This window comes from Crotalus tigris, unplaced genomic scaffold (assembly GCF_016545835.1).
Source record: "Crotalus tigris isolate CLP2741 ecotype Arizona unplaced genomic scaffold, ASM1654583v1 scf7180000018097.2503214, whole genome shotgun sequence".
Taxonomy (NCBI): Eukaryota; Metazoa; Chordata; class Lepidosauria; order Squamata; family Viperidae; genus Crotalus; species Crotalus tigris.
In genome coordinates this window covers 803436-875140 of record NW_024096820.1, presented here as the reverse complement: position 1 = coordinate 875140, position 71705 = coordinate 803436, and the positions used below count along the sequence as shown (strand labels likewise).

At 45.4% G+C, this 71705-nt stretch overlaps 1 protein-coding gene across 1 annotated transcript; it reads right to left on the bottom strand.

Moving 5' to 3' along the window:
• Nucleotides 1–51897: 51897 nt before the first annotated feature.
• Nucleotides 51898–71076, bottom strand: CXCL12 (C-X-C motif chemokine ligand 12). The gene is made up of 4 exons (XM_039347656.1): nt 70928–71076; nt 64607–64724; nt 59179–59265; nt 51898–54446 (listed from the first exon to the last, which is right to left on the bottom strand). Exons 1-4 carry the CDS (start codon nt 70989–70991, stop codon nt 54431–54433), a joined length of 285 nt encoding a protein of 94 aa, XP_039203590.1. The 5' UTR covers nt 70992–71076; the 3' UTR covers nt 51898–54430.
• Between the last annotated feature and the right edge of the window lie 629 nt (nt 71077–71705).

Genomic DNA, 71705 nt, shown 5'->3' with positions numbered 1-71705 from the left:
CTGCCCAGCGAGATAGGAATCAGAGGTCCTGAGAAGCCAGAGTCCCACAGCCCTCACTGAGGAAGTGCGAGGGAATGGGCACAAAATGAGGGCTGCAGCAGCAACCCTCTGGGGAATGCCGTCCCTCGATGGGCTCCTGGCTCCAAAGGCCCAGGGCAGGAGAAGCAGAAATGGAGAACTTGTGAAGGTGGCCAGGATTTACTCCTGACTTCTGTTTATAGTTGGACTGTTTGTGAGACCTCTGGACTGACCCCTGGCTATTTACAGACTAGCGCACACTTCCTGACTGCAAGCTCTGGCAGAGACATTTTGTCTGGGCAGAACAGCCTCTTTCGGCCACCCACCCCTGCTCAACTCCCCCCCCCCAGGGTTGAGCCTCAAATGAGCAACAGTGGCATCAGGGTAGCCCCAGAGCTTCCTTGGGGGCAGATGGAGCCATGTAGGTCTTTGGATTTGACCTCCTGCCCACGGCTGGAATGGGTAAGACCTCCCCTCCCCTTTTAATGGCCATTTCTGTTGCATGCAGGGCCGGGAACCAGGAATGCAGGCCCTGATGGAGCCCTGCCTCCTCAGAGAAATGCCGGAGATTTTGCATAGCCATATAAGCCCATTCATGCAGAACTGCTCTAGGGAAATGTTAAGCAGTTGGTGGCTTGGGAAAGAAAAGACTAAAAAGCAAGCAAACAAACATTTTTGTATCTGAAGATTGGGGAGGATGGATGGATGGATGGAGTGATGGATGGATGGATGGATGGATGGATGGATGGATGGATGGATGGATGGATGGAGTGATGGAGTGATGGATGATGGAGGGAGAGAGGTATAGTAGATCATCAGAGCAAAAGAGAAAATTCTGAAATAAGGTAGTGTTATTTCAGATGGACCCTGCAGGTGGCAGTATCTAGCCAACTTTGGATGATCTGCCAGAACAGTTTTTTTCAATCTTGGCAGCTTGAGGATATATAGACATCAGGTCCCAAAATTCCCCAGCTAGCAAGGCTGGTTGGGGAATTCTGGGAGTTGAAGTCCACTCATCTTCAAGCTGCCAAGGCTGAGAAACTGATCTAGAAAGACAAGGATCTATGAATAAGAGACCTCCAGGAAACCCCAGGGGAAGAGACAAAACTGGGAAATAGAACAAATGTTCTCGGAGAAGTCATGGCCAACATCTTGAATGTATCCATTAAAACACCAGGACTCCAGCTGGTCTCCAGGGAGGAGTTACTTTTTGGTGAACTTTGTAGTTTGGATCCGAGATTTAAAAGGGATCCGGCCTTTCAAGAGGATGAGGGGGGACCCTGTGTGAAATTGCCATCCAGCCTGACAAAGGATCATTATGCACAAAATATGATTATGCCTGAGTGTGACAAGACAAACAAACAAATCCTCTGAGCTGCTCCGAAATGAACCTCGTTTGAAACAAAAAGTACCATTTAATTGGAATTCAGGGGCAACCTGCCAGTTTGGTAGTGACTCTTCCCTTTTTTATATATATTGGATTTCTTGTAAATCATCTGGTGCGTGGGTGGCTCTGTCTGTGAGTGGATAAAGGAGGCACAGAGAACAACATTCCCCACTGTGCTGATTGCAAAAAACCCTTTCCTCCTCCAGGCTTCGTACTGTGAAAGTAATAAAATGGGGCGAAAGATGCTGTGTGACATCTATAGGACTAGAATCTTCAATTTTAGAATAAAAAGAAGCTGGCAGATGACCCAAGTTGGATAATCCCTCTGCATCTGTAGCCCTCCCCAGTCATAACCCGAATCGGTTTTGCCCCAGGCTGAGAAAGGAATGCTTTAAAAAATGCATCTGATTTGCATTCCACCTTTATTATTAAAAAAAATAGACTCTATTCCAACTCTATGCATGAACAGGACAGACCTGCACCCTGTAACAATAATAGAAGCAGCACTTGGCTTTTGCATCTGTGAATTTGGTCCTTTCTTGCATAGCTGCAGGCCTCATCTTTAATCCATGAGCTGCTTCTGTGGTCTGAGAAGATAACATAAAACAGGACAAATTTCTGTGTGTATCTGACAGTTTGCATTTGTTTGGGGGGCATTGCAGCGCTGACAGTTATATTTTCAGATCTCTTTCTAAAAGATTTCCCAGGATGGAATTTGTCTTTTTTATAGCTGCTGCACAGAGTCAGTCTCTTCTGCTAAATGACCCCATTATCATTTTCCTAGCCTATAAAATTAGGCATTACTTCACTTTTATTTAGAGTCTTTTATGTTAGCCATTTTGTTCTCCCAGTTTCAAGAGATCATTCTGGAACTCTCCTAAACCGTTTGGTTTTTACCATCTGGGATAGTTTAGGATCGTCTGTAAACCTGGCTGGCTCACTGCATCCCCCAAAGTCAAGATGGTTTATGCACAAGTTTAAAAAAACCAGCCCTGGTTCCAGCACTGAAGGATGGGGGGGGGGGCTTGCTAGCTTGCTTCCCTCAGCTGAGAAAAACAGCCACTTGACAGCCCTCTGGTGCCTTCTGGTTTTTAACCAGCTCTTGCTCCGTGCCGAAGAGCAGGTCCCCTAATCCCACGGCCCACAATTTCCTCCGGAGGGTTTGACGAGGAAGACTGGCTGGCAAGGCAGAAGTTCTCTTTGCAAAATCCAGCCTGATTTCTCTTGGGCCATGCTTAGTTCTTCCTCTGATTAGCCTCCCTTTGCCTGGAACAGGCCGGACAGCCTGGTATTTTTGGGATCTCCCCTGGGCCTTTTTTAAACACCCCCCTCCCCTCCTGATCTGAGTAGCCAGCCACCTGTTGTGCCGAGAGGTGAGCAACTTCATATTTGAGTTCTTTGACAGTTCCTGAGCGGATGCCCTCCAGACCAAAGGATCCCGTCTCTGAAGACGTCCTAGAACTCCAATTTTCCACAGTTTTTCCAATTTCTTCCCTACAAAAGACAATACTGGCTCAGGTATCTGTCCTGTGCCTTAATCAGGGAAGTCAGATGCAAAGAATTAATTCTGTTTCTCTGTAAATTCCATATCCTCGTTAAGTAAAGTTCGGATTCCTTGGACATCGAGCAGCTCATTGTTGTTCTGCTTTGGATATAATTTTAAAGTTTCTTATTGTCACCCCATGTGCCTCCCTTTGACCATAAATAATAATTGCAATAGTAAGAAAGACCAAAGAAACTGGATAGTGGACATGGCAGGGCAGAACAGAAGAGAAAGAACTGGAGAAAATCACAAAATGCAAAAACCTGCAAAAGAAGTAAATGTGGCAAAAGAAAGCAAGGATGGGGCCGGTAGAGATCGGCCATCTTGGGTGCCATCCCCAAACATCTGGAGCACCACTTTAAATCGTCCACGTTGACTAAGTCAATCGCAACAAGCAGCTTCCCTTGGGACAGCTGACATCCTGCCACGATGCTGTAAAGACCATGGAACCCCCCAGGTCCCTGGGAAGGGCTAGAGAGGTGGAGAAAAATGCTAACTCCTTTGTAAACATCTGTCTGGCTGTGCAAGGAGCCCTGATGACTCCTCCTCCTCTTCCTCCTCCCCTTTTTTGTCTTGCTTTACACTTTTTAAACAGAATTTGTCTCCTTCCCTAATCTCCTTAGTAGAAAAACTTTCCCATCTTCTCATTCCCTCCCTGAATGCTACAGTTTTCTGGGAATTACTACAACACCACATATTTCTCCCCTGGGAAAGTGGAGTGGAATAGCACCCACCGTTGTGGTTTTAAACCACAGCCGGTGAGATCGCCTGATTGGGCCCATCTGTTTTGGGCTGGTCCTGTCATCCACTCTGGCTGGGTCGTCTGTGGGGCTCCCTCCCTCCCTCCTGCGGAGTTGCTGCTGTCAGGCTCGGTTGGCTGCTTCCTTTCTTGGGCCTGATAATTCTCCATCCTTTCCCACCAGCTGAAGAAGCGACACTCCTTGCTCTGAAGGGGGGATTTTTAAAAAAGAAAAAAAACTTAGGACTTGGACTTACTGAGTATTTCTGAGGCAGGAAATCAAGCACATCCTAAGCACTGCCAGTTGGAAGAGTTGGCTGCGACCTGTTCATTAGCACATTTGTTTATATTTCTTCTTCTTCTTCTTCTTCTTCTTCTTCTTCTTCTTCTTCTTCTTCTTCTTCTTCTTCTTCTTCTTCTTCTTCTTCTTCTTCTTCTTTTCTTCTTCTTCTTCTTCTTCTTCTTCTTCTTCTTCTTCTTCTTCTTCTTCTTCTTCTTCTTCTTCTTCTTCTTCTTCTTCTTCTTCTTCTTCTCTTTGGCCGGTCCAGTTAATTGAATATAAACGTGTAATTTAGAAGGAAAACATTAGAGAATCCTCCTCAATCTCTCCCAGCAAAGAGCAGGGCAAACCCCCCTTAACCCTCCCTGCGCCCTCAGTGGGTTCGCTCTCTGCCACCGGCTACAGTCTCTGCTCCCTGAGCAGGAGGAGTCGCCCACGACGGGCAGGGAGAATGTGGACCTCACTTCATTCCCTTTTCTTCCCTGCAAAACCTGAGCCCCCGTTTCCCAGTCTCTGGGTCACACTCAGGACACCCACTTATTCTCCCCTCTTCCTTCTCTCTGCACTGTTGTTGGATGTAGCGACCACTGAAAATGCAGCGCTTACAAGATCAACCTCCTCCGTATTATTTCTCCTTGCTTAGGAGAATCGCCTGGGATCTTCCCCTCTTCCGCTGCCTTTCTGATCTCTCAGGAAAGCCTCTGCCAGCCTCCTCAGACTCTGGCAAAGGACATTTACTCAGCTGACAGGCCTAGCGGGGTAAAATCCAAGAAGGGTATAAGCCGGTGTGAAATATAAGCTTATGTGCGATGCTTACTCAGCTGGAATTCATTTCCTCTGTGGAAATTTTGAAACGACTATACATTTTCCCCCGACTGCCACCTTCCCCCAACTTCTGAAATAAAATAACTCTACATTTTTGTTTTCCTTGGAGCTCTTTGCTCCCAGCCTCATGTATCTAGTGCTAGGGCTTAATTCTGCTACTCCTGCTATTCACAGAGAGGATTGAGACATAAGAACAGACGAGGGAGGAACGTGTTCCACAGAGCCATAACAAGCACCAGCGAGTGGCACGCAGGACCTGTGTGAAGCCGGGAGACCCTGGAGCTTCGTTCTGGAACCCGGGTCTTCGCCTCACGCGGGGGGGGGGGAGAGAACATGGCCGGCATGTGGGAGTGCACCGGTGGGACCTCTGCCTGTTTCAGTGCTCAGCTGTCATAGAAGGGGCTGCCTGAGCTTTTGGCATTCAGCCCCCCCACACACACACACATACTTGATGCATAAATTGTCCAACAGAGTTGGGTGGGTTTTTTTTTCAGTTTTTGATTGGAGCCGGCCTTTCTGTAATCTGATCCCCTTCATTCAAGCTCTGCTCTTTGGAATTAGAGAAACTGGGTCTCCTTCTTCTACATGACCCCATCCCAAGTAGTTCAAGAATGCTCTCCTTTCTATTAATACAGTAATCCTGTGTTATTAATATAAATTTAATGAATACATAATCTGCAGATGAAACATGTATCACCATCTCTCTCTCTCTCTCTCTCTCTCTCTCTCTCTCTCTGTGTGTGTGTGTGTGTGTGTGTATGTATGTATATATAGGTCTTGGCGTATTCGGGTCTTTTCCCGTGTAAGATTGAGAGTATCTTGGCGACGTTTCAACGAGGTCCCACTCATCATATATATATATATATATTGAGAGAGAGACAGAGAGAGTTATGTATAGATATATATAACAAATGAAATTCAATGGTGAAAAAAGTAAGGTTCTACATTTAGGCAAGAAAAGCCAAACGCACAGGTATAATATAGGGGGTACCTTGCTCCGAGGGATCTCGGAGTCCTAGTGGACAACCACTTCAATGTGAGCCAGCCATGTGTTGCAGCTGCCAAAAAAAGCCAGCGCAATCCTAACAGAGGGATAGAATCAGGATCACGTGAAGCGTTAATACCACTTTACAATGCCTTGGTAAGGCCACACTTATTATTATGTATATCGTTATTTATATAGTACATATATAAAAAATAGTGTTCCCTGGCTGTGTTTTCTGTCAACATCCATCTTCATCTCCTTCCTATGTTTCTCTTGCTACACATGGTTTTTTTGTTGAACAACACTGGGCCAAAATAATTCTGATATTCTGATATTTCATTTCTCTTTCCAGAATATGAAACAGAAAGCCCCACACAAAGGGTCATTAAAGTGTAATGAAAAGGAGAAAGAAAATACATAGGAGACTTCATATAAAGAGCAAAAAAGAATGGCTTTCATAAATACTTCTTCATTCTAGATGGCTGCCTTCAACCCCAGGAGTGACCCAGCTCTGAACAGGAGACTCCAGCCGCTGGTTAAGTGGCCATCAATCTCAGGGGCTCCACCCGTTTGTCTTGGCCGTCCCTCAGCACCAGCCCTGCCCTGTCAAGCCGGGAGAGAGAATTAGGGCGACCAGGCCATAAACCCAGACAGCCGGTTCTGCAGGGTTCCTTCGAGGTAAGAAAAAGCATTTCGACCACCAGTAACTTCCTCCTTTCTCTGTCCTGGAGCTGTGAACTCATTCAAGGGCAATAGGTGACACTTCTATCACGCTGCAGTTGAAATCCTGCTCTTTGGCTCTGTTCCTCCCAGTTTGCTTGAAATCACCCTTTTTTAAATCTTAAATCTTCTGAAAATCTTGCGAAAAAAATTGCAGGAACCGGTCCAGGTCGTCATCAGGTGTCAACACTGACTCAAAGGTATACAAACGCACACAAACCCAGAAAAAAAAAGAGACAAAGTTCTTTTAGAAAGAATAATTTGCAACAGAGCTATTAGCAAACTTTGATACCACAAACCAAATTTATGAATTCTAAACCTTCCATTTCAATTTTATCCCACACCCATTTTAGGAAGAGGCTGCGGTCTCTCTGTGGCCGTCCTTTCCGATTTGGAGTTGACAATTTCCACGAAGGGACTCCCGGCCCCATCCGGCCTGGGTGCTTTGGGCCTCCCCTCGCAAGGGGACCCTCACTGCGTCCGCAGGCGAAGCTGGCTGGGAAAGTGCCCTCTAGCCACTCCAGCGGGACAGCTGCCCAGCATTCGCCACCTTTTGAACTCTGCCTGAGTTTGTGCCTTTGCCCTTTGGCAGTTTATGACCCACAACTTGGCCAGGAGTTGTGAGTAATTAGCAAAGATAACCTGCCTTCAGCCTTCCCTTTCCTGGCCTGGCCTCATGAGAAGCTGGTGGGCTGAACCAATACCAAAATGGCCTTTTTGAACCATATTCAAAATATAATAAATACATTTATTCAATATAATAAATGCTCAGTATAATAAGTCAGATAATGAATGTGGCTCCTTTACAAAACATCACTGTAAGAAAATTCTATACCTTATTGATGCATGGCGAATATAATGGGTTTTGCATATGATGGGGGGGCTGCTCCGAGCTACACAAAATGGCAGCATAACGAAGAGAAACACTTCAAAATGAAGCTTCCTGGAAGATTCATAAGACTCTGATGAAGAGTAATGGGCACATCGGGGAGCATTAGCTTTAAAACATAAGCTGATGAACAATAACAGCATCTGAGTGAGGAAAAATGCGTCAACATCGTGCTGGCAAAAGCCCAACAGCTGTAAGCGCATAGAAAGGGACTTGAGCAAAGTGCCTCCTCCACAGAGACCAGAAAACAAGCCTTCCCCATATTTGGTGTTTGGAACAGCTTGGAGTTTAGCTTGGAGTTGAAACATCGATTGGGCTTAAAGAAGTGTAAATATTTATTTCTTGCGCAAGGAAAAGAAAGTTGCTAGGATTGTGCATCAAAATGCAAAGATGGGATGGTTTGCTCCTTTATTATGCAATTACACAGAAAACTCTGGGGGGGGGGAGAGAGAATGCAGGGGAGACAGTGTAAAATGAAAATGCGCAGTTTCAAAGCCCATCAAGAAAACATGAATCTAATGTGTTCAACAGAGAAAAGCGAAGTGGCATGAGACTGAATAAAAGCACAGAGGAGACATTTTATGTTCAGAGCCTCACAGCTTTTTATAGGCAAAGCTCTCAAACACCTGGCAGACGGAGAGTCAGCATCCCTTCCCCTACAGTGACTAATTCAGGGTAGAAATGGAAAGTAGATCTTTCGATCATTCTAATTCAGGAACAATCAATATGAGAATGATTAACGGGCAACTAAAATGGATCCATTTTTAAAGGCGTTCTTTAAAGGCTCTCAGCTCAGTGTGCTGGACTATGAGAGGAGGCCTAGAGACTGCAACCCACCTCAAAATGGCCACCGCTCTCACTGGGCCTCTTGCCCTTGTCATTGCAGGGGGAGGGGAGGGGGCAAAACAGAAGACCAGACATCGGACTGGACTGATTATTATGTGGCATCAACTCTTGGAGGACACAGAGAGGGGTTTTCTCCATGGTCACCAGTCCCGAACCCCCTTCCTCCCTCCGGTTCTTCCGCTGGGGGCCCCCACTGCTGCTCTCACAGAGTCCCCCCGCTGGCCGTCCTCTTCCTCTCTTTCCTTGCACCTCCCTTGTCAGGAGAGCTTTGCGTACAGGCAGTCCTCCACTTACAACTATAACTGAGCCTGGAATTCCCGTCATAAGTCATTGTGGCTGGAAGCAGAGGAGTCACCTGAATGGGCCTGGGAGGTTTTTTGATCGCTTTTTGCAGTAAAGGAAACACCATTTATCATTAAGCAAATCCATTTTTCCCAATGGGTATTTTTCTACCAGAAATGGGAAAAAAATACCAGAAAAATGGCAAAAAAACCCCCAAACAAACCGCCAATCAGAGTCAAGTGACCACAGGAGACTGCAAATGGCTGCAAAGGTGAGAGCCGATGGTCAGGTGCCCACAATGAGATCACCTGTCCAGAAGGGGGGAGGTTGCCACTGTGGTAACTGTGTGAATAGGCTGTCAGTAGCTCTGGCCAGGTCTGTCATAACTTCAAACGATTGTTAAGTGACCGCTGGTAAGTTGAGAACTATCTGTAATGCATCTGAAGTAGGATACTTTGAGCCTGGTCATTTGCTCCTTGAGTGTCTGGTGGGGCGTTTGTTTGCTTTCTTGACTGTCCCAGTTACTCTCAGGAGTCCCCTCCCAACACAACTCAAATCTTCCCCCTGACCTGCTTCTTCCAAGTCCGTCTCCTTGCAGGGCTACAATAAGCTGAAGCCTTTCAAAGAAAAGGTGGCCGGGAGTCCTTTGCAGAATCCTCCCACCTGCAGTTTGCAGTCCCCATCTGCCTTCCCCCCCCTCACTGGCTCCAAAGGAGGAATTTGGCCGCCTTCCCTGCCCCAAGGCCATCCTCCTCTTCCCACAGAGGGGGCAGCTGAAGCCCAAAGGGGCTCAGCCACAGAGAACACTTTTACAGCCCCTGTTAGCAACCTGTTTCCTTTCCGATGTCCGTAATCTGCTCTCCTTTTTCCAATCCTTAACCTTTCCAATCCTTTTGGGGGGGGAGGTCATCTGCTTCAGCAGGTGAAGCCTTTCCAAAACCTTATTTAACAAGTTCTAACGTGAAGCAGATAAATCATTTTATACGGCCAAGCTGCTTTGCCATGAAAGCTGGAGGCCTCCGCTGCTGGCTGCCTCCCGCTTGCTGGAAGGCCTCCTTCTGCATCCTGGCTGGTGCCACCTGCTGAGCAGCAGCAGCAGCCGCCAGAGGAGGTCGTGAGGCCAGCAGGCTTTCCCACCCATCCCGCTTCACCCTCTTCCATGTCCCTCTCCTTTCCCCTTCGGAGAACTGAGCAGGCCTTCTTGAAGCAGGCCCATCTCCATCCTGGGGGAGGCTGAAAACGTTTCCCTTTGGGGATCCGCCCAGAAATAGGAGCTGCTGGCACCCTGTTTCTCCGCAGTGTGGGGCGATCAGATATGGCCAGATCACAAGAATTGTGGAGCAGAAAGTGGACCTCAGCAAACAAGGGCAAAGGGCCATTCAGTTTTTATTCATGTCCCTTTGAGAAGAAGCTTTGATCACCATACCACCTAAACTGCCGATCCAATCCAACTTTCTCCATATTGTAGAAAAAAACCAAATGCTGACTTTTTGTAAGATTGTAAACAGATTAATATCTGCTGTGTGCATGCCCAACACGGTGTGCTTTGCAGCGGATTGCAGTACATTTGGAACTCATTCCCAAAGAATGTCTATTGGAGGATCACTAAGCGAAGCCCGAAGTCGCAAATTATAGTTATTTAAACAATTACACATTGAAGACCGATTCATCGATCCGTAGGAAAGGCCCCTATGTGGAACCACTTTTCTGGAATGCTCTGGGGTCTTATCGGTCTCGGATCATATTTTGCCCGAAGAAGACGGGCAAAAGACGGGATGCCCTTTGGATGCAGTTTTCTGATATCCAGTGTGGAAAGAGCTGGTTTTTGGGTGCTGGAGCCAGGAAGGGCCTTTCCAGCACGGAGGGATGGAGACACAACCGAGCAGCCAGCCTCGGGTAGCCAGACGTGATAGCCTGGCAAAGGGAAGGGGGTGAAAGGCTTTGCTGCTGGGGGGTCACATTAGGAAAGCCCCCCCCACTGCTGACAGTCTTCTCCAGAAGTGCCCTGAGACCATGGAATGTTCCATCACGGCACGGGGGGGGGGAACGGAGGCTTGACCAGGAGCAAGCCCCAGGCCTCCTGACCCATTAGAGTGCAGAAAACTCAGCCTCAGGATGGGCTTCTTCATCCTTCCTTTCTTCTTATTGGGGATTCCAGCATGATTGATCATTCCGAAGGAATGATTGACACAAAGATAAATTTTAGGGTTTGGGGGGTTTTTTTGGCTTGTTTGTTTGCTGCCAGGCCAGGAAGGACGGGACATCCCATCACTGTGGGGGGAGAGAATAGAGGCTCTCTGGGTCCCTGGGTGTCGCCGGCAGGACCTCTGCGGCCGTTGTGTTCTCCTCCGAAGGAAGGGCCGGGTGGAGGAGGAAGCTATCAGCCAAGGAAGAGGAGGAGGAGGAGGAGGAGGAGGAGGAGGCAGCCCAGAGCAGAGGTTTCCGAGCCTGCCCTGAAGCAAAGTGCTCAGCTTCTGCAAAGGCTGCAGGGGAAGGAAAGCCAAACAATGCACGGAGCTGGTAAAGGCAGCACCACAAGTTTTTAAGTAAACAAAGGAGGTTCTTTTTTTACAGCCCGAGGGCCCCGTTCCTGGATGGGCTGGATGCTGGCCCGAGTCGGTCCAGAGCAGGATTTCCCAATCTTGGCAACTTCCACACGCCTGGACTTCGGCTCCCAGAATTCCCCAGCCAGCATCTAATTTAATCATCTCGCTTAATGGTCTGATTATGGCCGAGGACTTTGGGGAGTCAAAGTCCACACATCTTGGAGCTGCCAAGGTTGAGGAAGGCTGTTCTGGAGAAAGGGGCTTCGCTGGGTTTTCCAGGGAGGGCCGAGAATGGGGGAGGACTCCGGGTTCTTTCCTTGGCAAGGCACAACACCAGCCCTCCCCCCCTCGGCCCCTCCACCACCCGGGGGGCTGGGGGCTCCGCCAGCGTTGAGAGGGTTCTCAGGGATTACGCCATGAAGAGAGCAAGACCGCATTCAAACACTGAAAAACAGCAGCAGCCTTGAGGCTAAATTAATGACCTACCATTATTATTTTTAATGATTTACAGTTACAGTTTAAAACACTGCTTACAGGGACTCCTTTCCCTTTACATTCCACAGATAAATTCAGAAATATCTGAATACACGGAAACACAGTCTGGCCAAATGTTAAGAGGGATGGTTGAAACTCCGGCATCTGTGTGTGAACCCTGCGACGGAGGCTGTGCCCATGTTTTCGAAGTCACGCACTGCTAACTACTTCTAACAACCCAATCTTGGCAACTGCAACATGCCTGGACTTCAACTCCCAGAATTCCCCAGCCAGCATGTAATTTAATCATCTAACTCAGGGCTTTCCAACCTTTTCACCCATTGTACCACTTTTAGGATATGGCAACATCCAAGTACCACCAGGCGCCTAGCAAGGGGTCAAAAACTTGAAAACCAAAAAAAAAGGGGGGGGGAGTGATAAAGTACAGGTAGTCCTCGACTTACAACAGTTTGCTTAGTGACTGTTCGAAGTTACAATGGCACTGAAGAAAGTGCCCCCCAAGCCACAGCCGAGCAAGACACCTGCCTGCCCGCCTGGCCGCACTCTTCCTCCTGTCTGAGGTTTTCATTGTTGTGAGCATTTCTGTTGAGGATTGGCAGTGAGGGTGGGGTGGGGGGGTGTTTGGTTTTTATTCCCCCCATCTGCTGGGTGGTTGCAGCAGGTTTTGGTCACTTCACATGACCCTCGGACACTGTGACCGTCATAAATATGAATCAGTTGCCAAGCCTCTGAATGTAAATCACAAGACCCTGGAGAGGCTGCAACATTCCAGCTGATTGGTGCTTCTTCAGGGCTCAGCAAAAGTGCCAGGATCAGCACTGAGCTCCAGCTGGAGCCTGGCACTGATCCTGGCACTTCCACTGAGCCCTGACAGCCCCAAAGAAGCGCTGATCCTGGCGCTTCCGCTGAGCCCTGACAGCCATGCAGCTCCAGCCATCTCTTGCTCAGGCTTGTGCGGTGCTGCCACCGGTTCAGCTCATTCCCCTCCCCCACTACCACTTTCCTAGGATGGTCGCGTACTCCCTGCCAGGTGCCAATGTAACACAGGTGGTACCCGTACCACTGGTTGAAAAGCCCTGATCTAACTTAATCTAATTATGGCCGAGGAATTTGGGGAGCTGAAGTCCACACATCTTAAAGTCTGTGAAAAAAGAATTCATTTGGAGTCCATGAAATAAGTAGAATACCCTATGTTTCCCCCAAAATAAGACAGAGTCTTATATTAATTTTTGCTCCGAAAGATGCATTGGGGCTTTTTTTCCAGGTAGAGCTTATATTCGGGGAAATACGGTACTAAATGCATCCATCTGGCTGCTGAACTTAATTGGGGCTTATTTTTGGGGTGGTGCTTATATTATAAGCATCCTGAAAAATCATGCTAGGGCTTATTTTCCAGTTGGGTCTTATTTTGTGGAAACACTGTAATAGCTGCCTTTTATAATGGAGTGAAGGCATGGCAGAGCCTGAATTTTAATAGCCAGATTTAGCGTGGGATGAATAGTTGGCGAAAGATATACTGGCATACTGGTTTAATGTGCCCAACTGGAGCGGTATAGTTAGGAGGAAAGGCAGCCAGGCAGGGTCCTTGGTGCCCTCTGAGCTGGGTGGTCTCCTTGCAGACGTTTCATTACCCAAACTAGGTAACATCATCAGTGCCGGTAAAGGGTGGGGTTCTCTCTCAGTTCATCTTCCGGTGGCCGGCCCCATCGGTTGTGGTCTCGGAGGTTCTGGGGGGGGGGGGCTGTATACCGTTAGTTTGTTTGGCAGTTTGGGGTTTTGTTCACTTGCTGACTGTTGGTCTGATGTTAGTCTTGGTGTTAATTTCTGCTCTTTTTGTTCCCTTTTTGGGCAGAGCGATTGTCTCTTTTGCGTAGTCTATAGTTATTGTTAATGAGACAATCCATTCATTGGGAAATAGTCCTGATAAGGCTGCTGCCTGTGGGTGGGTGCCTTTCACGTTCCCTTACTCCAGTGTTCCCAATCAGCACCATATGTGATTCTGCACATCCACTCATTGTACGCACAATTTTACCTGTTTGGCATTCCACGGGACTATTATTTCAGACCCCCTGTGAACGAGAGAGATGTTTACATTCTAAAACGATGTTCAATGCTAAGAATGGGCAATTATGCACTGAAAATATTACACAATGTCGTATTTCTTTTATGACATATAGGAATGGTCTTCCATAAAAATAATTCCTCAGAGACATATGGATTTAGAGACTTTGGAACCTACGGCTTGAAACGGTAAGATGTGAATTAGGAAAACACATTCTGGAGCCCTGAGGTCATTCCGGTCTCATTGTTCCAACTCTTTTTGCAAAGTACCTGATTGCCAGGCCTTTGTTTCCCCACAGGAAGTTTACTCCATCTCTGTCCTTGCTTCGTGGCCTTCACCGTTTATAAAAAGCTGTCCTGCTGAGGGTTACAGTACGATTTCTCAAAGTTAGTATGGCTTCTTAACAATCGGTTCAGTGTTCACGATAGCCCCCATTCTCCGCTCCGGGATGTGGTAGGTGTAGTCAGCATTTTGTACGTGGGTTTCTCTCAGATCTCCCCCCCCCCACAGGGGCTGCATCAACAGAGGGAGGGCATCAAGGTCAAGGGAGGGGATAATACTGGTTTATACCACAACTGGTGAGGCCCTATTCAAAATATGGCACCTAGTTCTGGTCACCACAATACAAAAAGGATTCTCTGGTGTGACATTAAGAAATTAACAACACATGGACTATAGTTTCAACTGGAAAGCTCTGAGCCTCCTAGATGGAGCCAAGTCCAAAAACACCAGAGAATTCCTGGAGGCCTGGCATTCAGACCAATCAGCCATCAATAGGCACATAGAGATAAACAACATCTACACACCATTCAAAAGAGACAATCAAAAAGCCCAAAAGAAAACAAAAACACCGAAACACCTTTTCGTCAGCAATCAGCACCTGGATGACCAGAAATTAATACCAAGTTTAACACTAGACTAACAATCAAGAAGTAAACGATACCCCAACCAAGGAACTACTACCAAAGACAAACAAGCTAACAGTAAACAACATGGTCTATGGAGATTCTCCGTCATCCAGGTCATAGTTGTCCCAGAGATGCTTTTTCAAGAGGCAACAATCCAGCTGCCTCGTGAAAAAGCACCTTTGAGTAAACAAAGGTCTAAGAACTACCAGGACCACTCCTACCAATACAGACAGGGCAAGCCACTGGTATATAAAATGAGAATAACCCCCCTCCCTTCTAGCACTGATGACATTGCTTAGTTTGGTAATAAAATGTCTGCAAGAAAGCAACCAAGCTCAGAGAGCACCGAGGACCCCCGCAGTTCAACCCCGAGCAACAAATATTCTTTTCTATCGGTAATTAATACCACCTCAGATCACTGCTATCAAACCATTAAGAAGGACAATCTGGCTAGGCAGAACCTGGTTCCCAGATGGCTATGGCTTTCTTGGACCCTGTGGGAATGCATGGAATCAAAGGAACGGTGAAAGTGATATGGAAGATTTAGCAATCTTCCATAATTATGGACTGCCAACAGTTCTCTGCAATCTGTTTCTTCTCAACAAATGGGAGAGCAAAAAATTTCCAGAGCAAAACTAGCTGTAATAAAGGGTACAGCAGAGCTCAGCACACGGTGCTGGGCTCCACATCTGCTCATGAGGTCCAGAAGCCTGAATTTGGGGACAGATGGGGAAAGAGCACCTGGGATTGTGGTGGGAAAGCTCGGGTGAGACATCGGTGCCTTCGTGGTGTGTGGGCCGGGGTCTCCGTTTGGGTGTTGAGAGACGGATTGCATGGTCTTCCAATGGGGAAAGAATTGCTGAGCCTGCACAACTGAACAACCTCATCAGTAAACATTTGCTCAGGTTTGGGAGCTCAGCTGTATATTTGCAATTTGCTTCTCATCCATGGTTGCCTTCCTAATAGCAGCATACAGATATGTCAGCCGGCGTGCTGTGCAAATATTTCCCCTTTTTGGCTCTTTGGCCAAACATCTCCAAGAAGCATTAATTCGTCTTGTCAGGAGACTGAACCAATTGGAAGAGGAGCTTCACTGGTTTCATGTAACTGTTAGTAGCTTTGTGGGGTGGGGGAGGGGAGACATCTTACTCCCTCTTGCAGACTGTTATTTTCAAAGATGCCTTCGGATAAAGAGGGGGCAAAGAGAGAAGAAAACTGCTGCGTATATTCAGGGCTGCACAACTTCTTTTGGAAGACTGAAACCATTGTCCAGAAACGAGAACTCTTCTATCAACATAATTTTTGAAGCAAGTTTGCACGTTTGAGCTCCCCTTGAAAAATTCCACCTTTCCCTTCCCACTCAAAGCAACTTTGACAGTTCAGCATTACAAAATGAAATTTAACAGAGACAAGTGCAGAATTGTTCTCTTAAAAAAGAAAAACCAAAGGCTCAGATATACCTGGCTTGCATGTGCAGAACAGACCTCGCAATGGGATTCTGTCTCTTGACCCCAATTGCTGCCTAGATCGCTGATTTGACCCCTAAAAAGAAGGGATCGGCCCAGAGCGCATCACCCTCTCGCGGCCCGGCTGACTCCTTTCAGGAGACCTGCCAGTGAGGCTGGTCAGTCCAGGCACCTTAAAGTTGCCGAGACTGAGGGACACTCAACTAAAGTAAGAGTCCTCCTTGAGTAAGTCCTACAGTGTCAGCAAGGGAGGTAGCAACTTGAACTGTCTTCAAGTAAGCCCTGACAGGGTGGAGATAAAACTTAAATCTTTCAGCAGGTTATATCTAAGTTTGTGTGTTGGATTGTTTTTAAACTCACTGTTTCAAATCAAACAATGTCCAAACAAGCTGCAAAATTTTAGCTCCAGAATAATACACCGAACTGTGAAGATATCATAGAAGACCTGTAGCTCAAGACTGAAGTGTGGAATTATTGTCGCTCTGTGAACTTGGTCCTTTACTTGCGATGTTTCCTTACTCAACTAGGTGGCATCAACATGTGAATGAGTGTGAGATTTGCTCCCTGTTTATATACAACCGCCTGCCCTGCCAGTGTTGTTGGGGGTGTGGTTTCCTTGATTAGAACATTGTTCTCTGCCTGGCTGTTTGTGCCAAAAGGTCAAAGTTATTGGGAAGCAATCAAAGGTTAATTTCAACCAAACTGAAATTTACCTTTGAAGTCTCTTGTGACTTGGGGCCACGTTATTCATGGGAATGCCTCTCCCAGGTGGCATCACCTGTCCAGTTAGATCCAGCAGGAGAGTCGTGCTCCAGGCCCTGCCTGCAAGGAAGTGGACCCAGGAAGAGGGCCTTTCCTTTCCCGGAGCATCTTCTTCCCAAAGGCCAGGCACCTTCTGGAGATGGCTTGGCCTCCAGATGCTGTGGGTGCTCCCATCACCGGAGGCTGTTTAAGAAGAGACTCGTCTGGAATGATGTAGGGCAGGAGGCCCCAACCTCCGGTCCGTGGACCGGCACCAGTCCATGACATGCTAGAAACCGGCCCACACAAACAAGTGAAGCCCCATCTGCAGGATGCAGGCAGCAAGCGAACCCACGGCCCCCTCCAGTCTGTGGGAAAACCTCTCTCCACGGAACCGGTCCCTGGTGCCCAAAAGGTTGGGGGCCGCTGGTGTAGGGTCTCCTGCCTGAGGAGGGGGTTGGACTAGAAGACCTCCAAGGTCCCTTTCAACTTTGTTATTCTGTTCCTATTTCTATGTATTGTAATAGAGATTAGGACAAAGTTATGGAATGTTATAATTTGTGCAATGTAGAATAGCAGAATAGCCTTTGTAATATTGACTTCCCTTGTCGGAAATTGGCAGGAAGCTTTGTCAACGGCCGGCCATCATGGGACCACGGCCGAACGGGCGGCACAGCAGCTGGGCTGGCCCCATGGCAATGGCAGCAGCAGCAACAGCAGCAACACAACATTGCCAGCTTTCAGTCCCAGGAGCATCATGGGTCATCTGCATTCCTTACATTAGCCCATTTTGGGTACCTTGGTTCAAAAAGCGTTGCCCTGTGATACACCATTTTGCCCAATTGAAGGTTACAAACAAATGCACAGGAGAATTTTAATAATACAGAGTTGTGAGTTGAGGACTGTTATACAGGTTTGTGTTTCTCTTCAACAGACGAAACTTCAGGAAACTGGTTCCACTGCAGGAGGACAAGAACCATCGTTGGCCAAGATGTGTTGTGACAGGATCCCAAGAGAAACACATACATCCCTGCAAGATGGACCACGCTGTCCCTGCCCCTCCATCTTCTATCCAGGGAATCCGGGAAGAGTCGCCCCCCTCCAGTCACATCCAGCCCTGGCGGCTTCCCCAGCAGGTCATGCTCAAGGCCACTCCTGGCCTCCCTGCATTCATCAGGATGGAGGGAAGAGTGCCCGTCTGGCCTGCACCGGCTTTTTGTTGGAAAATTAGATAATTTCTTTGAAAGGTACTGCTGGCCTCACAGGAGTCCTCAGCACCATGGGGCCATTTTGACAGAGAACCTCGCGGTGCGCAGAGCAGCAGAAGGAGGGCAAGAAGCCCCGTGGCCCCGCTGATTCCCTCTGCCACGCCAGGCACGAGGAGCGCGGCTCTTCCTCAGCGAAAGAAGCGGCCTCCGCTCCGGTTCACCCCAGGAAGCCGCTACTCAGCCGGGCACACCTGGCCTTTTCCTCTGGTCCTTGCTGGGGGGGGGGCAATCTGTTGTGTTAGTCAGAGCAGCTGGTTTTGCCCCCCTCACCCCCGGCCAGTGGTGGGATTCAGCCGGTTCACACCACTTCGGCAGAACTGGTAGCTAATTTTTTGTTGCTCAGCAAGTCCAGAATGGACTTCCAGAAGCGGCATCCACACAGAGAACCAGTTGTTGACCTATTTGAATCCCACCACTGTCCCGGGGCCGAAGGAGCAAGCAGACGGGGAAGAGAAGAGTGAGAGAGGTTAACCCCCCCCCCTTTTCTTTCTCTTCGGCTCCAGCTGTTTCTGGTTTGCCTGAGAAGAGGGCCTGGGCCGCTGGAGGAAAGAAGCGTCTCTCTGCAGCCGATGCCAGCGGTGGATGGGCAGAGCATAAATATACGCTTACTTGAAATGTTTCTGCAGCTTCCCAGCTTCGCAGATTATAGTTTTGCTTCTGCTGATGAGGTGTGTAACACTTAGACAAGCCTTCCTACGAATTTGAGAATACTTGGGTTGCCAAATACAGTTATTTATTTAGACAATTATATGCCAGATACTCCAAATCTGTGCTTGTAGACAGACTATATCATCCTATGGCGTGTTTTCTTTTGCACGGATACTGCCAAGATTTCTCACAATTGAAGAAATTTCTTGCCAGATTTGACGTCTCAGATTTGCCCCTTAGACTTAGAAATCCTCACGGGAACTGCCTCGTAACTGGATTTATCTCTGATGCCTCCAACTATGTTCTACAGACACTTAATGGAAATAAATCAAATTAGAAGAAAACTCTACAGACTGATACTATTTCTGCAGGTCATACAGGTTTTGATATATGGGTGCCAGTTTCTGCTGAAGGATTTTATTTGGGGAAGTTTTTTGACAGAAACTTTTCAGTCTGTTTGGTGGACCTGTTGCAATTTCAGCCCCCACAATTACACCAGGAGGCAAATTTTGGAGAAGCACAATGTTCAGTGTGAATGCCCAGAGCCCAATTTAGATTAGCATCCAAGAGCAACAAAACATTTACAGCTGACGGAATGTGGATTTTTCAAACATTTTTCAACATTCTAAACATCTCATATTCTCAGCCTTAAAGTCATTGTTTATTATTGTACAGAATCTGAGGTTGGAGGGCATTATTTAGGCTGTCGTGTTCAGCTCCCTTCTCATGGCAGAAATCCACATTGAAGCACCCAAGACAGACGGTTCGCCAACCTCTCTTCAGGCACCCAGTGAAGGAATCTCACCGCCTCCCGTTGTACCTGGGTCCACTGTGATACAGGTAGTCCTCAAGATGCAACAGGTCACTTAATCCTAAACCCTAACCCTAACCCACTCTGTTTAAGAAGAGACCAGACAGCCATTTGTCTGGAATGATATAAGGTCTCCTGCTTGAACAGGGGGTTGGACTAGAAGACCTCTAAGGCCCATTCCAACTTTGTTACTATGTATTCTATTTAGATATAGTTTACTATAAATCAACTGTGAGTTACCCAGATGTTTAATACATTTATTAGAAAAAAAGCAATCAACTGTAGATATTTAATTTATTATTCCACTGATGTCCTTGTCTAGATAATTTGTTTTTAGTGCAAATTCTCTGTAATCAATAGTACCTAAATTTTTATCATTATTGATATTGCTTTCAATCCTGACACCTTCTTGTTTTGTACATTCAAAGCAATATTATGATTCTCATTCTTGTTCACAAAGAGGTATATTTAAAACACAGAATACAAAATGCTTTAAGCAAAGAGCTTCATTTAGAAGCAGCCTCAGCTCACATTGCCTAATAATCTGTTGGTGAGTGAGAGTGCTCAAGGAAAGTCCCCAATAACTGAGACAAATCTATTACAGAAATACCAAGCATTTGAACCAGACTAAGAAAATCAGTTTCATTACTGCAAAACAACCACTTTCTCATTCCCAGAAATGGACTGATTGAGATTATTGTAATCAAATTTCTGGGTCAAAGAGTTGGGGAAGAATAAAGACTTTATAATTGTGTCCTTTTGCCAGGCTGAAAGCCGTTTAAGAGAGTCAGTTTGGTCTGGTGTAGGGGTGTCCAATCTTGGCAATTTTAAGACATGTGGACTTAAACTCCCAGAATTCCCCAGCTAGTCACCCCTTCGAAGAGAATAGCATAGCATAGCATAGCATAGCATAGCATAGCATAGAATAGAATAGAATAGAACTGGAAGGTACTTTGGAGGTCTTCTAGTCCAGCCCCCCACTCGAGCAGAAGAACCTATACCAATGCTGGCGAACCTATGGCACGGGTGCCAGAGGCGGCACTCAGAGCCCTCTCTGTGGGCACGTGCGCCATTGCCCAGTCCTAGGCCTTCAGCTAGATTTTATAAAACCTTTTTGCTTTAGGCCTCCGCCGCCATGTACAAAAAAAAAAGGTTCAATCAATCAGTCAATTTCAACTTCTTGGGGGGGGGAAGATCTTGCAAAGTTGGAATTGATTGATTGAACTTTTTAGTCGCACCCAGTGCAGCAACGCCCACCCAATGGGCACACCCACCCAATGGGCTACACCCACCCAGCACCCGACGATGCATAAATAGGTTTTGGGTTGCAGTTTGGGCATTCAGTCTATAAAAGTTTCGCCATCACTGACCTATACCATCTCAGACAAGTGACTGTCCAGTCTCTTCTTGAAAATCTCCAGTGATGGAGTGCCCACAATTTCTGGTGGCAACTTCTGTTCCACTGGTTAATAGTCCTCACTGTCAGGAAGTTTCTCCTTAATTCCAGGTTGCTTCTCTCTTTGATCAGTTTCCAGCCATTGTTTCTCTTCCTGCCCTCTGGTGCTTTGGAGAATAACGTGACCCCCTCTTCTTTGCGGCAGACCCTCAAATACTGGAATACTGCTATCCTGTCTCCCCTGTTTCTTCTTTTCTTTAGACTGGCCAAATCCAAGTCCCACAGCCGTTCTTCGTAAGTTTTAGTCTCCAGGCCTTTGATCATCCTAGTTGCTTTTCTCTACATTTTTTCCAAAGTCTCAACATCTTTTCTGTAGTATGGTGACAGAAACTGGTTGCAGTATTTCAGGTGTTGATTAATTGATTGATTAATTTGATTAATTCTTCTCATCAGGAAATTTCTCCTTACTTCTGGGTTGTATCTCTCTTTGAACAGCTTCCATCTGTTACTTCTTTTCCTGTCCTCAAGTGCTTTGGAGAATAGGTTGATTCCCCCCCCCCTTTGTGACAGTCCCTGTTTTTTCCTATTATGCCACCCTCCACCCTCTCCTCCTCCACAGGGCAGGCAGCTTAAAGGCAAATGACATTTTAGAATGAAAATACACCCTCCATGCTTTTCCAAAGCTTCCAATATAATTTAAAGGGGGGAGGAGAAGAGGAAGGGAGGGAGGGAGGGAAGGAGATGGATAGATTGGGATTTATGACTCTCAAGATGAGTTCAGATGAAACGGCCAGGGGGGATTGTAAAGTCGCTGGTGACATATTCCAGGCACACAAACCATGCAGCTCTTCTTCGTTGGCTAGAAAGGGACACAATTCATTCATCCTGCAGTTTGGAATTAGGAACATAATGCAAAACTGCCATTTGGGGCCGTTTCACGGCTATTTTCCTGCCAGGATAAAACTGCTGTTAATAAAGTTTCAGCAACTAGTGCCAGCTAATTGTCTTGCAGTAACTCACGGCAGGCATTTGCTCTCGGCTGTTTGGGCCCTTCTTGGGAAGAAGCCGGTTAGGCCCACACTGAGGCCTCTTGCTCTGCCTGGCTAATGCCTACGGGACGATTCAACAGGTGAAGCGGTTCCTAGAAAAGTAATAGAGGAAGTAAAGAAACAGCACCCTGCCTAAACTTCTTGCCTAGAGACCACAGTTCGATTCCTTGCAAGATAAGAAGAAGAATCAACAGCCTTTGAGGTCTGAGGATTAGATCTGATCTGACTAGAGAAATATTGTATTTTTTTAAAAATACACAGTTATTCATATTTGACAATTTAAAAAAGAGAAGAATATCACATGAATATTGATTTATTTGAATGCTTATTAGTAGTATTTTAAGATACTTTAAATATCAATTGTTCGTTTAAATTAGAGGTTTGTTGTATTATTATCTCTGTACTGAAATAAGTTGGAGGACAGTTTTGTTACGAAATTGTCTGATGTATTTTTATTCACTTTTTAACCTGCCCCATCCTCTTTTTTCCCCTTATGTTAGTTTGTATTTTAATGTCTGCTTTTGGAACTTAATAAAGATATTTGTAAAAAAAAAAATAGAAGCAGCTTCAGCTGCGGACTGTTGTGTAATGCAGTTGCCTGAAGCACAGGAGAGCCTCTCGGATGACTTCAGTAGCATGAGAATAGAGTTTATTTTCACTGTTCCAGGCGGCTTTTCTGCCTCCGCCTGTAACCGATCCCATCAATGACCAGTTGCAAAACAGGAGGGATGTCTCTCTCTTACATGCTTACATAAAGGGAGCGTTCCCCAGCATTTCATCAAACGCTTCACTTGAACATCCTAAATCTATTAAACCTGTTCAAGAGGCAGAAGACTAAATCCCCCCACTCGTAGCTCTTCCACGAATAGTAGTCAAAAATATGGATCTGGTATGTAGATGACACTTTTGTCATGTTCTTCGAGAAGAAACATAAAACTATCAGCAACATTTTCAAAGGAATAAAATTCACAAGGGAAGAAGAAAACAACGACACCCAACCCTTCCTGGATATCCTCAGCAGAAGAGGAAATGGCAGCAAATTGGAAACACAACCCTGTCAAAAAGCCACCCACACTAACTAGGAGTTGTGTTACCAAACTAACAGCCTAACCTTCCAGGAGAGAAGCTGTATAAGAACATTATGCAGGAGTACAAAACGCAGTGCAGCAACCCAAAACATCAGGAAAAAAAGAAAGAAAGAAAGAAAGAAAGAAAGAAAGAAAGAAAGAAAGAAAGAAAGAAAGAAAGAAAGAAAGAGGGAGGGAGGGAGGGAGGGAGGGAGGGAGGGAGGGAGGAAGGAAGGAAGGAAGGAAGGAAGGAAGGAAGGAAGGAAGGAAGGAAGGAAGGAAGGAAGGAAGGAAGGAAAAGAGACAGCCTATACAACATCCTCCAACAAAATGGGTGTCCACATAACTTCATCTAAAAGTGCTCGGCTACTGAACCCACAACCAATGCAGGCTATGAAAAGGATAACAAGATCTTGAATCAAAAACATCTCAGAAATCACTAACAGACTGTTACAAGCGCATATGAACACCCCTCAGTAGTCAGAAGATAGGATGAAAACTCCATCATCTCTCAACACAGGAACACACTCAGCTGCAATTTCAGGTGGAAAATGTGGTCATCCTAGACCAGAGTTCCTCAACTTTTCCAGCTTTGTGGACCAGCAAGGGGGGGGGGCAGAGGGAGAGGGGAAGGTTCTGCATGAGTGGCCGGCTAGCACGCACATGCACACGGAGCTCCATTTGCATGAGCGGTGTGTACACACTCACCCGTTACTCACGCAAGTGAGGATGTACATAAATGCGTGCTCACAGGCCATTTCCGCGGCCTGGATGCAACCCCTGACAGTCCACTAGTGGGCGGTGACCTACAGGTTGGGGACCCCTATCCTAGACCAAGATAAATCCAAAAATGCTAAGGCATCCAAAAGCATGGAATTTGAACAATCAGCTATCAATAAACACATAGAAATAAAGCATACTTACAAACTATTCAAAAGAGACAACAAAAATACCAGGACACTTCCCCTCGAGCAGCCAACACTCAAATAAGCAGTGATTAATGCCAGACAAAGAAGCAGAAAACAATACCCCAATCAAGGAATTGCCAAGGAGAAAACCATAACCCCCCCCCCATTAACACTGGCAGGGCAAGCTCTTACGTAGAGACAGGGAGGAATCCCCACACTTCTTAGCACTGATGATGTTACTTAGTTGGGTAGTGAAATATCTCCAAGCAAAGAACCAAGCTCAGAGAGCACCAGGGACTCCACTGATTGATTAGGTGCCACCAAGATGATGTCATCTCTTAGCAACCACATAGATTTTGTCCAGGATTATCTGTCCCCCTACCTTCTATTGTGGCCATGACTGTAGATGAAAACTAGGGAACGAAGGCTCCTTTTTTCACCACAGCATGGCACGACACTCAAAATGTTACAAGGGAGCTCTTTTATCTTTCCTACAGTATTTGGTGCTCCCTACGGATATCTGCTTAATCGAATAGACATTTTGTCATGGTTCCGGCAGATGAAACTCTGCCACAAATTAGCCACAAATTATTTCTTTCAATTAAAAAAAAATCTGCTTAGGAATCAGCCCTACATGATGGACGAAAACTGGAGAGATTCAAGTTGAAATTGCAACTGAGCAAATCACTGGGTGATTTTCCAGCAATGATTGCATTTCAGGTCGGTTGTCAGGGATCCCAAGGAGAGACATTTCACTGTCTGATTTTCGTCAGGCTTTTCCAGGGATGCTACAAGGAATTGATTTAATTCTTGTACACTAAAGAGTAAAGTGTTTCTGGAAAACTGGGGACCTTCTCCAGTAGGGTTGGATGGATGTAGTATGGACGAGAAACAAAGCAGTATACAGATGACCTAACTAAACAAACAGATAAAGTTGGAATTTTGTTAATGTGGACAGTGATTGAAATATTCTAAACATTTTCCCTCAGTCTTTCTCTCTCTCTTGTTTTCCTTAAGAGTGAAATTTTGAGAATTTAATTTGGCCTAAATGACATTTCAGGGATTTCTCTTAACCAGTCCCAAAGCTTACAATCAAAACTCTGGTTTAGTAGGAATTGTTGGGAATTTTCTTGATGTCCAACAATGGTCAAATCCTTTGTTGTTGTAAATTGTTTATTCTGTAACACTGTAAATTGTTTACTTTGTTGAGAATGTTTATTCTGAACTGAAAAAGTAGACTGTAACATTTTCCACCTAGGAAACAAAACTCAAATGCATAAATCTGGGTCAGGAGAATACTGGCTTCAGATTAACACTACTGCAATAGAGAGACCTTGAATAACTGAACATGATCCAGATGTGGCTATAAAAAGGCAAATGCAACAATAAATTCATTCACAGAAATCTAATTCCCAGATCACTGGAGATAATTGCCAACTTTATTCTGAATCCCAAATATTGCATACAGTTCTGTACCGAAAACTTTGTGGAGGATTCAGAAAAATTGCAACAGATTTGGAGAAGGGCTAGAAAGATTACCAGGAACCAAGGAAATAGGCCCTGTGAAGAGAGTTGGAAGGAACTGGGTATGTTTCATCTCAAGAAAAGATGACAGAGAGAGGATGTGGTAGCCTTCTTCAAATCTCTGGAAAGAGGCCCACAGAAGATCAAGACATGGAATAATCCAAGGGGACATAAAATGGATTTAAGTTACAAGGAGGCAAATTCCAACTGAATGTCGGTGGGGGGGAAATCCTGACAGTAGCAACAACGGCCCAAAGACGTAGTGGCCTCCCCTAAGTAGGGTGGACTCCAGCACGGCCCCACCCAATCGGAGTGCTCCGGTTTGGATCCGACAGCCGGTCGGGTCAGGTGTCCTCCACGGCCTCTCCCCATTCTGCGAGAGCCGGATGGTTTTCCTGAGAATGACAGCCATCTGCCTGGGGATACGGGGGGGGGGCCAAGCCTGCAGATCTAGAAGTGCTTCTGAGCTGCACTTTCAGCTTTGTTCAGGGTTTATGGAGATGTTTGTGAAAGAATTAAGTGTTTTTGCCTCTTCTAAACATTATGACAGGCAGGGCTAGCGGACTTATGATACGGCGTTTATTTAAATGGGGGGATTATGCCAAGGGCACACTGAATCAGCTGGGAGAGTTATTCTATACACACATTTTGAGTATTTAAAATCAGACACTTTCAGCCAATGGATAAAATGTCCTGGAAAAGAAGAATTCATGGACATTGATCCCTTAATGCATTTTAAGATTAGCGAAACGACTCTGCTCCGAGCCAGACCGGCAGCTGGCGCTCCAGCTGTGGAACCTGCGAAGCAAAATCTGCTCTAATAGAGGAGTCTGTAGAGGGAAAAGGTGGCTGCCAGAAATACTGAATTATTATTATAGGAGTCCTCGACTTATGGCCACAAATGAGTCCAAAATTTCCATTGCTAAACGAGACAGTTCGTAAGTTTCGCCCCATTTTATGACCTCCCTCGCCACAGTTGTTAAGTGCAATTGTTAAGTTAGACACACGGTTGTTAAGCGAATCCAGCTTCCCCATTGACTTTGAGCATCAGAAGGTCACAAAAGGGGATCACGTGACCCAGGGACACAGCAACCGTCCTAAGTACATTCCAGTTGCCAGGCTTCTGAATGTAGACCACGTGACCACGGGGGTGCCGCAATGGTCGTAAGTGTGAAGTGCGGTTGTAACTTTGAATGTCACTTAAGTGAATGTTGTAAGTCGAGGAGAACCTGTACAATGAGGAAAGGGTGGCTTTTACTTCTGGGGCTGAGTGACAATGGGAGGCCCGGACCTGTTCCCCCCACGTTCTCCGCAAGATGCTTTCTCAGGAGGCAACTGGGCTTCTTGTTTTTTCTTTGAAGACATTTCGCTTCTCATCCAAGAGAAGCTTCTTCAGGTTCTGACTGGATGGTGGGGAATGGAAGGATTTATACTCCCTGCAGACAGCTGGTCCTTTGCCTTCTTTTACAGGGTCTTTGAGGCCACCTGGAGGTTTACCTGTGTCCTCAGGGTCACCTGAGTGGTGCAAATGGGTGTGGAGCCTTCCTGAAACTGCTGAGAGGGCCGTGTTGTAGACTGGAGATAGAGGATGTCATGTCCCTCCCCCTTTTGAGAGAGGGCTGTTCAGTTTTGATCTAGAGGGCCTCTTTGACCCCTCTTTCAAACCAGAGGTCCTCTCTGTCCAAAATGTGGACTTTGCTGTCTTCCAAAGAGTGGCCTTTGTCTTTTAAAAGACATCCAGTCAGAGCTGAAGAAGCTTCTGGATGAGAAGCGAAACGTCTTCAAGGCAAAACCAAGAAAGTCCACTTGCCTCCTGAAAAAGCACCTCTGGGGCAACAGTGGCCTGGATGACCGCAGACGTTCTCCGCAAGAGCAAAGTTGCACAAACATGGTTGGGAGCAACGTGGATCAATGTGACCCATCAGAGATTCAGTTTCTCTCCAGAGAGGCCCCTGAGAGAGGCAGGGGAGACTCTCTGTTGTGGAGGAACCCCAGTGCACCTGGAAGCACTTTCTCACCTTTCCCAGACGTCTCTTTGCTAAAGGGAAAACTTGCAAAGCATTCACCAGACTTTGTTGGCAAAGCTGCTCCGGAGGCATAAGGGTTGGGCCCCCTGAGATGGGCTTTCAGGAATTATTACGTAGGCCGATAATTTGCTTCTGTTCCTTTCCTGCTAGATTATGGGGAGCCTTTGCTCAAAACTAGGCCTGATCGATCTCTCCCGAACGCCTGCTCTCCCTGTAAAGTTGTCTGTGATGTCATTGTAATTCCGGCTATAAAAAAAAGCTAGTTACTAATTCCCCAAATAGAGAAATCCACCTCATTCAGTGGACGTCAAGGGAAGAGTGTTTTACACACAGGAATGAACGTTCTTCAGTGCACATTTAGTTTATCAAATGTTTCTATAAGACAGTTTTATGTACACCTTTTTTTATTTAAAAAGTGCATGTTGTTGGCTCTACTAGATCAGCCCAATTGATTTCTGGGTTCCTGGCAGACACATTGCTTGGTTTGGGGGCCATTGTTTTACAAATTCAACCTGACTGTGGCCTCTCACTTCTTGTTCCAGTTCCAGCATTGGAAATGTCTGCCTAAACAAGGCATGCTTACTTTTTCTAATTTTGTGTGTGTGTGTGTGTGTGTGTGTGTGTGTGTGTGTGTGTATAAAATATTCAATCCACACTTTTACATTTAAATAATAATCATATTTTTTAACAATAGAGGTTAAAACTTCATTTTAAATTCTGTTCTCACAGTTCATATTCTCGTCCAGTTATTTCAAGGATTTAAACTGATATATGAGGCTCTTAAAATGATCCTTATTTTATGTTCTCTTTAGAACTTTATAGTTTTTCACTAAATATTTTAATCTCATCAGATGAGTTTTCCTCTACTTAACAATAGTTAATATTTTTGATCTGGTAGCAGAACACAAATTAGCCAATCTTATTTTAATCTCCATCAGAGGATTATTCTGCTTGCACATTGAGTGCCTCAGTATGTTGGCTAAGCTCAAGCAACTGGGTTTATTCAGAACAGGGGTCTTCAAACTTGGCCCTTTTATGACTTGTGGACTTCAACTCCCAGAATTCCTCAGTCAGCGTGCCTGGCTGAGGAATTCTGGGAGTTGAAGTCTGCAAGTCATAAAAGGGTCAAGTTTGAAGACCCCTGATTTAGAAAATGATGGGTGTGTGTGTTGTGCAAACTCAATCCTTTTAAAATAAAGGCAATAAATCTATGCGGGCTTTACTGGAAATTAGCCCTATTAAAGACCTTAGGATAGACTTCTGAGGGAAGGACTAAGAACACCGTTACCTGAGGCCTCCATTAAAAAGTGTCTGATGACAGAGACGGACAGATCCCCTCCCTTGCCTCATAAAGGTCCCACCATTCTCCCACAGGAGAGCATCAACCGTGCTATTTTTAAAAATATCCCGTTTGATTGGCTGGCATTTAAAATAAATGAGACTGAGCATAAACCTGCATTTTTAGGTGCTTCAGCTTGGGACATTTTATGATCCTGGATTCTGTGAACACAACCCTCCAAAGAGGTAAAATTGCGAGAATTTTGAACTTGATTGTTGGGTTTGCCCCACAGGTTAGGTGAGATGTGATGGTTGATCTTCAAAGAGACCGATAATCTTAGGCAAACCAGCAACAAGGCCACCCTGGAAGAAAGCCCGGTTGTCCCCCCCCCCCAACTATTGTGGGGAGGTTTTTCCTCCCACTAGATCAGGGGTAGGCAACCTTGGCTCCTTTATGACTCGTGGACTTCAACTCCCAGAATTCCTGAGTCAGACATGCTGGCTCAGGAATTCTGATGTTAAATGGGAGGGGGATGGAAGAGGAGAAAGCCCCCCAGCACCTACTCTGGCACCACCTTAAACCTGCAAGGGCAGCTGCTCCTCCAGGCCTTCTTGCCTGGCCAAGGGGCAACCGGACTTAGTAACCTTTTCTCTGGTTGCAGCTCAGCAACAAGAATCGGAGAGTCTGGCAGGCCACCCACCCACCCACCCCGAGAAAACACTCATTCCTCATCCGGAACCCTTCCTCAAGGGCTTGAGCTGAACGGAAACGGGTCTATTTTCCTGACTCTGTGGGGGAAGGGAGGGGCTAGGATGAGGGAGACCCTAACCCTTCTCCTGCACTTCAGCTGCAAGATTTCCGAGTTTGGGTTACCGGTGCAAGCCTCCATCCCTGTCTGTGTCACTGTGTTGTCACTCCCTGTGGCCCTTTGCAAGGTACGACATCCTGTTACCGGTTTCTTTGGTTTTCCCCTGCCTCTACCCTGGCTCCTTCGTTGGACTAAAGGCTGGGTCTACCCCGGCTCTGACTGAAGCCCTGCAATTGAATAAAAGCAAGAAGCGCCTCTGACGTTATACCAGCCACTTAAATATGCAGTGGAAAAGTCTGCCTAAACAAGCCATGTTCACACTATGATTTCTGTGACATAATAAAATCTTAGAGTCTGTGGAGGAGTCACCATGGGCCTCCGCCGATATTCTGGGAAGAATCAACATGGAAGAAATGTGTACATACACAGACCTAAAAGATGCAAAATGTATAAAACAAATTATTTTTATTATTATTTTATTCCACCCTAGTAAAATGTTTCCTTGCAACTGAAAAAAAACCAGTTTCATGTTTCACAATATTAGACTTGGCCTTCGTATAGCAAGAAATATTCCCAGTCCGAAGCCCATGGAATTCCCCCACATTCTTCATATCATAACATGTTCGCCAGTCCTTTGGATGCTGGGATGTCAACAGATCAGCCTGTCCTCTTGGAGAATAAGGAAGACATTACTTACTTCCAGAATGACATTCTGAGGATGCATGCAAACATTAAGCTGCCTAGAATGGCTGGGAGCAAGTAGGCAGCTATATACATTTTCTAAATCAATCAATCAATAAAATAAAATGGGCAACTAGCATGAAGATCTTCTAAAGAAGAGTGCTAAGCATTTCTGACCATACGGATTCCTGGGAGGACTAGTCAGCTCTGACTGAATTAGAAGCCCAGGTCAGGCAGTTCGAATGGTAAATCCTATCTGGGAGTTATCAAATAAACAAGGCTCCTAAGCTTCAAGGATGCACACTAACTGTCTGTAATAATAGCTTCCGTTACACTAAAGCTCAGATTATGGGAGATAAATGAAATTAGTGTGGGCTCTTGTTATAGAAAGGGTAATTAGGATTTCATTGCTGACTCCCATAACTGTAATTTAAGAAGCCAATCGATAGAAATGAACAGAAGGGGGGGGGGAACCTCAGAAAACTGCATGTTAAAAATATCCATTCTTGTTTCAGAAATGCAAATGCAATAACTGAATTAAAATAAGTGGTTAAACAAATTAAAAACAGGGTGCAGTTGGTGTTTAGGCAAAAATGTATTCCAAAATTGCAGTGCTGTCAGAACAGCATGAAGTGACAGAGTTGGAGGACTTAATTTCCCCAACCTCTGCGGGGAGTGAAGTCTGCCAAGAGGGCCCTTTCCAGGAAATTCCTGGCTTGCCTTTGCTGGCAGCCCTTTCCTTCTTTCCTACGAGAGGATCCGTGGCTATTTGTGACCCTCTCCATGCAGGGTGATAAGGAAGGCCACATGGCTGGCCTTCAGAGGTTAAACCGGCTTTTAAAAACTTTCCATATGGCCCAAGAGAAGCCATAATTTATCTCTTGCGAAAGGACATGTTTTCCTTTGGGCAAATAAAAAATAAATTTACAAATTTCAGCAGCAGGAATGAAACCCCAAACCAACATGTTGCACAAGGGAAGCGGGAGCCCCTAGCTACAGATGAGCAAAAGTTCAGCGGGCTTTTTCTGGTTCCAATCCTCAGAACGACGGGGAAAAAAAATATTACTTTATTGCTGTTCTCTGCTGTGGATATAAAATGATAGTGTGGGTCTATTTTTGTCTTCGGTAAAATGTCTTATTTTTCAGGCCCAAATAATCTGGCAACCTGTGTGGGGTAATAAACAAGGAGAACATTTGTAACTGCTGTTACTGCTGCCAGGGCCAATTTTCCAAATCAATCCAGTGAACATGGGTCCTCTGTTCAGCATTTGGGTAGGAAAAATGTATGATTCTTCCTCTTGGGGTCAGAAAAGTCCTCTAATCAGAAACATATTTTGGAATCAGCAATCCTGTTATTTTGACAATATAATTTATAATCCTGGAATATATATACAATGCTACACCGGTTCCCATTTGCCAACCTTCCTCCTCCTTAGGTTGGTACTACCTTAAGAGTGCTATCTAATACTCTGTAATTTTAATTTATTGCAATGTTTCAATTTTGCTGCTTTGTCTGCAAGTATCCTCCAGTTTTCCCCCATCATCTTTTAATTAGTGGCAAACTGACATCTGTTCTATCATTGTCAAAATAGCGCATGTCAGGATAACAAACAAACACTGCTGTCACATCTATCCCAGATCCACGCAATAGTCACAACACAGATTGGCTCTGTTGAGCTGGCCCTTTTCAGAAATCAAAGAAATCAAACCTGGTCTGCAAAAATCCTCAGTTGGCCACAAAAATACAAAAAAGTTTCCATCCTTTATGACCATCTAGCAGACCAAATCTGGCATCCTTAATTCACCATTTCGGGAACAAGAATGACAAAAAAAACAAAGGCTGAACACAAAAAGAGAGCATATTTTCATAGGTTTGAATATGCTTGGATCCCAAGGTTTTGTTCTGAGATCTAATGACGATGAAAACAAATGGTATTGGATCCGGATAGATCCAAGTGAAAGATCCCTGGGGATTCCTATGTAAAGTATTCCATAGTGAAAGAAAAATGGGAGACAAAGGCAGAATAATATCCCCATTATTAGGGAGAATTTTCAACAGGAGATTTTGAAAGGCTGAAGACTTTGCTAAATAGTAGATAAACTGTCATCAAGGAATTTTCAAGCTGACCAAAACTTGAACCTTTCCTAATGAATAGTTGTCTTCTACTGCCTTCTCTCCCTCACACTCAAGAAAATGTCCAAAAGGACATTGTAATCTTAGTATACCTGAAAAGGATTTCCCCCATCCCACCCATTTCTGACCTTATCATGTTCAGAGGGAGCTTCTGTGTCCCTGTGGGGCTGCCCACTCTGGAATCTTCACACATTCTGAAGAATAGGGAAAGAGAGCTTAAAGCTTTGTTTCTTCTGATAGGATAATCACTCGGGTGTCAAATGTCTATAAACAGGCTCTTTAAAATATAGCCACATTCCTATCCTGTTGCCCGTTCAGTGTTTAAACATGAGGATGCTCACAGTTCTTAGGTCTCCAAGCATTTGACAAGAGGTTAAAATGGCCCCTGGGTGCTAGGTGTGTCCTCCAAAATCAGAACTCAGCCCTTCTTCTGGTGTTTGTCCTGAGTGGCCTATTCAGTCATTGTTCAGCTCTCCAAACAGAAAATGATGACGATGGTGAGGAGGAGGAGGAGGAGGAGGAGGAGGAGGAGGAGGAGGAGGAGAATATCCATTCAGATTCTTGGGGATTCTGTGGGCCATGTCTCTCCACATCTGGACTACCAAAGTGGATGGAGTCAGTTACAATGGCAATCAGTGCAATGTGGGAAGACCTGAAGGACCACGTTGGGAAGCGGTCATCATGGAAAAGAATCTGCCTATGCAGTCAATGAGAGTTGACATTGGCTTTAGATGGCACACAATCAATCAATCAATCAATCAATCAATCAATCAATCGGGTTGTTTCCCAGGCACTTCTACTCACTCAAAATACAGCAAAGAAACAGATATAATGCTTATCGGGAGAGATCTCTTGTTAAGAAGTGCTGAAATTAGCCAGTTGTTGAATTAAATCAGTTCAAGAATTGCTCTAAGGGCTCAGGATCTATTTTTTTCAAATGCTGGCTACTCAATGGCCAGTTTGCACTTGTGGGATAACTACAGATCTGAATGTTTCTAAAATAAATAAGCTGGATTGTACTAAGCAGCGTAAGAAATACATTGCAACTAATGAATTTGTTTTGCTTTGTTAAAATAAAAAAGCAATATAACAAAACAAATATTTCAGATACATTTCAAATATTATACAATGTATGGTTTAAATTACTACATGCTACATTGAATGTATGTGTAACTAATGGGAATAAAAGGGGAAAATAAGAAATGAATTCTTTAGCTCACTTGCTACAATGGCTTGAAAATTTTTTGAACATTAATTGCAAGACGTAGAGCTTCCAAAATCAAATGAAAAATAGGACAAAAGGCTTATTGATATATATTAGGACAAAAGTCTAGCTGGGAGTGAAACAGGACATCACCTTTTGCCCTTGCAAAAAGCGCTGAGCCTATTTTCACACGTGAAGAGAACAGGATGAACAAAGATGATTTTATTTGTTCTCCATCCAAGTAACAACTCTGGAAAATCAGGCACTTTGATCATATACTTATCCCGACAATATTGCACTTCTCACTGAGCTCAAGTAAAAGAAATCCACAGTTTTATTTAAGGCTTGCAAGAGGGCCATAGTCCATCCAAGATATAAAATGTTGGGAAACCCAAAATTAATCCAGAGTTGTTGCAACAACCCCAAGAAATCCTAGCTACAAAAACGCTTCTTTCTGCGCTGAACCTGTTTTTAATCTAGAACCAATTACAGTGGGAAGGAGAGGTCACCCTTTGCCGAATTTATTCAAGGGAAGCCCGGTTATCCTTTAGTTGGGGATACTTTGATTTTGATTCCTACCCTGGGTTTGGTGGCCATAATTGGCCTTTCAAATATAAGATCCTATGAAATCCCGCTTGAACAGAGGAATTATCTGAACATAATTGGAAGCACCAGCTAATGACCCGGGGAAAATGTTGCTATCAGAATCTTAGCAAGCACACACGGACTATATCTGAAGAATTTCTAATTTGAAACACCATTTTGTATTCAGGATAGGCCATTTTGATGGCCTTGAAGGGGTTTCACACTTGAAATTGTGTGTTTTGAGTTTGAAACACCCCCAAAATTATCAAGGCAATTATCAAATCTGAAATAACGTACAAACTCAGAATGAATTATTGAAATGATTCAGACTCAAAACGTTTTTACCTCACTATCTGAAACATAAGGAAGACCATCATTTGTGAACTTGAGAAATGTACAGGAGTGATATATAAAGTAAGGTTATGTTTTTAAAAACATAAAATTGTGTAAATGTCTGTTGAAATTCTCTGCCATCCAGCTCATGGGAGGTGCTTTTCAAAAGGCAAATGGACTTTCCTTTGTTTTTCCTTGAAGGCGTTTTGCTTCTCACCCAAGATGCTTCTTCAATTCTGAAGAACTTGGATGAGAAGGAAATACGAGGAAAGTCCAGCTGCCTTTTGAAAGCACTTTGGGGGTAACATCGTGTACTGATGGAGCCGGGTAAATTATATACTTTTTGTATCAATCAACTGAAACTCCTTCAGATCAGAAGGCTCAGGTCCACATTTCTTGAAGAAAGAGGAATAACTTATGGCTGTCAAGAAAACACTCCTGCTGTCCTTGAAAGTAAACTTAGAAAAATAAATCCTCAGCTGTTCATGAAGAGTTATAGTACAGTGCAGAATAAAACTTAAAAAAACATACAATCTCTTTACATAATCCCATAAATATTCCATGCAGAAGATATGGATTTAACCTTAGAAAGGTTTATTTAGGCCGCCAGCCAAATTAAAAGGTTCTCAAAAATAGCCAGCCCAGACTTTGCCTCAATCCTGTAACAGAGTAGTAAAGGGAAGCCTCTTCAATCTCTTTAAGACAATTACCAGATTAAAAAAAGAAAAAGAAATAGTTTAGTCTGGCCATCACCACTTTGACTTCTTCTCCGGGACCCATTTAATACCCAGAATGCAATTCATCTGACTTCGGAGCAGCAGCTTCTGTTTGGGGGGGGGAGCGGTTGAAACAGGCAAGAGGGAGGCTGTTGTGACATCTGAAGGGGGGGGCAGCTGACAGGGGGGGGTTGCAAAGGGCAAGTGAGAGGTGGCAGCTGACCCCATCCTGCTTGTCAATGGGTGAAGGCCCACATAAAAAACAGTGAAATTTGCAATATAAAGTTACACTCACCATCCTGGCTATTTTGACCCATGTTTTCCCACAGGTGTTACTTTTCTGGAGATGAAAAACTCACTGAGAATGATTCCCCCCCCCCCTTAACCTAGAGTCCTACCCTTCCATTCTGGTCTTCAAAGTTTCTTTGAGGAAGTTGTACTTCCTTGTTAAAGACGTTGGACTGAAAATAGAAATTAAGTAATTCTGCCTAGCTGCTATTTATTATTGCTTTGTTGCAATAATATTGCAATAAATTAAATATTGCTTTGTCATTTATTTTTGTTTCATTGATCAGTTGATCTCCTGATGCTTTCCTTTTACTCTGAATGTCTCTGTGGAAGCCTTTTGTGTCGCTCTTAGCCTTTTTCACTCACCTTGATTCGTTTTCAGCCTTGGCTTTTCTGACCTCATTTCTTCAGTCCTCACTGCCCGCCTACCTTCTTCCTGACCTGGCCCGTCTCTCCAATACGTCGGCTTTCTTGTTGTCCAGATCTGCATTAAGCCCATTGTAACTCTGAGCGGTCACTAAGCAAATCGTCACAATTCAGGGATTACTTGTACTTTTGCTTTGTTTCACCACAGTCATTCTACTCCTGTTCGCAGGCCTTTCTATTTCACGATTTTCTCCCATTTTTTTTCTTCTCTTTTGCAGTCTCCAGATGTCTCAGTGTCTACTATCCAGACTTTGTTTTGTCTTTCTTACCAATTGTTACATCTGGAGTATTTTGTGATGCTTTTATTATTATTATTATTATTACATTGAAATGACGATGCCAGGCTGTATAGGAAATGCTTGTTTGGTGCGAGATGTAGAGTTTTTAAAGCACTTTAAATGTGGTAATCTTTATCTGAAAGCTTAAGTTTTAGTTCTCTTATTTCCTATCCAAAATCCCAGGGCTGAATTTCTGCAGTTTGCTACTGAATCCCAGCCCTGAACTCTCAGAGGCATCTAGGATCACCTGTAGCGCAAGAGTGGCTCACTTCTTCCCTGTGGGATGAAACTAAAATAAATGAACTAACCTAAACTTTTCTAAACCATCTGGAAAATTTGGTCCGATGGAGCAATAGGGGGTTTGGTTAATGCCTTGTGTGGAAAAAAAATCTCCGTTTAGGCTAGTCAAATATACAAGCGGGCCATGCTTCTTTAAATGATGATGATGAACTGGGAATTAAATGAAGCTTAGCTTGTGCTACACTAGCTTCTTTTCATGACATATTGAAGCAATCACTTACTTTATTTTTTCATCAGATCAAAATATGTGAATCTGGCCATATCGTGCCAGATGAAAAATATGGAGCAAGACGATGAGTGAAGATGGGCAGATTTTTCTTTTGGCTAAGAGTCAGAAATTGTTTTCAGCTAACGTTTCCCAGGGCAGGAACGCTGAACGTGCCAAGGACTACCTTTCGTTTACTGTAGAGAGGAACAGAAGAGAACATTAAAGCAGGTTAAATGTTAAGCCACGGGAGGGAGGCCATACCAAGCTTAAATTCAAGAGGGACTCTAAGACACGGGTTGAGCTCTTGACTATCTGAAGACACCTGACTGTTGGAAGTGACCGGAGGTCTGGTGTACAACGAAGTTCCTTCTCTGTTCAGGCTGTTTCTGGTAAGCATCGGCCAAGAGAGAGCCGGCCAGAAGAAGCATCGGAGCCGTATTGACAAGGAGCCCATTTCAGCTGCTGAAGATCTGGGCCCATTACCGATGCAGTGAGACATCGGCCAGAAAGGCTGCACCCAAACATCTTCCCCAGCACGTATTTAAAGGAAAATGGTCGCCTTAAGACCAGCAAAGATCTTATGAATTTTCAGCGTGGTTTTCTTGAATCTTCATTTTGGGGCTGGAACTGGAGGTCACACGTGGCTTGAGCTTGTCCAGCTTTCCTCAAGCATACAGAAGACCAGCAAAAGCAAGCCATAGGCAGAGAATAACATCTGGCTTATCTGAGTCCTTCTGACCTGGACCTCTGAGGATTGTAATTTGCTTGAATCCCTTATGGGTCAGGATTAGACAGTTATTCCTAATAGAAAAACTGAATCAATTAATCCCTTGTTTCGAACGCTGGAGAGCAGAATGCGTAGGGAAGTGCCAGAAAAGACCTTAAACTCCTGAGATCTACACTGTTCTTTGTTCCACAAACCCTCCTTGTCTTAGGATGTCTGGGAAAAAAAGCAAACAAAACATCTGCAAGGAAGAGAAAAATAATTTGCCTGGCAAATAGGCAATCTCACCCAGGGTGTCCCGTAAATAGAAGGGCCCTTCTCTTAAAGCAGAATTACAAATCTGAAGCAGCAGATCAAATTACACCTTCCACTATCCGAGGGTTTGGTTGGGAAAACATTCCTGGTGATTGAAATAAGGATTTATTTTCTTCTGAGTAATTCTATCGGCCCACCTTTTGTTGACCTATTTCAACTTTTATTTAAGATTCTCTTGCGATGGATGGCCAGCACGAGAGAATAGGACTCTGTTTCCGTTTATACCAGCAACTAGCTGAGCCGTTCAGAAGTCCGAGTTACAAAGAAGGAAAGGTACGAAGCCACAAGAGAACCTGCCATTGAAACAATAATTAAGAAAAAATCCATGGTTTGATCTCCCTTTGTGGTTTTAGTTTTTCCCTCCTAATTCAATATTGATTTCACAAAGAGGATCTAAATATCACAGCGCGTCCCTCGGTGAAAAGTCCTGACATGTTCCTGTTCCTGGCTGGACCCTCGGCTTTCTTACTTTTTACCACTAAAATTCCTTCAGTGAACTTGAGTTGCTCTTCTACCGAGAAGCCAGAGGTTTTACCACAGAATTCTTAAATTCCCAACAGTTTTGCTATGTCTTGTGGTAAAACACACACACACAACACACACACAGAGAGCCATGGATGCATGTGCACAGAGTGTGACATTTCTTCCTTAGGCTGTAGAGCCTGAATTTCAAAGTATTAATATATATGTTATTGAAATAGGAAGGCATGCAAAGCTTTCTGTCAGTCATAAAGGTCTTTCAAAATTATCTCCTTCTCCTGCCCCCCACTTAAATTAAATTCCTTTGCTGTGTCCTGAGGACCCCTGAGACTCTTTTAGTGTTGAGTCTGTATTTTTATTTTAAATGGCCCTTGCGCCGAGTGCACTTCCTGTGGTTCCACCGTCCAAATTCATTTTCTTACCAATACACGGTTGAGGTGAGACCCTCTTGGATAAACCTGTGTCAGACAACCTTCAGCCAGATCCCACCCTTTTTATGGGGCATGGTAAAGGACGAGGCCCCAGGAAGGGGCTTATTCTGCCTTCCCCACCCACATAATGTCCTCGGGGATTTAATTTCACAGTTCTTAAACAGGGGATGTACACAAAATCTGGGCAGAAATAATAATGCAAGGCTATTTTCCCCCCAAGCACAAAACACAGAGAGTAGAATGTGTATACAGCTGGTTGCAAAAGGACATGAAATCATAGAAACATAAAGTCGTAAGGGGTGTTTGAGCCACTGACATCCACCCCCTCCCTGCTGGGGGGAAAAATCTAAATTAAAGCATCCCTGACAGAAGGCGATCTGGCCCCTGGTGGAGTGCATCAGGAGAAAAGCCCACCACCTTTTTCTGCAATTAATTCCACTGCCAAAGTCCTCTTACTGCTAGGAAGATTTTCTTACAATTTAACTGGAATTTGCATTCGTGTAACTTAAATCCTGATTCAGTGTCCTACAATGGAAGATAAAATAATCTTGCCTTGTTCCTACATGGTCCTGTCTTCAAATGCAAAAGCCCCTGAGTGTGTTTTTATACCCTGGTCTCACCTCCTGCTTATAACTTCCACTATTACCGGTATATGACAACTGAAATCTGGAGAATCTTAGGATTTATCCTCCCCGTAGAAAACTTAAAATAATTTCATGGTCTAGTGAAATGACTGAAAAGAATTAACATGGCAATACCTCCACTTGCTCTTATCAAAGCTGAAGTAATTTTTCATTTTATAAATTTACCTTTCCTCCTAAACTTACTCAGATTTTAGATCATCCATTTAAAGTATCATTGCTGGACAAGAATATTAGATGATATCATATACAGTCAGGAGAATATTTACTAACCTTCAAAATCAGAGTGATGAAGTCTCATTATGGGAAGTTGGAAAAAAAACTTATTCCAAAAAGCATTATTATAGACGCCCAATAACGTAGGAGCTAAGGAAAAAAACCCTATATATATCTTGTACCATTCAGTCCGATGGCCACTGGAACCAGCAGCTTTTCCTGTTTTCATAGGTTTAATAATACCTATTATTTCCTTAAAAGATAACGGTGCAGCAACAGCTCGAGTATCTGTAATGTTTTGGAAGAAACTGCATTATTTTAAAAATTATTAAGTTCTTGTTCAGTAATATTTGATTCAGGCTCATAAAGTTGATAGTGTGTGTGATTTATCAGATGAGGGTCCATTATAGACTTCTCCCTGCATCTTCTTAATGAGAGTAGAAATAATATTACTTTGTTGATGCAGTTTCATTTAGGAAGCTAACAAAGGACCAGATCTTTCACTTCACATGTAAGATCTGTGTTGCATGTAAGACAAAGAATATATCAAATGCATGGAGAGAATTAGACCCCAACTAGACAGCCAAGTCTTAACTTGGTCTCTCAGGTCTTCCAACAGTGCACCTATAACCACTGTAAGTGAGACCATCCACCTTACTACTGGTTGTCTTCTTCTTCTTCCACCTTTCCCAGCATTAGAGCTTCTCCAGAGAACTGGATCTCCACCTAATGTGTCTAGAATAGCCTCATTTGGCCATTTGTGCCTCTAATACAAATTTTGTGTTGATTTGTTTGATGATCCATTGGTTTGTTTTCTTGGCTATCCACAATGTTTTCAGGTGTCTATCCCAACATCAAAGTTGAAAAGCGTCAATACTCCTCCTTTCCTGCTTCTGCAAGCCCAACTTTTCCATAAGGAATATCATGGCTTGCATGATTCTGATTTTTGTGGATATAGTTACATCTCAGCATCTGGAGTCAATAGAAATCCATCACATTTTACATGTCTTATCATATTGAGAATGTCAAATCTGGCAGATCTAAAATGCACTTGCTCAGATGTATTCATGTTGTAATGAGAGTGACACTTGACAATTAGCAGTACCTAGAACCCCTACTTGAATGTTTGGATGACCTAGGACACATTGACAGCCATGGTTATCTTGGTTCTGACATTACTCTCAAACAGAGTAACAGGAGACAGTTCTGTGTTAAAGGTTGCAATATTGTCCTATTCTTAGTATAATCACAGAAAAGTGACTTTGAGCAGATCTCGCCTATTTGAAAAACAGCAGCATCTTTTTGGGGACACAACAGATCTCCAGAACTTCTGAAGGAAACAAAATGGGTCATGATGTGACCCTGTGTGGCAAGAGAAAAAAATGTTCTGAAGAATTCTCTGAACTGAACCACAAAGATGAGGGCAGGGGGTAAAGACCCCTTGTAAAGCACACTTGAACTTTCTACATCTTGGACCCTCCTCATGGACAGCAACCCACCGCAGAGTCAGCTTAAGGTTTCCGCCCTGGGGAACATCCTTGCCAGGCCCTCAATATCCCATCAGGACAATAAACGAAGCCAAGATTTTGGACTCAGGAAACAGTGAAACAATGTCAGATTGTTTGCAAGGCTGTTTGACATTGTGCTGCTGTGCTTGCGGCAGACTGAGTGGAAGCTTCCCAACCTCTTACAAAAGACTTACAAAATCTGGTCCACTCTGGGGAGAGCGAGGATTTTACACCCAGGAGCCGACTGGACTCGGGCTGAGGAACACCTTGACAGCTGCCCTGTCTCCTCACCACTTACTCCTCTATTTTACAGGATACAATTATAATTGTATTTTTAGAGTGACTTCAGCTGCAAAGGCTTCTGCAGTAAGAAACTATATTTACACTCTACATTCAACAAATTAATTTCCTACACGGGCTTCCTCTGAGGAGGAAATAAATTATACACGATGCCCTTAGAAGGGAAAAAATAAGGACAATGCCTTCACGTAAATAATGCCTCCCTCCCTTTTTATATAATGCATAGGAATTTTAACAGAAGGGTTGAGACTCTGAATTATAGCTGTGAGTGTATGAATTATAATGAATGAGTCTGCTACTAGCCCCCTATCAGAAAAAAAATACTTCCTCTGTCTTATTTAAAAAATATAATAAGTCTGGCTTAATTTTACCTCAGGCCTGTACTCAGTCACGTAACCCACAGAACAATGAGAAGTCTTTTCTCAAACTGTTGCCTTCTGACCCCATTCAATTATACACTGAAGGGGAGATCTGGACTTTATTACCTTTGGTATTTCCAATTTGGGCTCCTGAAAATTCAAGATGGATCACAGTTTTCACAACGTATCTTCCTACAACGACAGAAAAAGTTGCCTTTAAATTTTTTCTCACCAAATACAGCACATTTTTATGCTGCCGTTATCAACAAGTCAAGACAGCGAAGGTATCTAAGATATCTCCCCCTCCTCCTATTTCCCCAGAACAGCCACCCCGTGAGGTAAGTGGGACTGAGAGGGACAGGCCCACGGTCGCCCGGCTGCTTTCCATGGCTGAGGAGGGACTGGAACTCGCCCTCTTCTGGTGTCTAGCCTGCTGCCTTCGCCTCTAGGCCAAGCCTGCCTCTCTCTCTTTCTTTCTCTTGAAATGCATCTTGCTAACCCTTAAGAATTTATCCCAAGGACTGAAAGAATTTCCCGACCTTCTGGCTAGACCCGTGTGCCTGAACCTCACAACTTCAAGACATACGTTCTCCTACTCCATGCCAGGCTGCCTGGGGAATTCTGGGAACTGATGTCTACACATCTTAAAGTTGTCGAGGTTGAGAAACACTGGCCTAGATCTACCTTCATTTCCGTTAAAAGAGAACGAGTTCAATGAGTCGGAAAATTACTTATATTGAAATACAATAAATAAGGGAGAACATAAACTAAAATCCTGATCTAGAGCTACCAGATTGGGTTGCAAAAATCAGGCAGCCACTAGATGGCAGCAAAGTCACGTCTGATTTACTCCCAAGTAACCAGACAGGAAAGCAAACTCATGCACTGAGGAAATCGGATTAGGAATAGACATTCTTGATTTATCTATAAAATCCATCTTCTCCAGATAGCTGAATTTATTTCCTGCAAAACACCCATGTGCATAAAGCATAATTCCTTTAATGTTTTCACAGACACTTTGGAAAGCCCTCTAATGAAATGGAAAAATTACTGGGCATTATTTCTCAGGAAGAGTAACCATCTTCATCCCAACAGGTCATCTGCACCTGTGCAAATGGCCCAGCTTCACAGGTTGCTCAGGTGGAGAAGCATTGATCTGGACTACGAGCGAGTGATGGCCTTCCCTCCTTTAGCATGCAACCTTGCATTTGTTCTGAATTCATTCAAGGTCAGCAAGTATTCCCAACCCGGGTCAACACAGTAAAGATGAAGGAGGCCCCCAGGGAGACACAAAGCCCCCCCCTCTCCCCGTGCCTCCCCGGTGTGTCCATGCCTCACCTCATGCCCAGATCAGAGGGGTGGGGCTGCCTCCTCCCTGCCGGAAAATCCAGACCACCATTAAGTCGAGAGAGGAGACTTGCTTACCTGCTACGGTATCTCCTGATCACATCTGGATTTTCCAGCCCAGATGGGGCAGCCTTTGCTTTAACAAAGGTCATCCCCCGTTCAGGATGGCTGTTTTCTTAAGGCATCGTATGACCAGGGCTTTTGCCCAGGGTGCACTAAGAATTTAGGAGGCCTCCCCCAGGATTTGCTTTACTGTCCCATTCCATCCACTTGGGGAGAGGGAGAGAATCTGGAGCCCCCCCCCCCCAGAAGGGGAAATGCTCCTGGCTTAATTCTCTTAGAATCAAATGTCTAAAGAGGTTTTTCTTTTTTTTTTTAAAGGAGACGTTATTGTGGAGGCTGGTAAGCTTCACTTGAGTGGCTGCAAAAGAGAGAAATGTTTTCCATCAAAAGCTTTTGCAATTAGCTTTTTATTTACTTAAGCAATTGCTGTGTTAACCATGTTGTGTTAAGTTTTAACTGATTTATATGTATTTTAATTATGGTTGGCTGCCATCCTGCCTCACTCAGTGTTATCTCTGATGACCTCAGGTTGAAACAATAAACAGAGTGGCTGATTGACAGGGCAGTGCCTGCTCCAGTCGGAGACACCATGGAAGAACAATGCAGGGTGTGTGTGTGTGTGTGTGTGTGTGTGTGTGTGTGTGTGTGTGTGCGTGCTGTGCTGTACTGGACCTCCTCTGGACTGCCCTGTCTGAGTCGGCTGCTGCTTCAGAAGACCTGGCAGTTTCCCTGGGAATTTCCTCCTCTTCCTTATTGGGAAGGAAGAAGGGAAGAGAGAATAATCTACCATAAAGCACCACTAGATGGCAGCAAACAGCTCCGGGGTCCTGTATTTCTGTGCTGCCATCTAATGCATGGCTGGAGTTTTTCAGCCCATATATTGTATGCTAGAAAGAGCTTCAGGTGAGACAAGGTGTGTGCGCCACACCATCCCCTCTCCCTCTTCCTTGTGTCATGGCCCACTTCCCATCTTCTACACGTGCCCTTTCTTGTTTTCTGACCTTCACGAAGCTCTAAGTGTAGCTATGTTGGCTTCTTCTAATGATCCCCATTATTTTCCTTACTGTAATCGCTTCCAATTGTTCTTTTAATAGCTTCTCTCTTTTTTAAAAAACTATTCCTTAGCTTGGACTGTTTTCTCCATTTGTTTCTTCCAAAGAATCCTAATAATTATTGCCATGGGTTTATTGAAATCCATTTCCTTGAGGTCCAGGTGGCTTTTAGTTGGAATTTTTTTGATTGAAGCCACATATAAACTTAAGCAAGTAAATAAATAAATAAAATTTGACTATGTCCAATTTTATTTTCTCCCCATGTGTTGACTCTGCCTTCTGCATTGGTTAAGATCAAGTTAAGAATAGTTGATCCCTTTGCGTCTTCCTCTGCTCTTGGAAGGACTTTCCACGTCTTGTGGGAATATGAGAGATTTTAGAAAGGAATTTGCATTTCCTGAATCTGCATCAATATCTCGGTTAGAGGAAGTGATAAATAACAATATCTGTTTGTGTTTGAATTCTCTTACATGGATTTTGCTCTGTGTGATTTTAATTTTTTTAAAAAATTAAAGCGTTAAAAAAAGACCAACAGTGCATCGTATATCCAGAATGTTATGACATGTCAATATTCTCTCATTCTCATGAATGTGCAAGTCTTGCAAATTTGGGGGATTAAAAAAAATACATGGCCATTTGAGACTGGGGAGGTTGGGGACCTTCCTGGCCCTACTAAAGCATTAATCTAAATGTAAATATTTCCGGCCAGGCATTTGTTGAGTTCCTTCTGATAGCCATGGCCCCTGTGTCTCTATCCCAAAGTTAGGACAGACAGAAATTCATTACATGTCCAATGCAAGACCAACAATTCTATTTGAAAGAGAAAAAGCAAATTTGTATATTTTCAGTTTCAATATTGGATGAACTGAATCGTACTTTTTAAAGTCTTATGAATCCCAAATCACATTTTTTTCCCATGATTTCAGAGAAAAATCTCAAGAGGGGCATTGGAAGAAGCGCAAGCGGGTGATTGCAATGGCTTCAGGCTCCAAGTGTCTCCATCCTCTTGTGCGTGAACCTTTGTTCTACATGTGATCAGGCCTCGTCCATCACCTCTACCTCTACGTCCTGCCCAGCGACATTCCGGTGGGAGAAACCTTTCATTTCTGCTGACCTAAACATTGTGCTGGGAATTAGGCAATTGCCAAACTCTTGTGAGTTGTGAGTGGGGGGTCTTTCATGTGTGTCAACAACAATTATGTGGTTCTAATGGAGACACAGGAGACCTTTAACCGGACACCACATTCTCCCTCTCAGAAATGAATATTTCACAATGTTTATTATCTTGTGACCAAACTGGCACAGGGTGCTGAAATATGGGAAAGTTCCTCCTTCGGCCATTCACATCAGAGGCTCCGGGAGGAAACGGTGAAAATAAGCATTATTTTAAAAGGAAAAGCTTTCGGATTCTGCCCCCTAGAAGACTAACCCAGTGATCATAAGGGCAGCACTAATTACAGGCAACTAATTAATTGCAGACGTAATTAGTAGGGTTAAAATTTAAAAATGAATCTACTGTTCAAGGCAAAAGACCTTAAAAATATGAAATGTCGAGTTATTTGTAAAAGTAGTAGAGGCAGGATGCAAATAAAATAGAGCACAAATGAAACAATAAACCCTGGGCGTGGAGTCTGGGGCTGGCCGCTTTTCTCCCCCCCCCCCCGGGGTGCTGCCTCGGACAGGGACACATGTCCCACCTACCTCTGTGATTACATAGGAAGTCCTTGGCTTACAGCCACGGCTGGCACCAGAATTTCCGTTGCTAAGCAAGGCGGTTGTTAAGTGAGACACACCCTGATGCCATGAGCCTTTCCCCCCCCCCTGGTTGTGGAGCAAATCACCCCGTAGTTCTGGTGGAATGAATCTGGCTTGCCCCGTTGTCTCTGCTTGTCAGGAGCCAGTGGTTGTCATGCGGGCCCTGGGGACCGCCATTGTAAAGATATCCAAATTTTGATCCTGTGACCCTGGGGACACAAGGCAGCCCTTGCGAAAGGGAAAGGACCAGTCATAAGTCAGCTTTTTTCAGTGCCCCTTGTGACTTCGAACCGCTGTTCGTGTATGGCCATAAATCAAGGACCACCTGCGTTCTTCACCAGCCTTCCCACTCCGGCCTGTTGGGGTCCGGGCTCACAATGCGAGACGTGCTTGTGGTTGGCTTGTCAGAGGAGACCTGCTCATTTCCTTGCACTTGAGAAGGCACCCACGAGTTTTGCAGTCCACAGCGGGAGCAGAAGCTATCGTGAACCAGGTTCCTAAAAAGGTGACTTAGCAGGGTTACTACTCGGTGCAAGGAGAAATGTTTTCCTCTACCCTGTATGGGAATGACCTGGAGTTGAATCCAGGATTTTCCCCACTGACCAACTACTCGTTAGGCCAATGTTTCTCAGCCTTAAGACCTTAAGATGCTTAATCCTTAGAGGGCGGAAGGCCCCCATCTTGAAACTGCTGAGGCTGAGAAACCTGCAGCAGAAGCGTTGCTGATGTACGGAAGAGAGTTGCCATCCACTCCCCCGTCATTTAAAGATCTATCTGTGTATCTCCAAGAAGCAAATATAGATGAATAATGCCAGATCCATTTAGGGGACTGATAAAAACATCCAAATGCAGCTGTGCCATTAAAATCAAGATTTTAATCACACGCGGGGAATATGGCTTTAAAATCTGCAGAGAGCAGACCAAGGTCAAGGAGACGGTAGCTGTTCTGAAAACCCTTTTCCCAGGTCCACTTGGGGAAACCCCTTCCCCGGGTTTCCTGAAGTCTCCAAGCCAAAATTGAGGAATTAGGGTGCTTGACTATGGACAGAAACAGAGATCTAGTGGACGTAAGAGAAACTTGATGGATACCAAAAAACTGGGTAGGGGGGATTGAGCCAATGTTCCCCTTAGATCAAAGAGAACACCACATAACATTTTGTGTGCTAGGAAACACTGGAAAAAAAGTGGAGCACTACAGTGGTGGTGTCTAGACCCAAATTAAATTTGTTCTCAGACTCTGCTATCACCGACTGAGCTGCTCCTAATAGTGAAGGTGATCAGATAGAAGGCAGAGTTCTTCTAATAAAGGGAATTTCATTTCGCTTCAGATAGACCAGTGGTGGCAAACCTATGGCACGGGTGCCAGAGACAGCACTCAGAGCCTTCTCTGTGGGCACACGCGCCGTCACCCCAGTCCTAGGCCTTCAGCTGGGTTTTATAAAACCTTTAGCTTTAGGCCTCTGCCATCATGTACAAAAAAAAAAAAGTTCAATCAATCAGTCAATTTCAACTTCTGGCGGGGAAAAAAAAGATCTTGCAAAGTTAGAATTGATTGATTGAACTTTTAAGTCCCACCCAGTCTGTCGTTACCACTGCAGCCATACCCACTCAATGGGCCATGCCCAGCCAATGGGCCACACCCACCCGGCACCCGACGATGCATAAGTGGGTTTTGGGTTGCAGTTTGGTTCGCCATCACTAAGATAGACTGTGCACTCCTGGATAAGACCTAAGTACATGTTTATGTTCACCGGATGTGTTCACGTGGAGCCTGGATAGTCAAGATTGACACTAAATAATGGCTCATTCCAGCTCTATGATTCACTGGCCGTAAGAAACTTTATTGTTCATTTATTCATTTGGGGGGGGATCTCCATCCACCCCCTTTGGAATCAGGGACTGAGGTGTGCAAACGTCTTTAGAGCCTGGTCATCAGCGCATGCAGTGAGCATAAATGTACCTACAAGTCAGGAGACGCAAGGATGACAGGCTTCTCTCCCGTTTGCCCCGCATTAGGTTAGCTTCCTTTGGATCCCAGCCACAGTGTTGCTTGCACAGATCCAGGACAGTCTAGGTTGCAAGGGGAGACAAAGTCACAACAGCCCCTTCTGCCTACACCCATCCCCCCCTACAAAGCCACAGCATCTCTCCCTCTCCCCCCCCCCTCTCTCCTGTCCTCCTCTCTTCCCTCCTCATCCAGCCCTGCTTTGGACACCAACTGCTATTTATTTTTTCCTCATCCGATGAAAAAGCTCAGTTGCAATGCAGGGGAAAAGCCACTATAATGTTCAAAGTTGTGGCCTTCTCAGAAGGACTCTGGGGAGAAAGGAGGCAGATGAAAGAAAGACGAGCGCCTTGTTTATTTGTTCTCCACGAAGGCCTCTGCCAGATTACTGTGGGTTGCCCCTGCTGCACCTTCTCCCGCCAGCCTCCTTCTGCACATGGTCCAGGTTAAACGACAGCCCCGTCCGTCTATCTATTCCTGAGATGTTGCTGTCAGCATTTTGCTGTCCAAACATCTGCAAACTAAAAGCATAAAAAAAAGGCCCCTCCGATGGATTTCAGAAACAATCAGATGTGTAATTCCTTCTTTTCTCCTTTTTTTCCTCAGCTGTGCAAACAGGAGCAAATTGGTCATGCATCTACACTACCTGAGGGAGCAGAGCAGAGCCCAGAACTTAAGGCCCTCTTGGAGAGGATCCAGCTGCCACCAGAGGCCCATCTACAAAGATGGCTGCCTTCTCAACATTGCTCCTAGGTCGGATCTGGTGCAAGGGGAGTCTAGCAAGATGCAACTGCTTTGGGTGAGAATTAAGCATGGGTCGAGGAGCCTTGGGATTGGAGGGTCCTTGTCCAATAGGAAGGCAGAGCCTGGTTCTGATCATCCACATCATGTTGCCAGGGGCAGATTCTGCAGCTGAGCCAGGACCACAAGGTCCCTTGGAATGCCAGAATGTAATAAAGAATTCCCTCGAGAAGGAAACCAAGGGGGAAGAGTAGTTTAAAAACCCACACACCCAGCTCTGAGCCTAGGTAACACAAAATGCGACCCTTGTCATCATTTCCTATACTTGGGTGGGGGCTAACAAGGGTGAATGCGGCTGAATTACAGGTTAGCAAGCTTGAAAGTTTAGACACATATTTACTCTCACTCTATTTTTGAAAGCTTCCATAAGGACACCTCTCTCTTCCCAAACGGTTTGAAGGGAAGATCAATCTCTCCCTCTCTGTGTGAGGAGGAGGAGGAATGTTTATTGAGTCCAAGCCAGAATTGGAGCATCAGCAGAGCACGAAGCTGTACAAGAAATGAAGAAATGAACTGCTTGCGGCTGGCAGAGAAGCTGGTCACAGAAATGCCACGGAATCTGGGGACAAAATGTGTGATACTCTGCTGGGGTTGAATCTTCATCCTGGACACTAAGGGCAGGGAAGAATTCTGGATGAGGAATTTGAGCCTTATTTCTTCAGCGCTTACTAATCCATAGTGATAAGCATTAGCAGCTAGCAAAATCCAGCTAAGTCCTCACCCTTTGAAGTCTTCATTCTTCCCTTTTTAAAAAAGAATGAAGCACTCCACGCCCTCCCTGAACTGGCTTAGGCCCAAGACAGGAAGTCAACCCAAGAAAGCCCCAGCAGAGACGGATGGCGGACAAGGAATGGAACCAGCGGAATGGATACATAGGGCCGACTCAGATAATAATAAAACTTAAACTAGAAAAGACCTAAAAAAGAAACATTTCTAGTACGATGACCTACGACGACCTATTAATCCGGAAGAGTCTGGGCTTTCCTGTTTGTGCTATGCCGGCCTAAGGATCTGCTTCTCACGAGAAGAGCCTCTGAGTGGTGATAAGCCACCGCTTCAGAAAGATCCGGCCCAGATTCAGCAGCAAGCAGAGAGCAAAGTCCCTCCCGGGTTCAGCAGATCCCAGGCGGGTGCTAGAAGAACAGCTCTTCTCGCCGGGACACCGAGACGCGACACTCCGGGCCCGGCTGGGAACTCTCCAGGGTCCTGAGAGCCGAAAGACACGGTTGCATTTGGGCTCGCCTTGCTCTTCAGAATAGTCCTCCTGTCTAGCTCGGGATACTGGTTTATTTTATTTATTTAATTCAGTTTTGAGGTTGCTCAAAATGACTCAGGATGGCCTATGAGTCAAAGAACACAACAGTGTTTTTTCAGCTATCAACGGACTGCTCTGTAGTTAAAATTCTTCTTTTTCCCTTCTTTTTTTAAAAAAACTGGAACATTTGTTCTCCTCAGCTCTCTAGGATTACTCAGTCATGATACATCAAAAATGTATTATTATCTCTCACTGATATTCATGGTTTGGCCAGACCATCTGCTGGCTGCTTCTGTACTCTCGGATGGAATTCGTCTGGTCTTGGAGAAATAATATGAAGCATTTCCTGTCCACATTTCTCCCAAACTCGAGCTTCAAACTCGAGCTCTTTCGTTCGCCCCTTCACAATGTTTGGATGCAACACAGGGGCTGGGCCTTTTTTGCCTTTTGCCTTAATCAATAATCAGATATATGGTTGTTTAAATAAGTGATTTGATAATATAAAATAAGAAGAAAAAGAATCAAAACAATCGTTTCATTAAAAAGGGAAAGGGGAAAAGCAAAACAGCAAAAACTAAAATAAGAACAATAAATATATCAAACTGCGTATAGGCAGATGTGTCTATAAAAATGTTCACGTTAGAAAACGTTGAATCAAAATAGGAGTTGAGTAGCTTTGCTGTTCTGAGGTAAACAGAAGCCAAGGCAGGAAGAGGCTAGTTACTTCGCCAGGAGGAGCCCTTCAGGTGGAAGGCCTAGGTCAGCTTTTGAAGGACCCTAAGATCAGCTGGGGCTGCAACCTCGCCTGGCGCTTCTTCTACCCTGGCTTCATTGGGAGAACTCGGCTCTTCTACCTCTGTAGCTTCGGGGTGGCGAGTTCCTTTCCCAGCATCTGCTGCTCTTAGAGAAGACCTGGATTCCCGACCTCCCTCCCCAAATGTTGCATTTAGTGCACGTCCCCAGCAAGCGTCCTTTCTCAAACTCCAGTGGTTCAACATCTGCCTCAATGGGATGGGTGGATGACCTCAAGGGAGAAGGGAACCAGGTGCTGCCCAGGAAACAGGCAAGAGAAGAGCCCCCCCCCATTCAATGGTCAGAGAAAGAAGCATAGGAAGGGCCCCAGGACCAGGCAGTTACAAGGCATGGTGGGAAGTTTGTACTTCGGACTTGCGAGGCTGTGTTAATGTATCCTTAAAGCAGGTTTAGCTCACCTGCTTGTGTTTCCTGTCAGGTTTACTTGGGAGGGCTGATATTTATTCAAGGTTCCACTTCAGCTGCACAAATAGGGCAACCACTAGATGGCAGCCAAGGGACTTTAAAAAATAACCTTTAAATCTTTGCTGAACTCCTAGTCGTCAATCTATAATAATTTTTTAAAAATGTTCGGTGAGTAAGAGGAGGTAGTATGTTGGGAAAAAGAAAAACAGTACACAGGGGCGATGTGCATGCCAACTGAAAGACTTTTCAACCAATGGTTGATGTTGATGAGAACTGGGGTTTTGGCTAAGTGATCCACCGATTGTGGGTCCCAGAGTGTCACCTTAAAGCTGTACAGACAGCAGCGTAGCGTAGACACCATCCCTGATGTGTAATAAGGACCCGCTCTGGGAGCAGCAAGGTTTAGGGCAGCAGGAGTTTTGACTGTTCCAGGATGGGGACTAAACAGTTGTGTGGATATGATCTCTGGAGTCTAGACCATTTTCGGAAGTGTGGAGTTCAGCTCCCCATACTTCCCACCCATCACTGGCTTCCATCAACTGTGGGAGATGAAGTTGCTAAGTCTGACAAAAAATTGGTCTAGATTTACAACATCAGGGTGACTCAGGGAAATCCTGATCCTCTAAAATGCCCTCAAGAATAGCAGTGAAAAATGTGCTATCCTGTGGCAAATGCAGAATAACACTGTCCTTTGAAGGACAGCTTGTCTGTAGAGATCTGACACAGAGACATAAACGACTTACAGGGCGAGAACACCTAAAACTGAATACAAACTTTATTAAGAAAATTAACAAGTGCTTACATACTTTGCAAAAATATAGTATTTACAAAACAAATAGCATGAAGTAGTTATACATTTTCCTTTCACAATGAAAAGTCTTTTTCACATTATTTTGGGAAAACCTGTGGGCATGCTAACTACACCATTCACTGCTTGCCCTGAAAATGGTCCATGTGGCCAGACTCTCATCCGATCTTCCTTCAAGGTGTGCGAGTTGCTTTTCTCCCACTAGGGAGTCCTTGCTGGTGTGCCTCAAGATGGGGCCGAGACAAGGCACAGGGCTTTGTCCGGTTCTCTTTTTCCTCTCTCTCTCTCACATGCCTCCTTTTCTCTCTCCTAAGCGACAGCAGGTCAGGCACCCCAACCCATCTCTTACCGAGGGATTTTGGAACCGCTGCACGAATGTGGGCCGAGGGGTAACACCAGGAACCTCTCGTAAGCACCACACACCAGCCACAGACTTCCCCCCTTCCCCCCCCCAGTGGATTCAGCATGGGTTCTGCAATCCAGGAATGAGCCAGTTTTTTACCTTATCTAAGCCTTTGCTGAAACCTCCGATCTCTTGCAGTTTCCGTGCCTTTTTTAAAATAAAGTTTCTGAGAAACAAAAATATTGATCACTTTGGAGCATCTGGAATTTGAACCCTAACATCTGTGTGTCCCTAGATGTTTTTTAAATGTTAAATTCATTTAACTCCTTAGTAAAAGCATGTATTAAGAATAGGAAGTATTAATTAGCACTCTCAATATGTAGCATAGCCTCCAAAGGTACTACCTGCCCAGCAAATTCCTTTTATTAATGGAATCTTACACGATCCAAAGTAAGGTTGAATTACTTTGTGTTGAATAGTGTTTCACTTTGCCAAGTGTATTAAGGACAGCAGCAGAATATGCAGAATAATCTTATTATATCCATTAGGGCCGGAAGCATGTAATTGTGCGTGGAATGGCTATAACTAGAAGGTTGCAAGTGTGTATGTGATGCGCACGTGCCTGCAGTGTTAGATATAATTGAACCCCCACCACTCCACAATGATACCCTCCCCCCCCAAAGTCCCACTAGCTAAGTCACTGTTTCTCCACCTTGGCAACTTTAAACTCTTTGGACTTCAACTCCCAGAAGCCCCAGCCAGTCATGTTGGCTGGGGAATTCTGAGAGATGAAGTTCAGAGATCTTAAAGTTGCAAGGTGAAGAAACACTGATTTAAGTCATTGCTGGACAATCTGAAACTGTCTAGATTGCAGTCCGAGTTTATTTTGGGGAGGGGAACCCACAAAAAGTAAACCATACTAGCAAAACATTTTACGATTCTTCCAGCAGTAACAAACTGATGTGTCTCTTCTTTGGTACATTGAATCTGCAGAAGGAAAATACTGGGAAAATATACTTGAAGATGCTGATTAAGACAGATGACCTAGTACTAACTGGAGTTTATCTCTGGCATTTCAATTTGAACATGAAAGTCAATATTTTTGCATTTTAGTTGCATTTAAAGGCCATCAGGGTCCCGATTTCTCTGCTCCCAGAGACAGAATTCCTCAGCCTCCACTCTCTTATGCAGGGCTGCAATTTGTTATTGCTCTTTGGGAGATTAAAAGAGGAAGGAAGAATTAGATGTATCTTTCTGTTCCCTGTGGTATGGATTGCGCACTCGGTTTCTCTTTTAAGTAAAGGAAAATGGCTGTGCGGACATCTTGCTTTATATTTAAAGTAATAAAGGCTGATTTTCAAAAGCTATTTTTTACCACACCACAACTAAAAAAAATTGCTCTGCTACTTGGACCAGGGGCAAACTCCACAAGGTTCACTTGTAAAAATGTTTGTAATCCACAGTATCTTAGTAATGGCTACAATAAAAATCTTTTAAAGTTTTTGATTCATAAAATTTGGTCACATGGCACAGATAGGGTTCCCTGAGAATATTCTACATGCACCCATTCTCTCGATTCTGAATGTGGAGATTGGAAATTCTTTCATGTCTCTCACTCTCTGAAAATTATGTTTTTTCCGTCTTCCTTCATGAAATGTTGGGAGTGTATCTGGACACCTTCCCCGCTGCCTGAAACCTCAGCTGTGACTCTTACACACGCAAAGAGGAGCCATTAACACAACACAGCGTTGGCCATCACACCCCACCCTTCGAACAATTCTCCCCAAATTCTCCCCCCTCCCCCCTTCTCCCCCATGCAAACATATCAAGGGGGTCAGTGCCCAGATTCTGCACAGCAGAAGGGGATTAGTGCTCTGTTTCATACAACTTGCTGCTCTTGAAGTTAGTGATACAAAAATAAAATAAAAAAAATCAAGCAGATCCTGCTACATCAGACAATATTGGCGAAGACAATCTGTGCAAATCAGGGACTCGGGCAACTGTGGAACTCCACCGTTGAGCCCTGGGCTACCGGGGCTCTCTTCTGCGGAGGGGGTGCCTGGGGGAGGGGGGCTGCGTGGGGGGAGGATGTCTCTGGATCCTACGGAGAAGCATCCCGCAGCCAGCGCTGCTCCTCGCTTACATCTTGGCTCTCCTGTTGGTAAAGAAGAGAGGAAGAGTCTGTTAAGCAAGGTGCCCACGGGAGATGTTGGAGCGGAAAGGCCAACTTGGACACACACGGGGCCGATGAACAGGAAAGCAATTTGCCATCCCCGCTTACAAAATATGAAGCTGTGGCTGGCTAAATTGTGTTCACAGCGGAAATCAGGATTAAGCTCCGCTTGGATATTACTGGTATTTAGCCCACTAGTGAAGAAGGAGATGGTGGCTGAGTTCACACAAGACCCTTAAATGATTAAAGAGGTAGCAGATAGATACATGCAGCATGCTGAGTTTGATTACGGTTAGATTAGGTAAAGCCCAGTCCTTTCGGTTAATATATGGGTTAGTTTGGTTAGTTTATTTTTCAGGGCATGATGTGATCTCAGAAATCAAATTAATTCAGTAAACCAGGTTTAACTGTTGTATGAACATAGCTGGTTAGTAGCTCTGTTTTAATGAACCAAGCAACCTCTCCACCTGACACTCCTATTCATGTTGGGAACTTCTTCAGAAAGGGCCTTTGTGTGCCTTTTATTTATTTTAAATTGTTTTCTGCTGCCTTTCAAAACTGGAGGGCTTCTTCACGGAGCCTTCTAGGTCTAGATATGAAGATCCCTTCAGAGCAAAGATGGCCAGTGCACGTTGGGAGTGCAACTTGACAAAATCAAGAGGTCCATCATACCTTCCCGTTTGGTCGAGAGAAGAACCTCCGCTGATCTCGGCTGATATAAAAAACCAAAGATAAGCAGAGGTCAACTTCTTGTATGTTCCAGGCTGTAGACTGGACTAAAAACTCAAAGTAGCATCCCAAAAGTTGAAAGAAAACTACTTCCGTGCCTAGAAGACCATCTAGTTAGGTCCTTGAAACCAATCAGAAGATGTGCTCAATTCAAAGACTTTTTCTACATTACAATGAAATCTTGAAGGACTTCTAGTGTAACAGAACATCTAGTTACGAGACAGAATCAGCACAACACCAGGGACATTTCTGAGAAGAGAGCACAGAACCGAATCTTAGCCATGGCCAAAGTTTTATTTTTAAAGCTTCCTAATTTTAAGTTCTGAAGTGTAAAAGTATACTTTTTTTATTTTAAGTGAGGAAAGCAAAGCTCTTCCTTTGGTGTGATTTGGACTTTGGCGGTATCTGGGTCATTAAAAGAGGAGTATCTGCCTAACCTCCCCCCAAATAAAACAATTGGGGAGTCCAATGTTGAGGAAAACAAAGTTCCAGGGAGGAAGAGATTCCTGTAGCAAGTAGAAGCAAGAAGGCCGTTCTCCGCCCGCGCAGCTGCCTAGCTGCTTTCTAGAAGCCCTCCCGTTGACGTGGCTCCCCTGGGATCCTCCTCCCACTGAGCAACACAACACGGCCCTGCCCCTGGCCCGGCTCTCCTGTGCTAGAGAAAGGCCTGCAAAGCTCAAGCGGAGCCACCTCAGGAGGACTGAGACGAGGCCTCAGTCTGGATCCTTTTATCTTGCTGGTGCCACTTTCCCTTCCTGAGGTAGAAGGGTTGGAGGCGCAACGTAGGCAAAAAAGAGCAGCAAGAGCCATGGCGCCTAGACTTACACACCAGCCCCCTCTGAGCGGCTTACGGAGTCAGCCTCTTGCCCCCCAACAATCTGGGTCCTCATTTTACCGACCTTGGAAGGATGGAAGGCCGAGTCAACATTAAGCCAGTCAGGATCGAACTCCTGGTGACGGGCAGAGAATTAGCTTGCAATGCTGCATTCTAACCACTGCGCCACCACGGCTCTTCACAACGTAAAGAATAACAGTAGAGGAATCATAGAAAGCTAATCTTAACATAACACAACAAAAAGACACAACTCTTCCCCCTCTTTCTCAGTTCAGGGTCAGTGTGTCTGTGATTCACTTGGATATTTGACAGACACCTGTCAGAGAAGAAAGCAAAACTGCACTGAGCAGCAAAGTCCCTTTTATATTAACTCGCCAAAACCTGTCAGCTTTGCTGTAATCTCATTAACCTCTCTGGGAACTGCTGTGACAGGGACGTCTTTAACTGGCTTCTTGTATCGCTATTAACTGTATTTTAAAACATGCAGCTGACTTCCTTGAATTTTTCCAGGCGGAGCATTGTGTGACTTTTATTTTGGACTCAGGGATATATAATCGTGGGGCAAAACAGATGTGCCAGTCATGCTGGGCAGGTGGGGGTGTTAAAGCCAGTGCGGCCCCAGAGGCTGTCAAGTGGATCACAAGGGTAGTTTGGGAGCAGAGACAGGAAAAAAACCGCACTGGAGCCAGCAGGTGCAGGGAGAGCTCTTATCTGGGAGGCTAATTCAGTCCTAAGACTTTGAGATGCCCTTTCCCTCCTGCCACCGCCTCTGTCTTCTGTCTGCTGTCACTCAATGGGGCTGTTCAAAGGGGCTGTTCAGGGCATGAAAGGGCTGGGGGGGGCGTTTAGCACCCACCAGAATCCTGCTGCGACCCTGTTGGGGTCAGCAGCTTCACAAAGGGCTCCTGGCACTGATCACAAAGTCTTCTCGGAAAGATGCCGGTTCCGATGTTTTCAGGATTCACATACCGTAAATGCCTGTGTATAAGACGACTTCCGCGAGCGCTGAAATCGGCGCCAAAGACGGGGGTCGTCTTATACGCCGAGTCGTCTTATACGCCGGAAATACTGGTAGTTTCCGGCGTATAAGATGACGTTCTAGGAATGCGGCCCGGCTATAAAGACGGGGGTCGTCTTATACGCCGGGTCGCCTAATACGCCGGCATATACGGTAGGTTTATTGGCAGCTCCAACTGAACAACACCAGTAGCAACAGCTACGAGGCCAACTGGGAGGCAGTTGTAGAAAAGGTTGTTGCTATTAGCAGCAGGACAACAAACAGTGGCTGTGACTGTTGCAGAGGAGGTAAAGCCATCCCGTGGGGCGCAGGGTGTGTGGAATTGGGGGTGCTTCATGTGTTCCATCTGCATTATTTGGGGCAACAGCGATACTGCTGTGGGTTAACTGGATTTGGGATGGTCCAAAGGGGTTAGATTAGAAGGTCAATTCCAGCCCTCGGATCCCAGGGATAACAAACTGAAATGGAAACCGGTCAGCCCCAATGCAATTCCTTAGGAGACCTTCTGCATTGGGAAGCTATTTAATAACACAACTTAACTAGCTTGGTTTGGATGACTGAGAACTGACTGTGGCACCTTCTTCTAGCTGTGAGCCGCTGAGTCCTTGTTCTTGGCACCCACAGCAGTTGCATGGAAGAGAAGTAAGTAAAGAGGTGAAAGAGATTAGTGAGCAATGAGCTTATTATATCTTAGCAGGAACGTTCAAGACTTCAAAGCGAGTCTTGAACTTCCCCAAACTGCATCCTTGCAACAGCCTGGCAAACACAAGAAGGAAGCTGAGAAGATGAAACAACTGACAACAGCCCATCTAGAAAAAGCATAATTTTTATTATTTAAAAAGCATTTCTAATAAATGTCCATATACAGTTGGGCTTTTACAGTATTAAACTAGCCAGTTTTATTGTTTTAATATACAGTATATAATATATGCAGTACAATGATAGAACGAGTGAAAAATAGATAGGCTATATTAATAGAGTTGTAGATACTCATATTGCAGGTGGCCGTCTATGGGCACCTTTTAAGCTGCCAGTGGATAAACGGCTGCGATGCAGATATATAACATTTGACGGAGAGCAGATAGCATTATTTGGGATTGGCTTGAAATGTGGTTTTAAGCAGAGAGAAAAATAGATCTCCTGGGTGCATGGAGGAAAATTCAAAGGACTTAGTTCGGCAAGGATAGCTATGGGGCCGGCTCTTTTGAAGTCGGGCGTCTACAAAGACCCTAGTATTTCCAGTAAAAACATTCATATATAAGATTGCTGCCAAGAGACTACCCTCGCTGTGTCTGACATGCTTGGGGTCAACTTCTTCCTTGAACTGCTCAAAATGAAAAGTCTGGAAGAAAATATGTTTAACCAGAGACCATCTGAACAGACCCAAAAGCACATTAATAAGAAGCTTCCAGAATTGGCTCTGGTGCAACTTCAGAAGAATGCGCAAAGGGTTGGAAGAAATCCGGTGCATGAAATTCATAGCTCCCCCACCAAGCCCCCGTCCCCCCCCCACAAACGTACACAGACACATTCTCCCGTGCAGACTTAAGGACTCTGTTTCTAAGCTTTCTTTTCCCACAAAATACCTACGTAAGGACATAAAAAGAGCGTTGCAGGCTCATACATGTGATTTAATAGAAATTGTGGCACTAACACAAGGTGAGAATTGGCCCAGTTATTACAACTATCCCAAAGGTTTCCACCAGATCTGCTTCATCTGCTAAAATCAACTTAATCTTACTTTACTTCCATAAAGGTCACTTCTATGAATGTTGTCATACCCCAAATGTCACAGTCACCTTCCAATTATTCCCTAAAACATATTTCTGCTCATCCTCTATGCAACTGGCCTTCAGTGCTTGAGGGTTTCAGGTTGAACTATCTGTGTGGGGAACTTGGGGTGAAATTCCTACGTCACTTGTGGGAATTACTGTGGGGTAACTGACCCAGGCATCTTATCACCTCATCCACTTGAATCTTATCTCTCTGGGCCCCCAAACTGAAAGTCTCTCTTGGTGCCAGGTGAGAAGCAGCCTCCAGAAGCTCAGCTGAGGCCGAGCCCCCCTCTTTGGCCAGCCCTCTTTCACGGGGGGGGGGGCTTTTGTTACAAGTCCTTTGGTGTTGCAGCTTACTTTTGAAAGTATTTCTCCAGGTACTCTTGAATCCACTTCAACTTGGGGTCGATGCAGATCTGTTTAGTGCTGTTTTTCAGTCTTGCACTGCCGAAAAAGATTAAAAAAAATAGAAAGAAAAAAATAAACTCACAAACATAAACCAAACCCGATTTTGTTAGTTCAGCTTTTGTGACAAGGGACAATCAGGACATCTGCTCCTTATAACATTACACAATGAAAGAGGGTTTTTTATTATTATGGTGAAATTAAAACCGTTAAAAGCAATCGCTTTGGCTATTGCACAAACTGACACAAAGCAGTTTGTGTCAGTTTGATACTTGATTGATAGCTGGGCCACCTTCAGACCAAGGTCACCATGGCCTAAAGTTAAGTAGGTCCAAAGCTTTTGAGTTACCTTCAGAAGGCATGCTCTGAGTTACACTGTTTTCATTTTCATTTGGCCAGTTTGGGAATTTTGGGATCTCTCCCAACTTCTCTATGAAAGAAAGCCCCTTGTGCAGAGAGAAGAGTGACAGGAGGCAGTTTTGTGACTGACACATCTAGCTGATAAGCAGAAAATGCCAAAGGAGGGACTGAAAATCATCACACTTTTGGGAGGTGAACTGAAAGAACCAACTCAACACAATCTTGCATTTTTTGGCAGCAACAATATTCGGCATCTCTGCAATGGGAGAATGGACTAAAAACCAGAAATGATAGAGCAATGGAGATTATTTTTATTACTGCATCTCTGAACTCCATCATTTGTACCAAACTGTCTTTAATATACAAGTGTGTCTAAATGTGTAGGACACACAGCAAAAGAGCTTTTCTGATATTTGCTGAACCTCTTCCCCAGAAAAGGCTATTATTATTTGTGAAACTTTCACCCGGGATTTCCTGGTTCCCTCATTACATGAAATACCCCCAAATTCTGGAAACAGGTTGTTCAAGATCCAGACTGTGTCTCACCAATGAACTGACAAGGGAAGTCCTAAGTTGGTTTTTGTTGTTAGGTCACAATTCCTCAATCTACAATGAGTTTTTTATTACATGCGGGAAAATGTTTCCACAAGACACATAATTAGTCTGTCTTCCTTAATCTTTTCTACTCAGCAATCCACGTTCCCAGGCAGAATTCTATTTATAAACAATATAAGCAGAATATAAATCAATTTTTAAATACCACCAGTAGAAAGTGAAAATACAAAATCCGAAACATACTTTCACATATTTCATTCTTTTTCAAGAAAGTCTATTTTTGCATCATTTCATCCACATTTAATAGTAGAGTAGAAAGAAGTTAATTATAAAGCTTCTCTATAAAATCATCCAAGTTGAAGTACTTTTGAGTTATTTTAATTTTTCTTCAAATACACAACTAAACTTATAAATAAACTGTGGCTCTGTCTAGCATAAGGAAAGCATGTAAGGTTTTGCCCTCTCTTCCTGTGTGGTTTTAAATTTTATCTTGTTTATATTAAAGGGATGTTTTAAGGGGAAAGGATAATTGCAAGAGATGAATCCTTCTGGATTTTGAAGACCCAGGATAGAAGGAGGATAAAAAGAAAGCTAAGACTTTTGAACTTTGGTACTGGAGAAAATTGCTGATAAATACCACAGGCAGCCACAAAAGTAAACAAATGGATTGCTGAACAAATCAACTCAAGAGTTCTCACTTGAGACCCAGATGACCAGGCTCAAGTTATCCTACTTTGGTCACCTCCTGTGAAGACAGAGAAGCCCCCAGCACCGGGAAGGGTGGAAGGAAAGGAGACCATCATCAAAATCCCCTGTGGCCACATCACCACCATAGGACCTCTGGGGATGCTGCAATGGCCAGTCGCAAGTCTCACTTTTCAGGACCATCATAAATTTGAACAACCACCAAGCGTGTGGTTGGCAAGCAAGTTGTCTATAGTACAAAGGACATAAAACCACAAAAACAATCCCACTTCAAGGACAAATCCAGCACCAAGAGCAACTTTTTCACTTCTCAACATTCAGAACCTCCGTGCCAGAGCTCAGCCTTGAATGCCCTCTGAAAGACTGCAAAGGGGAGCATCACCATCCGGGTCTCTGGATGAAAAGTCTTCCATGAAGCAGGACCACAGCCAGAAGATCACACCATCAGAAGATCTCATGGAGAGGGAGACCTTCCAGGTGCCCTTATCAGTGAAACAAACTGGATGGGTAACTTTTGCCCGAAGTTGGTGGTCCTACAGAACTCACAATTTAAAAGCAGCACTCTTTTTTTTTTTTTTTTTTTTGCACTGGTGAGCTAAACACTTTGCCTCCTTTTAATCCATGGGAACAAATAATCTTTAAGCCCTTTTTAGTCCAGGGATTGAGGATTGCTAGGAGATCGGTGTTTGCAATCCCTCAGTGCAACAATCTCTGTCTGTCCTTCTCTGCCTGCTACCATTTGCACCGCATCCATCAACAAACCGTATCCTATTCCAACCTCTGTGACTTCCGCCCTCCCTCTCGACACCACAAAGGGTTTTTTAGGCTCCTGTCTTTTCCACCCAGGAATCTTTTTTAAAAAATCCTGAAAACAGGAACTCCTTAGGTGAAATTTAGAAGACCTTATTCTTTCAGAAAGTTCATTCAAACATGTTTGCAGATTTCGATCCATTCTGCCATTAAATCTGCCAAACAAAATTTACAATTTCCTTCGTAAAAGAAGAACAAAACAGGAACTTAGCATCTTGGAAGAATTAATCTGCTCAGAAAAAAATGGCTACTCCTGACAACGTGATCCAGTTCTGTCAAACCAGTAAACAAAACGTAAGTAATGCCTTATTTCCAATTAAGAGCCAATGAGAGGCAGGGACCTGGATTTCAAAATCATAATTAGAGACTAAATTGAATCGAGAGGTAGAAAAAGTCGTTTTCTGAGTTTGTAACTCAGTGTGTGGTAACGTTAAGATGCCAGCTGGGAATCCTGGGAGTTGAAATCCACCCATCTAAAAGTCACCAAAGTTGAGAAGCGCTGGCCTAAACCATCCATAAATTGTAACTTGAGGCATAAAACTCTTAACTGAATAGATGCAACTACTTATGGGTTTGTTTTTATAACTATATCATTTTTATTTCCCTGAAGATCCAAGAGAGTTTACAAGGGACAATTATAAATGAAAAATAAAACAAAATCAAAATATAAGCAGCAATACAATAAAATGGAAAATAGCAGCAACTGCAACTGAATTAAGAAGCCACAACATGAAAGATAATACAAATCAAGTCTTAAGACTCTTCCTGGAGGCCACTAAAAGTAGAAAAAATTACCCACCAGGGGAAAATGGGAGGGGGGGCTGGTAAGTTTCTGAGCAAAACGGGACCGCCGCCAAATGGGAACCATCCAAGGACCCAGGGAAGGGGCTCCCCCTGGGTGGGTGAGGGTCACATCCGGCCCTTTGGCTGCCCACCTGAGGCCAATTGGAAATTAGAAATCAAACATAAATAAGTTCGCCATGCATGCAATACAATTGCTTTTTATTCTGAAGGCAACTGCCATTTCCCTCCCCCCCCATTTGCGTGTGTGCCGGCCTCATGTCCCTCCGCGGCCCTCTTGGTCTGGCCCTTCACAACAGCCCTAGTTTTTCACGCGGGCTCTTGGGAAAAGGAATTGCCCAATTGTTGGTGTAGGGCATTCACATACAGATAAGGCCTCAATTTATGTCCGGGTCACTTAGTGAGATAAGTTACAACAGGCCCCCCTGGAGCGCTTACAGCCTATTTCCAAATCTCCAAAAGTCACCCTCCCCCCCCCACCGGTCATGTGACTGCAGATGGGACCCTGGGCACCCAGAGCCCACCATGAGAGCCGTTTGCAGCATCTCAGAGATGCTGATGTAAAACTATCGAGTTTTACATCAGTTTTGCGCAGAACAAGCATTTACTCGCAGACTTCAGCAACACTGGGGCATAATGAAGAGTAGGTTCCCGTTATGACTGCCGCAAAAAAGGTGATAAAATCGGATCAGTCCCGGGACTGGCCCACTTATGCCCTCGTGACTTATCACTGTAATGGGCAGACTCCATTACAGTCATAAGTCAAGGACTGCCAGCAGCTCCTTAAAGACATCCATACGTCGCATCACGATAGTTTAAAAACAGAAACCAGGACCTCCCCCCCAAAAAACCAGTGACTTTAATCTATTCAGAGAGTTTAGACCTGTGACATCGTGTCCCAGGCGCCCGACGTGTGTCCAGCTTCACCTCTGCCTGGCTGGCAGTGAGTGGTGGTCTCGTCTGAGATCCAGGAAGGACCTTTTCTCATCTGTTTCTTTTTACTTTAATGACCATGGAGGCCTTTGGACAGAACGGAGGATTTTATGGGCAACCCCCCCTGCTCCCTCCCTCTTTCCTATCCCCTTCCCACTCCCTCCTCCAGATAAGGAAGCAAAGTGATTGACAGAAAGGACAAGCAATTTTTCATACTTTTCTAAGTAATGATGATTAGCACAGCAACAGCATGATCGACTTCATGAAATCAGATTCTTAAGGCTGCATTCCAATGTGCCTTAATCAAGTCTTTTTCCTCTTTAAAGAAAAGCTGTTCCATGCAAAAAGCATAAACGAAGCCTTCAGCTGATGCTACCAAGGGTTAACATGTAAAGTGGTTAGACCCAAGAAGCGTCTTTTACTCTTATTTTTACCGTAGACGGAAGCCTGTTGACCACAAAACCTCATCACTGGTCATGAGGGAAAAACGTATGCAAAATAAAATACCAAATTTTCACTGGTACAGTGACCCCAGTTTAGCAATTATTGGCCGTCACTAAGACCCTAATTTTCCCATGTAGTTAATGTAATTTGATGAATTAAACCTAAATTTCTAGACGATGTGAACCGTTTACACTAAGGAGCCACGAGAGGGCAGAAAAACTTCCCATCTCCCTTTCTGATCACTTTTTTTCTGTTTACATTCGGGAAGATCTCATTTGAGTTTCATAAAAAGTGGGAGGATTAGATTTTTATAAAAAGTCGACTCCCAAACTCACTCCAGATCCCAGACTCGACTTCCGCCATTTCAAACGCAAAGACAATTTTTCTAGACCTAACGCCCTCCTCTTTTCCAGCTAGATTAAAATCACATCTTCCTGAAAACACTGAAACTGCAGTTTTGCAACACAAAATAAAAATCATAGCAAGAGTAGTGTTCGTTAAATGTAAACACAGCCTCTACTGAAAATAAACAGAATGACCTCAAATGTCACGATGGCTGTGGGAGGAAAAAAACCTTGCAAATCAGGTCAAGAGTGAAAACTGGCCTACTTTTCTACTCAGATACGAGCTTTGTATCTTTTATTACAGACGAATTAAATGCAACTTCTCAAAATACAGGCGGGGGGGGGGGAGAGCCGGTGTTCTGAAGGACGGTGCTGCTTCAGGGCTCCCGGCTGGCACCAAAGGTGGTGCGGAGGAGAGACTTACTTACATGACCTGGAGGGGGCATCCAGGGACGGTCAAGATCTTCAGGTGTCTGATCTGAGACTTGGCGACGTGGGTCTCGAAATACCTGCAAGGGCACCGGTAAGTCAGGCTGATGGGTTTCCCTGCAGGGCAGAACAAAGGAGAGGCCTCAGATACCCAGCCCAGATACCCAGCACAAACAATCCCGGCCCTTCATTCTTGTTTGTGGTTTCTAAAAGACAAAAGTGAGGTGAGAAATTGGAACATGCATTGGCGGATTTTTTAAAAGGAGCCAGCTAATTGTCCGAGTGACTGGCGGCAATTACCCAAGATAAAGGGGGGAGCTGAGAGGCACTTGGCCTCCCCAGTGTTATTCCTGCTAAATAATTTGACCCCGGGGCCACATGAGAAGACAGACAAAAGAAGAAAGAAATCTCACAGCTACACAAAGCCCCCTCCCTCCTCCCTCCCTCCCTCCCCATATGCAGAGCCACCCTGGGCATGGAGGAAGGGCCAAGCCAGGTGGAGTTTGCAGCCACAAATCTTACGTGGCAGCCAGCAGCAATTAGTGCCAACTCAACTCGGCTCCAGGTACAGGGTGGTTCAGCTCTCTGCCTATTAGCTTTAGGCGCAGCTGTGAAATGTTTGAAGTTTTCTCTCACACACACACACAGAGAGAGAGCACTGGCAGACAAAGCCTGACACCTCAACTCCTGCTTCAGAAACCATCATTAAAGATAGGATGGATACTCTTACAAGATGGTTTCTTTGAACAAGTAATCATTAGGAGCTGCTGCTTCCCTCCTACAGGCACTGGAAGTGTTTTCCTCCCGGTTGCCTCGTGGCAGGAGAGGAGATAACCGGTCCCCCCCCACACACACACACACCTCTTATCGGTCAGAAAACCTCAAAGCTACCAGCAGCACAAAAAAAGCTTAGGAGAACAGAAAGTCTTGCCAATAATGCAATACATAATGAAAGAGTAACATAAAAGCAATAGATAGTATATTGCCACCCAGAAAGCAAGAGAGATTGCTGAGTTTGCAAGCCTCCCCTCATTATCTGGGTGCCCGCTGCCTGCTGCTACGTAAAAGAAGTTGCTACACTGGGTGAGAAGCAGCTGGCTGCGACCCACCATAGAAGCCGTAGGTGCTGGCTGGACAAGCGTGTGACGTAATGTCATTGCACAAATAACACAAATTAGATTGCTCAGATCATGTTGTCTTAAAACATGTCACTTCATTATGGACACTTATGAAGGAATTCACATGGGGACCCTGGAATATTTATTAAAAGGGGTGCAGCAAGTTTATTGTAGAGATGCCTTATAAAATGGAGGAGGAGGAAGAGGAGGAGGGGGGGGGTAAAAACCAAACTAGAGACAAAAACAACAAGCCTTGGCCTTGGTTTCCAAAAACTTTTAACATCCTGACAACTCTCCTCTAAACCTCTCCCGTGAACAAACGGTATGATGGAGTTTAAATGCAACCATTGGTCTATATTAGCAGAAGTGCTGGCCAAAATCAGGGGAGATAACCATTCCATGGTAAATAGCACTGGAAATATTGTGTTCGGCTCTAGGGACCGCTCTTTAAAAAGGAAATGCAGTACATAAAGCAGGTTTGCTAAAGCCCCCTCTGGGTGATAAAAGAGTCTGGGTGTGTTTAATTTGCAAAAAAGAAAGCCCGGAGATCTACAGTTTTCTAAAGGGGGGGGGGTCTGTTTTATGGTGAAACAGGACAGGGACCAATGTATTGAAATTCAAACAGGAATTTAAGAGGAATTATTAGGTCTCCTCAATCAAAAACAAATGTGGAGCAACTTTCTTATAGAAATGTTGAGAATCAGTCTGTTGGATTTGCCCCAATGCTGGAGCTTGCCAAGGTCATTTTGAATTGTGATTTTTTTTCCCCCTCTAAGGTATTAAGCAATCTCCTCCAGTTTGCAATCATCTGCAAATTTGATAAGCATCCTTCTGGTTCCATCTAATATAAAGATGCTTCAATAGAGCTTGGCAAAGGATCAGCCCCACCTGATATACTCCACCAGTCACTGGGCTGCCTAGTGTACATTTATCCATCTCGGACACAAGGATATTATTGGGGGGGGGGAATTGTCCAACCCTTTGCTGAGAACAAGGCATGCCAAATTCCTTGTTTTCCGGGCTCTCCAAACTCTGAACGTAAAAAGAGATAAGGGCTGAGGCACACTGCTCTGTCCTAAAAAGCTTGGCCAGCTTGACTCATCCAGTTTTTAAAGAGTGGAGCCCAGGGGTCCAAGGCCTGCCCAGCCGGCCCCTTCCACCTCTTGGTGAGTGGGTAAAGGGGGGCTGCTCTTCAGCAGGGGATCCCCCTGACTCTTGTCAGCCATGGATGCCCCTTAGTTTGAGAGTAAGCTTGCAACTGTTAGCCCAGCCTACTTTTCAAGGTTATACCGGCGGGGAAACGGGAGGAGGGAGCACTAAATATGCGGTCTTGGGCTGTAACTAAATAATCTTTTTTGGTTCGGAGAGTTGAATTTGCTAAAAGTGGGTTCTTGCCGTGCCTTGATCACTTTTGAGCTACATTTTGCCCTTGTTCAATCACATCAGGAACGGTTTGGTTTCTCTTCCAAGGAAAAATATTTCAGGCACTGCAAATGAAGCGTTAAGCATTTTTGCCTTTTCTCATTTTGTCTTTTATTTCAGACTTTGCTCCAAAAATCCTTCTTGCAGCCAAAAAACAGCCTTACCTCGTTCTGAGTTTTAGTTTTTCTGACTCCAACCTCGGCTGCTGCTATGGGTTCAACCCCTTCTAGTCGTTAGTCATTGTGTCTATTTCCTGCACTTCTCCCCGTTTCTATTAATAGGTTTAAGTATGTTAATTGTGCAAGGAATTTTAAAATTTAAAAGCGAACATATCCAACCTAACATTTTACATTAAAAATTCAGTATTATAAAGACATTAATTGGCTATTGCAAGGGAGATGTGGTCTGGGTGCAGAGATCCCTGGGTGGAACAGATCCGGAGGGGGATTTTAACCGATGCCCTTTGCTCTGCTGCCCCCCAGGCACCCCTCTCCCTTGACCCTCAGCCCTCTGGGCTTAGAGGGGCAGTGCCAAGAAGTAAAAGGAAGGGGACACTCCAAACTGAATTATTTTTAAAACCATAGAGAAGCATTGAGTGTCCATCCAGGTTGAAAAAAATGTATTCTCTCAGTTTGTTCTCTAATACAACTTAGAGACGTGCAAACAATTTTCAAAATTGGAAGAATTTAGCCTTTCGATACATGCAACCGTAAGTGGATTGCTGAAAAATAATATTTGAGAGCCGTGCTTCTCTACTTTAGCAGCATTAAGAACGCTGGACCTCGAATCTCAGAATTCTGGGGGGAGAAATTCAGAGACCTTAAAAGTTGCCAAGGCTGAGAAACACGGCTCTAGAGTGCAACCATTTGTGCAAATCTTCCTCACACCTTCCTTCCAAAGCTCTCCCTCTTTATAGCTCCAAGGGATTCAAAAATTCATATTATGCCCAAAGTCTTTTCCATAAGCATCATGCCAGCTCTGTTCAAGGACAAGCTGAGCTTCATACACAAAAAAAACTTGGATTAATTATAGGTAGAAGCAGCTGTATTTAGTCCTCTTTTCTTACTGATAGATTATCATTCAGCTATTTTTCCTAATGCCTATTTTCCTAATGAAAAGAAAAGCTCCTTTAGAAAAAAAAATGCCTAGAAAAGCACAGCTCATCCATTGTCAGGGAAAGTCTAAAAATAAGGATGTAAGCGCTTGCAACTTAATCATAATTATAGCCTCCGCTGGGTTGGAAATCCTGTGCAATCAGGATTCCTAATTTTGCAGATTACAAAGTTAATCAGACCTTCAACACAGGAAAGACTAAGAGGGAAGGGAAGAAGGCAGGAGAGGTGAGAGAGAGAGAGAAAGAGCAGCGTGTATAAATGCTGCATCTGTGTGTGACCTATTAAAGCAGGTCTGTCTATTTGCAGGATTACACACAGTCATGGTATATGCTGTTCTAGGCCTTCAGAAACACCTTCTTGTGAGTCTTATCTGAAGCACCGCACAATGCTGGCCTTTAGCTTTCTCTCTCCATAGCTAGTAGAAGCTGGAGGTGCAGAATAATTCAGGGAACAGGATGAAGATAAAGTTACTAGATTCCTCTCTACCGTAACAACTTCAGTCCAAGTTGCAATTCTGCAGTTGTGTTCAGCAAAAAAAAAAAAAAAAGAACATTAAAATTTGTTCACCAATGTATACATTTTTGTCACATGTAACATAACATTTCTGAAAGTAGATTTTTTTAAAGGTTGTTTTATGATGTAAACTATCTGCAGACTGAAGTGGCTTATACCGCCCCCATCGTGCCTCCGTTCCTCAGTCTTGTGCTTTTTACTCCAGCTTAGTTAGGCGGCGAGAGGCAGGGGGCCTCCCCACACGGGAGCCTCTTTGAGGCTGAGCACCTTCACCTGCGCGTCCTCCTCTGTGCAACTGGAAAGTGGAAGCCCACTAAGGAGGTTTCTTCTCTACAAAGGGCAGATCTAAACTCCAGAGCTGATTGATCCTCCACATTAGACCACAAATTTGATTCGTCCTGCTAAAAATATTTTCTCCCAAACATCTAAAAGCTTCCCTCCACTTTCTGTAGGTCTAAGTTGAACCTCATTTCTTGGGAACACAAATGCAGATGGAGAGTAATTTACGGAAGGAGTCTGACTTGGGAAGGAGCGTGCGGCTTCGAAATAACTTCATCCTGATTTTTAACCCAGACTGCAGTTTAGAACAGGGAACGCAAGGAAATGTTGCGGATCTTGCCCTGCAGCTGTGCGGGCTGAACTGAAGTCCCTTTGAAGACCCTGTGGACTGAAACAGGCCGCAGCGTTTCAGAAATGAACCTGCCGCGTGTGCACGGTCAGCCATCAGAAATCAGTACAGAAAGAAGAACCGGAGAGCTGAACCACCTTTTGACCTGGGAGCAAGTCTCCTCTAGAGCAGTGTTTCTCAACCTTGACCATTTTAAGGCATGTGGACTTCAACTCCCAGAATTCTACAGCCAGCTGGCTGTGGAATTCTGGGAGTTGAAGTCCACATGCCTTAAAATGGTCAAGGTTGAGAAACACTGCTCTAGAGCAAGGGAAAGGGCAAGGAAAGGGGAGGGAAAGAAAAAGGAATAAAAGCGGAGGGGGTCCTTAGCACCTCTCCTATCGGCTGAACAGAAAGCAACTGCAGGGGAAAACACACCTGCACTGGAAACACCCAGTGTGTCTCCTTGAGGGGGGGGGAGAGAGGGTGATTCTCCCGTCCCAGATCTGGCTACTCCTCCCAGAAGACCCCCACCCAAAAGAGGCCTGTGACTTGCCTGCCTCCCATCCTAGCAGAGACCCAGAGGAAAATTCTCTGGAGGGGAGGGGGCAGCAGGCAGAAAGCCTCCGCACCAGAGCAGCTTTCACTTTCTGAAAGAGAAGAGCCCGGCCATTCTCTCTCTCTCTCTCTCACACACACACACACACACACAGAGGGGGGGGGCAGGGGCCCTCCGCACCCCGCGGCAGAAGCGCTGGCGGCGTCCAGAGGCGGAGAGGAGGCGGCCAACCCTCCCCAGGGCGACTCTGCCCGATGCCACCAGGTCCGCGGACGGGCTCCGAGCTTTGATCCTGGCGGGGGGGGCAGGGGGGAGAAATCCAAAGGCTGCTAAGCGGGCTTGGCGGGAAGCAAGTTCCGCTGGATTCCGGGGAAAGCCTCGAAGGAATCCAGGGATCCCGTCACTCTCTTGAAAAGCGAGAGGGCGGCGGCGGCGGCGGAGCTTCCCGGGGGGGGGGGCAGTCGGGAGGTCCCCGGAGAGGCCGGACCCTGGACGGCCCGCCTAGAGGCGAGGGAAGGCCGGCCAGGCATCTCCCGAGAGCCCCGAAGGCTGAAGGGGGGAAGGGGCGTCTTCCTTCCCTCCAGAGAGACCCCTCCGGCCCGACTGCAGCGTCTCTGCGGCCCCCCTCAGGCTCCCACTTTGGACGGAGCGCCGGCTGACCGGACCCCCTTCCGAGGGCGCCGAGCACCCGGAGCCTCTCCCGCTTCGGGGTTCGGCAAGCCCGCCGGAGCAGCCTGGGCCGGCCGTGCCTTCCGCCTCCCTCGGGCTGAGCCTCCGGGCTCCGCCGGCCCCGCGGAAGGAAGCGCCGGGCGGCGCCTCGCTCCCTCCCTGCCTCCCTCGCGCGCTGCCGGCTCCGACAGGCGCCCCGCGCTCTGCCCCGCTCGCCCCGCCAGCCGCGGCCGCCCCGGCGCGGAGGGGACCCCGCGCGCCTCCCGGGGGCGTCCGGAGCCGGGCGCGCGTGGCCGGGCGGGCCGGGGCCAACTCACCGTGCGGGCCCTGGAGGGCGGCGAGCAGGAGCAGGAGCAACAGGGCGAGTCCTTGGCGGGGCATGGCTGGCTCTCCGTCTGCGCTCGGCGAGGCGACCCTTTCTGGCCGGCCCCCCGCCGCCCGCCCGCTATAGAGACTGCGGGGCGGAGGGGAGGGGGCTCGGGGGCGGGGCTCGGGGGCGGGGGCCAGGCCTCCGGAGGGGCTGGGAGGGAGCCGAGCCCCCCCCCGCTCCCCCCGCCCCCCCAGGAGCCCGGAGCCGGGCGGGGTTGGGCCGGGCTGATGCCCCCCCGAAGCCCCCTCCCCCTCGGCTGCTGCCGGCGGTGCCGGGCGGCGTCTCTCCGGGGCCCGTCCCGCCCGCCTTGAACTTCGGGGGGCTTCTTGCGTCCCGGGGCCCGGGCGGGAGGAGGCCCGACGGTCAGCCGGGAGGGGCTGCGTGGAGCCGGCTCCTTCTTCTCTCGGCCGCCCGGGCCGCCCGGTCCCCGGTCAGGGGCCCCTCCGCTCTGGGGAGCGGGGGCCGGGCGGGTTGGAAGGGGAAGCCGGGGTTTGGGGGGGGCTTTGCAACCCGGGCTCTCCGACGGGCTCGCGTCGGCTGCCCCGTCCGGGAAGCGGAGTTGCAGCTGCTGCGCCCGGGGGCTTCGGCTGCCGCCGCTCGAGGTGGCGAGGGGCCCCGTTCGGCCCTGGTCTCCCTTCCCCGGCCCCACCGCCGGCCCCGGGCTCGGTCTGCCGGAGCAGCCCCTCGCCGCCCCCGACGCTGCCGTAACGAGAGCCGGGAGGGCG

Bases quoted from the DNA above. Each gene is read 5' to 3' on its own strand.
- CXCL12 (XM_039347656.1), bottom strand. From the start codon at position 70,991: ATGCCCCGCCAAGGACTCGCCCTGTTGCTCCTGCTCCTGCTCGCCGCC. The intron at 64,725-70,927 runs GTGAGTTGGCCC...TCTGCCCTGCAG, and splicing joins CGCCCTCCAGGGCCCGCACG to GGAAACCCATCAGCCTGACT. The intron at 59,266-64,606 runs GTAAGTAAGTCT...CTTTTTCGGCAG, and splicing joins GGATGCCCCCTCCAGGTCAT to TGCAAGACTGAAAAACAGCA.